Below are 72089 nucleotides of genomic sequence, written 5' to 3'. Positions count from 1 at the left end.
TCCCAACAGAGGCTCGGTAGCACCACGACTGACCGGCATATTCCTCCCTCTACCATTACCAACAAGCCAGGGGATCAACCCTGGTTCAATGAGGAGTGCAGAAGAGCATGCCTGGAGCAGCACCAGGCGTACCTAAAAATGAGGTGCCAACCTGGTGAAGCTACAACTCAGGACTACATGCATGATAAACAGCGGAAGCAGAATGCTACAGAGAGAGCTAAGCGATTCCATAACCAATGGATCAGATCAAAGCTCTGCAGTCCTGCCACATCCAGTCGCGAATGGTGGTGGACAATTAAACAACTAACTGGAGGAGGAGGCTCTGCAAACATCCCCATCCTCAATGATGGCGGAGTCCAGCACGTGATTGCAAAGGACAAGGCTGAAGGGTTTGCAACCATCTTCAGCCAGAAGTGCCGAGTCGATGATCCATCTCGGCCTACTCCCGATATCCCCACCATAACAGAAGCCAGTCTCCAGCCAATTCGATTCACTCAACGTGATATCAAGAAACGGCTGAGTGCACTGGATACAGCAAATGCGATGAGCTCCGACAACATCCCAGCTGTAGTGCTGAAGACTTGTGCTCCAGAATTAGCTGCGCCTCAAGCCAAGCTGTTCCGGTTCAGCTACAGCACTGGCATCCAAGCAACAATGTGGAAAATTGCCCAGGAATGTCCTGTCCACAAAAAGCAGGACAAATCCAATCCGGCCAATTATCGCCCCATCAGTCTACTCTCAATCATCAGCAAAGTGATGGAAGGTGTCGTTGACAGTGCTATCCAGCGGCACTTACTCACCGATAACCTGCTCACGGATGCTCAGTTTGGGTTCCGCCAGGACCACTCGGCTCCAGACCTCATTACAGCCTTGGTCCAAACATGGACAAAAATGCTGATTTCCAAAAGGTGAGGTGAGAGTGACTGCCCTTGATATCAAGGCAGCATTTGACCGAGTGTGGCATCAAGGAGCCCGAGTAAAATTGAAGTCAATGCGAATCAGGGGGAAAACTCTCCAGTGGCAGGAGTCATACCTAGCACAAAGGAAGATGGTCGTGGTTGTTGGAGGCCAATCATCTCAGCCCCAGGACATTGCTGCAGGAGTTCCTCAGGGCAGTGTCCGAGGACCAACCATCTACAGCTGCTTCATCAATGACCTTCCCTCCATCACAAGGTCAGAAATTGGGATGTTCGCTGATGATTGCATAGTGTTCAGTTCCATTCGCAACTCCTCAAATAATGAAGCAGTCCGAACCCGCATGCAGCAAAACCTGGACAACATTCAGGCTTGGGCTCATAAGTGGCAAGTAACATTCGCGCCAGATAAGTGTCAGACAATGGCCATCTCCAACAAGTGAGTGTCTAGCCACCTCCCCTTGACATTCAACGGCATATCCATCGCCGAATCCCCCACCATCAACATACTGGGGGTCACCATTGACCAGAAACGTAACTGGACCAGCCATATAGATAATGTGGCTATGAGAGCAGGTCAGAGGCTGGGTATTCTGCGGCGAGTGACTCACCTCCTGACTCCCCAAAGCCTTTCCACCATCTACAGGGCACAAGTCAGGAGCCTGATGGAATACTCTCCACTTGCTTGGATGAGTGCAGCTCCAACAACACTCAAGAAGCTTGACACCATCCAAGAAAGAGCAGACCACTTGATTGGCACCCAATCCACCACCCGAAACATTCACTCCCTTCACCACCGGCACACTGTGGCTGCAGTGTGTACCATCCACAGGATGCACTGCAACAACTCGCCAAGGCTTCTTCGACAGCACCTCCCATACCCGCGACCTCTACCACCTAGAAGCACTAGAGCAGCAGGCACATGGGAACAACACCACGTGCACGTTCCCCTCCAAGTCACGCACCATCCCGACTTGGAAATCTATCGCCGTTCCTTCATCGTCGCTGGGTCAAAATCCTGGGACTCCCTTCCTAACAGCACTGTGGGAGAACCGTCACCACATTGACTGCAGCGGTTCAAGAAGGCGGCTCACCACCACCGTCTCAAGGGCAATTAGGGATGGGCAATAAATGCCGGCCTCGCCAGCGACACCCGCATCCCATGAACGAATAAATAAAAAAAACTGCAGTGATAATGGGGGACTTCAACTGTCCCCATATAGACTGGGATCGTAATAGGGTAAAGGGAAAAGGGGGAAGGAATATCTGAAGTGCTTTCAGGAGAACTTTCTTGATAAATATGTTTCCAGTCCAACGACAAAGGAGACATTGCTGCATCTGTTTCTGAGGAACGAGATGGGTCAAGTGTAGCAATTGTCAGTAGGTGAACATTTAGGGAACAGTGGTATTAGTATCATAAGGTTTAGAGTAGTTATTGAAAAGGACAATCATAGAATCATAGAAAGATTAAAGAACGGAAGGAGTCCATTTGGCCCATCGATTCTACACCAGCTCCATGCAAGAGGAATCCAGCTTGTCCCACTACCCCACCCCTTCCACGTAGCCCGATTTTTTTTCCTTTCAAGTACTTATTCAGTTCCCTTTTGAAGGATACGATTGAACCTGCCTCCAACACCCCCTCGGGCACTGCATTCCAGATCCTAACCACTCGCTGTGTAAAAAACGTTCTTCCTCATGTCATCTTTGGTTCGTTTGCCAATCACCTTAAATCTATGTCCTCTGATCCTTGACCCTTCTGCCAATGGGAACAGTTTCTCTCTATCTGCTCTGTCTGGACCCTTCATGATTTTGAATACCTCTACCAAATCTCCTCGCAACCGTCTATGTTCCGAGGAGAACAGCCTCAGCTTCTCCAATCTATCCACGTAACTAAAGTCCCTCATCCCTGGAATCATTCCAATAAATCTGTTTTGCACCCTCTCTGGGGCCTTCATATCATTGCTGATGTGCAGTGCCCAGAACTGGACACAATACTCCAGTTGTGGCTCAACCAGTGTTTTATAAAGATTCATCATGACTTCCAAACTTCTGTATTCTATTCCTCTATTTATAAAGCCCAGGATCCCGTATGCTTTTTTAACCACTTTCTCAGCCTGCCCTTCCATCTTCAACGATTGGTGCACATGTACACCCAGATCTCTCTTTTCCTGTACCCCTTTTAAAGTTGTGCCCTTTCGTTTATATTGCCTCTCCTCGTTCTTCCTACGAAATGTATCACATCACATTTTTCTGCGTTAACTTGCATCTGCCATTTGTCCGCCCATGCCCCCAGGCTGTCTGTATCGTCCTGAAGTGTATCGCTATTCTCCTCACTGTTTAGTACACTTCCAAGGTTTGTGTCATCTGGAAATTTTGAAATTGTGCCCCGTGCACCCAAGTGAAAATCATTAATGTATATCAAGAAAAGCAGTCATCCTCGCACTGACTCCTGGGAAGCACCATTGAACACCTCCCTCCAGTCCGAAAAACAACCGTTCACCACTACTCACCGTTTCCTGTCACTTAGCAAATTCTGTATCCATATTGCTACTGCCCCCTTTATTCCATGGGCCGTAATTTTGTTGATAAGCCCCCCATAGAACCATAGAATCATAGAGAAGATACAGTACAGAACAGGGCCATTCGGACCATTGTGTCAGCGCCGGCTCGAAGATCAACCAGGTGCCTATACTATTCTCACCTTCCAGCAACCGGTCCGTAGGACTGCAGTTTAGAGCACTCATGGGGCAGGTCCAGGTACGTTTTTAAAAGTTGAGGGTCCCTGACTCTACCATCAATTCGGGCAGCGAATTCCATACACCCACCACGCTCTGAGCAGAAAAGATTTTGATCATGTCCCCTCTAATCCTTCAGCCAATCAGTTTAAATCTGTGTCATCTCGTTCTTGAACTCTCCGCTCGGGGAAACAGGTACTTCCTGTCAAATTAATCTCGGCCCCTCATAATTTTGTACACTTCAATCAAGTCTCCCCTCAGCCTCCTCTGCTCCAAGGAAATGAGCCCCGGGCTATTCAATCTCTCCTCGTGGCTGCAATTTTCAAGCCCTGGGAACATCCCATGCGCCACTTTATCAAACGCCTTTTGAAAGTCCATATAAACAGCACATCAGCTGCATTGTTCTCACCTACCTCTCTGTTATCTCATCAAAAAACTCTCTATGAAGTGAGTTAAACACGATTTGCCTTTAACAAATCCGTGCTGGCTTTCCCTAATCAATCCACAATCGTCCATGTGACTGTTAATTCTGTCACGGATTAACGTTTCTAAAAGTTTCCCCACCACTGACGTTAAACTGACTGGCCTATTGTTGCTGGCTGTATCCTTTCAAGGAATAATCGACACTATCCTTACAAGGAACAATCAACAGTAAAAATACTTAATTAGAGGAGAACCAATTTCAGTGGGATCTGGCCCGGGTAAATTGGAATCAAACATTGGCAGGCAAAACTGTTAGCGAAAAATGGGTAGTCTTTGAAGAAGAGATGGTTCTGGTACAGCTTAGATACATTCCCACAAAGGGGAAAACTAGGGCAACCCAAGCTGGACCTCCCTGGACAACGAAATACATAGAGAGTAAGATGAAGCAGAAAAGTGGGCCTATGGCAGATATCAGGCAGATAATAAAAGTGAGCACCAGGCTGAATATAAATAGTACAGAGAAGTGGAAAAGGAAACAAGAGGGTCAAAGAAAGGGTATGGCGGCTAACATAAAAGGGAATCCAAAAGCATTTTACATCATAAAAGCAGTGTACGTAGTAAGAGGAGAGGTGGGCCCAATGTACGACCAAAGAGGAGATCGAGGCATGGAGGGAGAGGGCGCGGCTGAGGTATTAGATGATTACTTTGCATCTGTCTTTACCAAGGATGAATGTGCTGCCAAAATCACATTAAAAGGTGAGCTAGTTGTGATACTGGATTGGGTGAAAATTAATTGAGGAGTTACTAGAAAGTCTGGCTGCACTAATAATAGATAAGTCAACCGGTTTGGACAGGATTCATCCTAGCTTTCTGAGGGAAGGAAGTGTAGAAATTGCAGTGGTGCTTGTCAGAATCTTCCAATGCTCCTTAGAAAAATAGAGGCATAGGGTAAAAAATAAGGATGTTATGTTGTACCTTTCCAAAACACTGGTTCGGCAACAACTGGAGTATTGTGTCCAAATCTCATCTCTGCATTTTGGAAAGGTTGTGAAGGCTTTGTCGAGGATACAGAAAAGATTTATTAGAATGGTTCCAAGGTTGAGGGACTTCTGTTACGTGGATAAACTGGAAAAGTTAGGGTTGTTCTCCTCAGTGCAGAGGAGGTTGAGAGAATATTGGATAAAACTTTTCCAAATCATTACCCGTTTAGATAAAGTATTAAAGAGAAACTGTTCCCCTTGGTGGAAGGTCGAGAACCAGAGGACACAGATTTAATGTGATTGGCTAAAGAACCAAAGGGGAAAGAACGGTGGAATGTGACTAACTGGATTGCTCTTAGAAAGATCCTGCGCAGACTCGATGGGCTGAATGGCCTCCCTCTGTGCTGTAGCGATTTTATGATGCTACGGTTCCATAAACGCGGATACATAGGCTGGTGACCCCAATAAGCCCTAATAAATCCGGATATACATGCTGGTGGTTCCGGTTTACTCTGATAAATCCAGCTATTTTGCTTCGTAATCCTAGTAAATCCTAATAAACTCAGCTTTATAGACTGGTAATCACAGTAAACCGTATTAAACCCATGTATATAGGCTCGTGATCAAAGTAAACGGTAATAAACCAAGATATATAGGCCGCTGATCACAATAAACCCGAAGAAACCTAAATATATCGGCTGGTGATCCCAGAAAATCCTGCTAAACCCTAATTTACCGATTGGTGATCCCATTAAAACCTGATAATCCCAGATATATAGGCTGGTGATCTCAGTATACACACTGCAAAAACAGATAGATAGGTTGGTGGTCCCAGAAAACCCTGAAAGTCCGAGATATAAAGGCTGGTGATCCCAGTAAATCCACTGTTAAACCCAGACTGGTGATCCCAGTAAACAATGATAATCCAAGTTCTGCAGGCTGGTGACCCCTGGAAATAGACTGATAAACTTAAATTTTTTGGCTGACAATTTCAGTTGTCCCTGATATGGGAACATAGGAACAAAGGAACATCGGAACAGGAGTAGGCCATTCAGCCCCTCGTGCCTGCTCCGCCATTTGATAAGATCATGGCTGATCTGTGATAGAACTCCATCTACCTGCCTTTGGCCCATATCTCTTAATACCTTTGGTTGCCAAAAAGCTATCTCTCTCAGATTTAAATTTAGCAATTGAGCTAGTATCAATTGCCGTTTGCGGAAGAGAGTTCCAAACTTCTACAACACTTTGTGTGTAGAAATGTTTTCTAATCTCGCTCCTGAAAGGTCTGGCTCTAATTTTTAGACTGTGCCCTCTACTCTTAAAATCCCCAACCAGCAGAAATAGTTTCTCTCTATCCACCACATCTGTTCCCCTTAATATCTTATAAACTTCCATCAGATCACCCCTTAAACTTCGAAACTCCAGAGAATGCAACCACAATTTGTGTGATCTCTCCTCGTAATTTAACCCTTGAAGTCCGGGTATCATTCGAGTAAACCTACGCTGCACTCCCTCCAAGGCTAATATGTCCTTCCGAAGCTGCGGTGCCCAGAACTGCTCACAGTACTCCAGGTGTGGTCTAACCAGTATTTTGTATAGCTGCAGCATAACTTCTGCCCCTTGTACTCTAGTCCTCCAGATATAAAGGCCAGCATTCCATTGGACTTCTTAATTATTTTCTGCACCTGTTCATGACACTTCAATGATCGATGTACCTGAACCGCTAAGTCCCTTTGGACATCCACTGTTTTTAACTTTTTGCTTTTTTCATCCAAAGTGGATGACCTCACATTTGTCTACATTGAATTCCATTTGCCACAATTTTACCCATTCACCTAATCTATCAACATACCTTTGTAATTTTATGTTTTCATCTACATTGCTTACAATGCCACCAATCTATGTGTCATCGGCAAAATTAGATATGAGACTTTGTATGCCTTCATCTAAGTTGTTAATAAATATTGTGAATAATTGATGCCCCAAGACAGATCCCTGCGGGACTCCACTCGGCACATGCTGCCAATGTGAATACTTACCCATTATCCTTACTCTCTGTCGCCTTTCGCTCAGCCAACTTCCTAACCAAGTCCGTATTTTCCCCTCGATTCCATGGGCTTCTAACTTAGCTAACAGTCTCTTACTATCCTCCTCACTGTTTACTGTACTTCCAAGTTTGGTCTCATCTGCAAATTTTGAAATTGTACGCTATGCACTTAAGTCGAAGTAATTTACACACACGTGTACATATATACATATATGAAACAATGGCAAGAGTACCGACCCGTGGGGAACATAGAATCATAGAAAATTTACCGCACAAAAGGAGACCATTCGGCCCATCTTGTCCACGCCGGCTGAAAATGAGCCACGCAGCCTAATCCCACTTTCCAGCACTTGCTCCGTATCCTTGTGGGTCACGGCACTTCAGGTGCACATCCAGGTACTTCTTAAATGAGTTGAGGGTTTCTGCTTCTAACCATCCTTTCAGCCACCACTGTGCACCTTCCTCCAGTTGTAAAAACAACCGTTCATCACTACTATCTGTTTCCTGTCACTTAGACAGTTTCGTATCCATGCTGCCCTGCCCTTTTTTATTCCACGGGCTTCAATTTTGCTTCCAAGCCTATTATGTGGCACTTTATCAAACGCCTTTTGAAAGTCCTTATACACAGCATCAACCGCATTGCCCTTATCAACCCTCCACGTTGCCCTTTCAAAATAACCAATCAAGTTCAATAAGACAATTTGCCATTAACAAATCCATGCTGATTTTCCTTTATTAATCCACACTTGTCCAAGTGACTATTACTTTTGTCCCGGATTATAGTTTCTAAAAGCTCCATACACCTATTATTAGATTGCTTTTATAATTTTAATGCTTTTTTTGCTCCCCCAGTCCACTGCATTTCCACATTGCCTGTATTTATGTAAGCCTTTTCATTCAGTTCGATGCTGTCACTTAATTCATTCCTTGGTCATGTTTGCTTAACTACACAAGTAGAGGTTTTGCATTTCAGAGGTATTTATTGGTTTTGGATACTACAAATAACCCTTTGAAAATTTACTATCTTGGTCTGCAGGGTTCCCCTTTAACAGCACAGCCCAGTTTACTCTGGACAATATATTTCTTATCCCCTCGAAGGTTGCCATACGTAAATTTAAAGATGCAATTTTTAGATAGCTCCTTTGCTGTTCAACACGATCTTTGGCCATCCTTTGCCATTCTATGCCATTTCTCCTCAAACCTCCTCTCTTCCCCTGTTGAACTTCCACTGGCTCAAATAGTGGGTGCATTTTAGCTGGAACGACAAGTTGAAGCTGCAAATATAAAGTTACCTGGCACAACTCCACGATCATTCCTGCTCTTTATTTTCATCAGTGAGCACTGGATCTTTGCTCAAATTTGGCTTCCAAATTCTTGGACTTTCCTCGACTTTAGGACTACGCTACTCGACTGGACCGCACTGGATTGCATTTCTGCCCTTCGTGACTCTGATCTGCTGTTCATTTGCTTACGTTTGAAGGTAATTTTGTCTAGCTTGAAGCCCATCTCCCACCGCTGTCGTTACCTGCCTAGCTTATGACAATCCCACTGGTCCTACTATTTTGTTAGCTTTATTTTGCTACAGTTCCTGGTTCCTGGCGAAAAAATCACTCTCCTGGGCCGTAGTCAATTTCTCCGCAGTTTCTGTATCTTCTAATGATCTGCAATTTCCCCACTCTTACTTCTGCCCGCGATTGGTTCTGCACATCTCCTCGCTCTTCATTCGCACGGAAATACCTCCAGCAGTGTGTCCTCTGATATTCTACTCTTCAAATAGCTTCTGGACTCACTCGCTCTCTGCACCTGCCTCCGAAGCTGGACATCAGTTCGTCGAAGCTGCAGCTGACTCCACCGCATCTGCATCAAATTTATCTCACCACGGTGCTTCTGGCTTTAACTTTGGACTCCCTCCAATTGTCTCATTGTCTCCTCTCTATTCCCCGTTTATTAACAGGACATTTAGGGATGGGCAATAAATATTGGCCTTCCCAGCCACGCCCATATCAAATGAATGAATAAAAAATATCCAATTTTATCGTCTATATGGACTTCCAAAAGGTATTTGATGAGGTTCCTCTCAAGAGATGGTTGGCGAAATTAAAAGTGCATGGGATTGGAGGCAAGCTTGTGAAATAGGTTCGTAATTGGTTAAAAGGAAGGAGACATAGAGTCGGTGTATAGAGAATAAAGAAGGACTTTACCTGTTCGCTTGGAGCAGAGCAGGTAAAGGGCAGATTTAATAGAGGTGTTGCAAATCATGAAAGGTTTTGATTGATCAAATAACGAGAAACTGCTTCCGGTGGCAGAAGGGCCGGTAACCAGAGGACACAGATTAATAGTATTGGCAAAAGAACCGGAGGCGAGATGAGGAGAACTGTGTTTTAAAGCAGCGAGTTGTTATGATCTGGAATGCAGTGCATGAAAGGGTGGTGGAAGCAGATTCAATAATAACTTTCAAAAGAGAATTGGATAGATATTTGAGGAGGGAAAATTTGCAGGGCTTTGGGGGAAGGGCAGGGGAGTGAGATTAATTGGATAACTTTTCAAAGAGCCGGTACAGGCACGAAGACCGAATGGCCTCCTTCTTTGCTGTATCATTCGATGATGCTATGAGTCTATGAATGTATTCTGATTGGCAGAATGTGGCAAATGGTGTTGAATGAAGGACTAGAGAGTTCAACATCGAAATTTGCACATAACACTAAATTAGGAGGCACAGTAAGGTGTGTAGATGGGAGCAGGAAGTTACGAACGGACATTGCTAGAATTAGCGAGTGGGCAAAAGTGGAGCTGAATTTGAGGCAATGTGATGTCATCCACTTTGGATCAAAGAAAGAAAAATCGAAACATTTACTTTGTGGCGTGAGACTAGGAAATGTAAAGATATTCGGGTGTCAAGGAACACAAATCATTAAAAGCTACTATGCAGATACAACAAGCAATCAAAAAGGCGAATGAAGTTTTGGCCTTTATCTCAAGGCGGCGAGAAAACAAAAGTGAGGAATTGATGCTTCAGATGCACAGATCGTTGGATAGATTCCACCTGGAGAACTTCGTTCAGTTTTGGGCACTGCAACTCAGGAAGGATATATTGACGTTGGATGTAGTGTAGCACAGATTCACCTGAATACGTGGGTTTAAAAGGGAAATTTACGTGGACATGTTGCATAAAACCTGGCTTGTATTCCCTTGAGTTCAAATGGTGGGAGGGCCATCCAATCGAAGTGTTTAAAATGATAAGGAGATTCGATAGGGTAGTTACAGAGAAACTATTACCTCTGGCGGAGGTGTGTAGAACAAGTGAGCATATTCTTGCAATTAGAGCGAGGCCGTTCAGGAATGATATCAGGAAGCACCGAGGACACACAAAGGGTAGTGGAAATCCGTGTATGTTGGGTCAATTGAAATTTTGAAGAATGCATTAAATAGATTTTTGTTAGGTAAGAGTATCAAGGGAAATGGCTCAAAAACGTGTAAATGGAGGTCAGTTACAGATCAGCCATTATATGATTGAATGGTGGAACAGGCTGGAGGGGCTGCATGACCTATTCCTGTTCCTATGATCCTGTGAAAGTAACGTAGTTTGTAAAAACATTTCTCCAGCGTAAGATACTCGATACACGTCATCGACTCATTGATTGAGATAAAAACAGGAAATGCTGGAAATACTCAGCGGGTCAGGCAGCATCTGTGGAGAGAGGAAGGTGGAATAATTTTTCAATCGATGACTTTTCGCCAGAACGTTATCCTACCTTCGTCTCTACACAGACGCTGTCTGACCCCCTGAGTTTTTCCAGCATTTTCTCTTACAATTTCAGATTTCCAGCATCTTACTTCATACTTTCTCAGAGATGTCTGTCCGCACATTAAAGGTCAGTTTGGCACGGCTGTATTTGGTGAATTCCGAAGAATCTGCTGCAAAGTCACAAACAGGGAAATGGAACCAAGGTGAAAAGAATGTCCCGCTGGGATTTGATACCAGGAACCTCTGCTTGTTTGACAGACTTTTTCATCAACGAAGGCATGGAGCCCTGCGGCACATCCTGGACACCACATCCGGTCACGATAAGCGCTAGCAGCCTCTTGTTGTTGTCTTTTAGGGTTTCAGTCAAGTTTTTGTTCTCAAATCACTTTGACCTTCTCTTTCTCTTGTCCATTTCCATGCGTTTTCAGATACTGCATCGGGCTCTGTTTTCTCTGAGTCCATCTCTAGGTTAATTCTGGGTCAATCCGTGTGTCTGGGTTTGTTTCCGAGTGAGTCGGAGGCTTTAAAGAATGTTCCAAAACCTCCCCTATGAATCACGCAGAGGTGACCAATTTACCCGAGATTTTTCCACCTGAATTAGCAGAGCTGATCAGACACTTCTCTCCCTTACACTGGGAAACGAACGGGTCCAATCTTCTGACAATTTTCCGTTTATCGGGAGGCAGCAGACAAAGCATTCGGTCTCGAATCATTGGTCCACGAATGTTTTTGTCATTTGGCCCGAGAGAGTTTCGGAACTTGTCACAAGAGGATAACAACAAGCATTGGGAATTTTCCTTTCCACAATTGCACTCTGGGCCAGCTTGTTCTGGTCGGCATTTTTAATTCTATATTTGCCAGTTATATTTGAAGGCAGATTAAAAAAGCTTTGAGATGTCTATTTTCGCCGCATGGGATCGCTTCCATTGGCATAAAAGCATTCATTCTTTGCACGACTCTAAAGGATACCAAGCGGCCTGGAATGAAGTTCCAGTCACACGGATTGCAGTAGCTTCTCACGTGGCTGGATGATTTTTGAATGTGGAACTCGAGAATCGAATTGTGTTCACATTTTTAAAAGTGTCTCCTTTGATCTGGGAAACATAGGGATCGACTCCAAAACAGGTTTCACCGAGATTTAAACGCGGATCACTGGATTCAAAGTCCACAGCGCTCACCATTACACCATGTAACCATGCAGAGATTGGGTTGAACACACACCATTCAAAGAACCTTGGCTCCTTTCTTAGCACACACACACATACACGCACACATACGCAGAAATACGCACAGACATGCACACATACACATAGATGGGCACACACAAGTACGCACACAGACACACATACACACAAATTGAATCATCGACAGCTACAGGTGAGGTGCCTGAAGATTGGAGGGTAGCAAATGTTGTGCCTTTGTTTAAGAAGGGAGGCAGGGAAAAGCAGGGAACTACAGACCAGTGAGCCTGACATCTGTGGTGGGTAAGTTGTTAGAGGGTATTGTGAGAGACAGGATCTACAGGTATTTGAAGAGGCAGCGACTGATTAGGAACAGTCAGCATGGTTTTTTGAGAGGAAAATCATGTCTCACGAATTTGATTGAGTTTTTTGAAGGGTAACCAAGAAGATAGATGAGGGCTGTGCAGTAGACGTGGTCTACATGGACTTTAGCAAAGCCTTTGACAAGGTACCGCATGGTAGATTGTTACATAAGGTTAAATCTCACGGGATCCAAGGTGAGGTAGCCAATTGGATACAAAATTGGATTGACGGCAGAAGACAGAGGGTGGTTGTAGAGGTTTGTTTTTCAAACTGGAGGCTTGTGACCAGCGGTGTGCCTCAGGGATCGGTGCTGGCTCCGCTGTTATTTGTTATTTATATTAATGATTTGGATGAGAATTTAGGAGGCATGGTTAGTAAGTTTGCAGATGACACCAAGATTGGTGGCATTGTGGACAGTGATGAAAGTTATCTAGGATTGCAACGGGATCTTGATAAATTGGGCCAGTGGGCCGAGGAATGGCAGATGGAGGTTAATTTAGATAAATGTGAGGTGATGCATTTTGGTAGATCGAATCGGGCCAGGACCTACTCCGTTAATGGTAGGGCGTTGGGGAGAGTTAAAGAACAAAGAGATCTAGGAGTACAGGTTCATAGCTCCTGAAAGTGGAGTCACAGGTGGATAGGGTGGTGAAGAAGGCATTCAGCATGCTTGGTTTCATTGGTCAGAACATTGAATATAGGAGTTGGGATGTCTTGTTGAAGTTGTAAAAGATATTAGTAAGGCCACACTTGGAATACTGTGTACAGTTCTGGTCACCCTATTATAGAAAGGATATTATTAAACTAGAAAGAGTGCAGAAAGGATTTCCTCGGATGCTCCCGGGACTTGATGATTTGACTTATAGGGAGAGGTTGGATAGACTGAGACTTTTATTCCCTGGAGATTAGGAGGTTAAGGGGTGATCTTATAGAAGTCTATAAAATAATGAGGGGCATAGATAAGTTAGATAGTCAAAATCTTTTCCCAAAGTTAGGGCAGTCTGTAACGAGGGGGCATAGATTTAATATGAGAGGGGAGAGATGCAAAAGGGTCCAGAGGGGCAGTTCTTTCACTCAAAGGGTGGTGAGTGTCTGAAACGAGCTGCCAGAGGCAGTAGTAGAGGCGGGTACAATTTTGTCTTTTAAAAAGCTTTTGCACAGTTACATGGGTAAGATGGGTATAGAGGGATATGGGCCAAGTGCAGGCAATTGGGACTAGCTTAGTGGTGCAAACTAGGCGACATGGACATGTTGGGCCGAAGGGCCTGTTTCCATGTTCTAAACTTCTATGATTCTATGATTCTATGATTCTAAATGTGCGTACACACACGCGCTCATATTAACACACAATAAACACAAATGCACACATTCATGCACACATACATCGGCACTACACATACACACGCTTCCACACTCAATCAAATTTACACACACACACTTTCACACATACACGCACGCACAAGCACACTCATTAATAGACGCGTAAGCACACACAAAAAAACTTATGCAACTGCTTCCTGTGCAGAAAAGTGCTGTTGAGAGATATATGCTGATATTCCAAAGTGGTGCATCGGCAGATAAGATACCGTATTGTGGAGTCATGGCTAAGGTCTGAGCATGTTCAGTCCAGGGATAGGGAGCAGAATGGAAAGCAAGCTGGCTACAAAACAGAAAACAGGAAGTAAATGTTAAGGCTAGCTACTCAGACTGGCAAAAGGTGGGCAGTGATGTTCCACAGGGATCGCTGCTGGGTCAATTGTTGTTCAAAATTTACGTTAAGTATGTGGATTCGGGAATCCGAAATACAATTTCAAAATTTGAGGGCGGCATGAAATTGGGAGGTATAGTATATACAAAGGAAGAATGCGTCAAAATGCAAGAGGACATTAATAAACTTGCAGAATGAGCATGTAATTGGCGAATGAATTTCAATATAGGTAAGTGTGAGGTGGTGCATATTAATAGGAAGATTAAGGGGGCCACATACTGCTTGGATATTAACAGTCTAAACGAGGTAACGGAGAAGTGGAATTTAGGGGTATCGATACACAATTCACTAAAAGTAGCAAAACAGATTGGTAAGACCATAAAAACGGTAAATCACGCACTGGGGTTCATTTCTCGAGGGATAGAATTGAATAGCAAAGAAGTTGCGTTAAACTTGTGCATAACTTTGGGAAGGCCACACTTGGAGTACTGAGCACAGTTATGTTCTGCACACTATAGAAAGGATATAGAGGCACTGGAGAGGGCGCAAACAAGATTCACAATGATGATGCCAGAAATGAGAGGTCATTCTTATCAGGAAAGGCTGAACAGGTTGGTTCACTTTTCTCTAGAAAAGAGAAGGCTGAGGGATGACCCGATAGAGGTCTTTAAAATAATGATATGGGTTTGATAGGGTAGACCTAGAGAACATGTTTCCACTTATGGGGATGTCAAAAACTAGAGGTCACAAATATAAAATAGTCCCTAATAAATCCAATAGGGTATTTAGCAGAAAATTATTTACCCAAGGAATGGTAATAATGTGGAACGGGCTAACACAAGGAAGTGTTGAGGCAAATCGCATACATGCATTTTAGGGGAAGCTAGATAAGCACATGAGGGAGAAAGGAATAGAAGTGTAACCTGATAGGGTTAGATGAAATAAGGAAGGAGGAGGGTCGAGTGCAGCATAAATAGACCAGTTGGGCTGAATGGACTGTTTCTGTGTTGTAGTTTCGATGTAACTCGATGTAACTCAATACATGACTGAGAAGGACTCTGTGCGGAAAATGTGTTAAAATGACGGGACTAAGGACCAATGTTGGGATTTGAGAATTGCCGCCGTCAAACTGGTCACAGGTTTGGCGCCGTTTGATTTTCTGAATCAACATTCTGAGCAATCACGCTGAAGAAGCCGAAATTCCTCTTGTAGCTGCTGGGCCACCATCAGGAATTTTCCCTAAAATATGCCGTGCCTGACCAATTGATGCAGGAATTGGAAATTTTGGAGGAAGTGAAGGACTGCAAAATTTTGCGTTGAGGTTTGGTCGATGTTTGCTAAATAAATAGATGCATGTGAAGTAAAAGAAAGGGAGCTTGCATTTATATAGCGCCTTTCACGGCCTCAGAATATCTCAAAGCGCTTTACAGACAATTAAATGTTTTTGAAATGTAATCACGGTTTTAATGTAGAAAATGCAGTGTATGATGCTCATAATATACAATGTAGAAGTACTTTTAGTTGTGTTGTGTGAATGTTTTTAAGGCGTTTCTACTAAACTCACTAAAAGTAGATAAAATAGAGTCCCTATAGCCACACATTTAGCAACTTTTTTGCTTATCAACCAAAAGAGAAATTCTTATTGCTCCTTCCTATTTCGTTGCTCTCTCTAAGAGCAGACTTTCGGGAAAGTGAAGTGAACTTCAGAGACGGTAAAATCACCCTGGCTTCGGGCTGAACAAGATGGAACTGGCGACAACTGTATCTGAGAGGCTGAAATGGTTAACATTTTTCCCGAGTCTCAGTAATTGACAGGGCGGAAAGATTTGTCGCGCTAAATGTCTCTGGATTCTATCACCCACCCGGATGGCGATTGAAGTGAGAGTGTGGGTGTTAAAACGTATCATACTTGTGAGAAGAAAGAAATCAGATCAGCCCAACCAAACTCAGTATTAACCATCCAACTGACAAATTTCAAATACAAGTGTTCTTTTTAACGATCCAATTGTTTTTTTTTAAAGTGCTGATCGGAGAACAAAGTCATTTTCTGAGCTTCTCACCAGAGTTGACAATACAGCGTCTTGGCTGGACGGGCAGAAATTGTCTGCTGTTTTATCTCTATCCTGACCACAGCCTGAGCCTGAACCAGACTGTTCGCAACCTTGGTGTCCTATTTGACTCTGAGTTGAACTTCCGACCCCACATCCGCTCCATCACTAAGACTGCCTACTTCCACCTCCATAATATTCCTGGCCTCCTGTCCTGCTTCAGCTGATCTGCTGCGGAAATCCTCATCCATGCCTTTGTTACCTCTAGACTCGGCTACTAAAATACTCTCCTCTCCGGCCTCCCACCTTGCACACACCCTAAAATAGAGTTAATCCAAAACTCTTGCTGCCCGTATCTTAACTGTCACCAAATACCCTTCACCCATCACCGCTGTGCTCGCAGACCGACATTGGCTCCCGTTCCGGCAAAGCCTCAATTTTAAAATTCTCATCGTTGTTTTCAAATCCTTACATGGCCTTGCCCGTCCCTATCTCTGCAACTTCCTCCTCCCCGACAACCCTTCGAGATCTGTGTGTTCCTCCAATTCTGGCCTTTGCACATTCCCAATTTCGTTCCCTCCACTGTTGGCGGCTTTCCTTCAACTGCCAAGACCGTAAGTCCTCGAATTCCTTCCCTAATCCTCTCCACCTCTTTCTCCTCCTTGATGACGCTCCTGAAAATCTATCACTTTCAACAACCTTTTGGTCACCTGAACGAATATCTCCTCATGTGGCCCGGTGTCAAATTATGTTTCATAATCTCTGCTGTGTGTAGCGCCATTGCACTTTTTACTACGTCATTGACGCGATTAAAAAAAAGCAAGATGTTCTTGTTATAAAGGATTTGAAGTGAGGACTGTTAGATACCTGCCTCGTTGAGCATTGTACTTCAGAGACAGAAATATGACAGTACAACGTTTGCATGGTTTACACAGAATTTACAGTAAAGAGATCGGCCATTCGACGCAACATATCGATGCCAGCTTCTTTGCTCAACACGACCCTCCTCCCACCCATTGGAATTTTATGTAACCGCTTCATTTGTGGCCTTTTAATTATCAGAATCCGAATACACGTCAGGGGCCCTTTTCAAAATTCCCAGAAACGTGTTCAGGAGAATCCTTGTTCCTGTTGCACATGATGTATGAAACATGGAAAGGTAACCCATCAGTTCCACATCGTCTCGTTTGTGACAAACGTTTTTTTTATTTGGTGAGAACCAAATAAAAAAAAAACAATTTATCAAGGGGGTAAAACGCTAAACTTTCACCATACGGGAACTGGAACAGGCCGCCCGACCTGAGAGCGGATCATGAACTGTAAGCTGAGTAATTTCACCCGTTTACACCATGACATCAGGCAGCATCTTTCCCTTCCCAATATCCGGACTTGACAGTTCAAAGCGATGTATGTCTGTTTCACGAAAATAGGAATTGTGTATTTGGTTCTTTCGGTTTAAAGACCTTTGGCCCACCCGTTCACCCAATCAATTATCGCCAATCGCTCCACTCCCTCCGAGAAACAAGTAATGCTGAAACGTTGTTTTTAAACTCTCATTTGTTATTGTAACACGGTCGGCCGGAGGAACCTGAGGGTCCACAGAGCAACACTAATAAATGGATGCATTTCGGAACACACCAATTGTATCATCAACGAGAATGGTACCAGATATGAGGGACTTCAGTTATGTGGAGAGACGAGCGAAGCTGGGATTGTTCTCCTGAGAGCAGCGATGGTTAAAGGAAGGTTGATCAGATGTGTTCAAAATGATGAGGGGTTTTGATAGAGTAAATAAGGAGAAACTGTTTCCACTGGTAGGACAGTTGGTAACTAGAGGACACAAATATAAGAACATTGACAAAAAAAGCATGTCTTATATTTGTGTCCTCAAGGAGTGTGGTCTACTGGGACAGGGAGTTTCCTATACCCAGGCAGAGGAGTGTGCTATCCCGGGACCCAGGAATGTGACACACCGGGATCAGTGAGTGTGCTGTATATGGACCCGGGAGCATGTTGTACCGGAATCGGGGAGTTTGCCGTAAGGCGACCGGGGATTGTGTTGCAATCTGGACCTGGGAATGTGCTGTTCCTGCATCCGGGACCGTGCAGCACCAGGACTCTGGACTGTGCTGTCCCTGGATCCTGGAGTGTGCTGTTCGGGGACTCGGTAATGTGCTGTACCGGTCCGGAGTGATTGCTTTTCCCGGAGCGGGGAGTGTGTGCTGTCCTGGAACCTGGGAGTATACTATACTGGGATCCGGGAGTATGCTACACTGGGACCCATTGGTATGCTATACTTGACCCGGGAGTTAGCTGTACCGAGACCGGGGAGTTGCTGTATTGCGACCCGGGTGCATGCTGCAACTGGATCCGGGACTGTGCAGTATGGAGAATCTGGCATGTATTGTACCTGGACCTTGGACTGTGCTGTTGTGGCAGCTGGAAATTTGTTCTACCGGGGCACGGGAGAGTGCTTTTCCGGGAGGGAGGAGTATGCTGTAGCGCAACCAATGTATGAACTGTACCTGAACCCGGGATTTTACTGTACGGGGTATGGGAATATGCTGTACCTCGACCGGGGAGTGTGCTGTACCGGGACCCGGGAGTGCTCTGTACGGGGACCCAGGAGTGTACTGTACCATACCTGGGTGTGTGCTATACCGGGACGGTTCAGTCTGCTTTACCGGATCCCGAGAGTGGAGCAATATTGATCTGCTGAAGATCTCTTTGTCCTTTTTCAATCTCTGTAACGGTGTACTAAGCTCTCACGGGCTAAATGTTTTTGAGTTCAATTCACAATCTGCTTTATTCAACCACAGTTAAAAGATACAGAACACTGAATACGATTAAATACATTCGATGCAATTAGTTCAATATCTGCACAGAAACTGTGACAAATAAATAGAACACACTTAGATTAAGGCGGACGGGTTGATTGGAATTAATGTAGAAACATTGATTCTTTTCCTCTATTTGTCCCAGTGACGGTGCACAGATTAATAATCTCCACAGTCTACCTGCTGCCTTGACTGTTTACTGGTGTCCATCTTGGTATTCAAACAGTCTTCCTTCAAAGATTGGCAGTGATCAGAGAAACATATCAACACTGAGAAACTAAACTTCCTCTGTATGACCGGACATTGTTCACAAATGGATTATTTTTGCGAAATAATCACAACACGGGGTCATTCCCAAAACACCCCGGACTGCGAGCTGAGCACACGACTATTTAAAGCAACTAACCGCTCTTCGCCAATGCACGGTCAAACCGCATCTGTAGACAGATCATGTCTGGATCCTATCTGGTGAAGAATGGCTAAATTAACTTACTTTAAAGAAGGGACCAGATAGTGAAATGCTTCAAAAATATTAAGAGTTAAAGAAGCCCCATAATTGATTCGACAGGACATGAAAAAAAAAAGAGAATGTTCGAAAGTGTGAGGTCTTCTCATCCAATTAATTTGACCATCATTGTGAGGGGATATTTCACTCCATTCCTCAACTGCTCTCTGAAATTCCTTTGGGTCACTGCATAAATAAAAGTGTTCGTGCAGCAACTCAGGAGCTGGAGCATGAAGCCGATTTCTCGTACGAATGTGGGCAGGGAGACAGCGTAGCCCAAATAATCCAACCGTCTCAATATAGAACACACGATGAACACCACCCATAACAGGATGAAATTCCCCGATATAACAAATAGTACAACGATGGATTTCCTTCGGTTCTCCATCTCTGGGTCACTGGAACTCTCCCCACTGCTCGGACCCCGGATCCTCTTGCGGGCTCTGCTGGCCACTAAAATGTGTCTGACCGTTAATATATTGAACAGTACAATCAAAAGAAATGGAACAAATGGTGTTAAAATATAATGCATTAATTCAACGACCGCCCAGACCAGAGAACGAGATACTTCGGGCGTCACGCTGCAAAACCAGGGACTATTAGAAAGCCAATACTCATTTGTATACAGAAAATACCAGAAAATGTTCTTCAAGCCGCTCAGCACAGTCACTGTTCCGAGAACCACAGCCGCCGTCTTCTCGGTGCAATATTTAGTTTTCAGCTCCTGGCAACAAATGGCCACAAATCGATCAAAGGTGAAAGTGACCGTGAACCAAACAGAACAGTCCGTGACTGCATAAAGCAGGACGGCGTGGATGTTACACAGTCCAACGTACCACAGAAATATAAATTCGGACCAATAAACAATAGGAACCTGCCTTAATATCAGATCGACGATAACGACCAGTAGATCTGCCGCTGCCATGGCCACCAGGTAGAGAGTGACGCATTTGGAGAGACCGCACTTTCCCGAGACAGGATCACAATCGTCACCACATTAACTGTCAGCAAAACGGAAATAGGGAAATGATTCACCAGACTCAGGAAAAAATCTAACTTGATGCGTTTCCAGAGAAATAAAGGAACAGGTTATAGAACAGGGACATTAATGTTCTTCACGATAACCTGAAATGCTCCAAGAAATTTGCATCTTGGTTTTGCGTCCGGTGATGGAAACTGATTATTTTAGCTGTGACGGGCTTTGTAATCAGAGCAATGAATCGGCAAATAAGTGAAGCAACGGGATCAAATGAAACGTGGTTAAAAACAGAAACTTAGTTTAGAATGATTACAAAAGTAACCAAACGGAAAGCGAGAGCCTTACTGACACGTGAGCCAGAGGGGATGAAAAAGATGAGATGTTTGCAAGTTGGAATTGCAGCTTGTGTGCGTTAGCTGCTGGGGTGAAACCTGGATTTAATGTCCCGAAGTGGGGAAGGGATAAAAGGGCACTAGGAGGAAGAGGAATGGTCGAATCGCTGATGCCCTTTGAATGGAATAGTGAGCTAACAACACCCATTGTCTGTGCTCATACATTGACTATGGCCACTTGTTCAAGATTTTAAGACCATCTGTGCAATGACGCAGATCAAACCCTCCCATCCAATGTTTTGATGTACATAACAGGTAGGAGTATCGGAATATAGGAATTGCTAGATCAAAAAACACCAAGGTCCATCAAGTGCACCTTCTACCTTCCCAGTAGTCACATGATACAACGATAATGGAGTTCGCGACAAATCACTGCAATCAATCTCTATCAATTAATGTACAACAGCACAAGACAGGAGGTGAGCAAAGTTTGGAAAATTTTGGGAACCGTAGATCCAAAATCACCTTTTCACTCCCAAGCATCTTACACTGACCGTATATCATGTCTCATATTACTCATCTACTCTACCCAAAATGTTATTTTCAGAAAGCACCCTTGGTAATGAATCAATACGAACTGCTTCCACCGTCTCCCGACGGAGCCTGTTCCATAGATTGGCCACTCAAACACATAAATACTGTTTCTGCAGCTTAGTTTTGATTTTAGCCCCCAACTCACCCTTCAATTTCAGGCCTTGCCTCAGCTGTTCTGATATTCTGGACAAGGTGAAACAGAAACTGCCTGTCGTTGTCCACATTATCTAGTCTTGAGATAATTATTCCACTTTTTTGTTGCTGGTCTAAATTACTAAATATTTCAATCCGTGTTTGTTTTACATATTAGAAGTTAGACCCAATCTGATACTCTGCTCCCTGATTCCCAAGGGTCAATCGTTGGATGAACGGAGTTGCAGTCACGCAAAGCTCCATGCATGGTAATTGGATATCCAGGGTCATGTGTGATGCTCCGCACCAAAAATACAAAGGTTGAAAATGAAAATATAATGTCGTTAATTTTGCAGGCAAGTTTTCTAATTACATTACAGGTCACACTTGTAACAACGATTATTTAATTTAAATCGTGGAATACTATGACTGGTAATATAATACACCATAGAATCATAGAATCATAGAAAGTTACGGCACAGAAGGAGACGATTTGGCACATCATGTCCGTGCCGGTCGAAAGGCGTTAAGCAGCTTAATCGCACTTTCCAGCACTTGGTCCGTAGCCATGTAGGTTACGGCACTTCAAGTGCACATCTGTACTGTTTAAATTAATTGAGGGTTCTGCCTCGACCGCCCTTTCAGGCAGCGAGTTCCGGACTCCCATCACCCGCTGGGTGAAAATAATTCTTCTCAGTTACCCTCTAATCCTTCATACCAACCTATGATTACAAATCGATCTGAATTCGAGGCAAATAGTGTTAATCTGGCTATTTCGCTTCCGTAGTGCGAATTCCATAAACTTCCAATTTATATCGGGATTAATGCACAATAATATATTGAATGAGTTTCACTTTCAGAATGCGCCCCTTACATTGATTGTGGGTCCTGATCAGAGAAACGGAGCACTCTACCAACAAGGAACCGGATTAGATTGATAATCAAGATTAATTATTAGAAATGAAACCATTAAATGATCTGAATATAATAAATAGCAGCTCACTGAACCATTCTAATTTAACCATTCAGCAACAATGACACCAATGTCGACCATGAAGCGGTGGAAAGCGAGGGAGTTGAAGCAGATTGGATCATCAATGCATGTGTCATTTATCGGGTGGACTCACCTGTACAACTAAATAACTAAATATACCCAGCCGAAATTGCAGACCGTGTGAGATAATAAAACGTTTCTCACTTGACAGTCGGATTCAGTATTTACAGCAGAGTGCACACTTTTAATTAACAGAAAGATTGAGTCACATGAAGTGCGCTGTCGTCTGAAAGAAGACCGGGATCTTAATAATATCGCCTGGAATGGTATAATAATGTCCACAAAGGACACACTTTTCATTGAACTGACACCAATGAATGGGAATTCACGTCAGTGGAACATGGGCCATTATCAAACGGAGTGTCAGACGAGGGTCTGTGTGCGGACGGTTTGGTGGTTGATCTGTGATTCCCGCCCTCTTCTGGATTGAAAGGAGAAAAGAATGAATGAGAGAGAGAAGCGATGTGGAAGAAGGGATGATGGAAGAATTTGTCCATGAACCAGATTAAAGTGGCCCAAAAACAAGATAAATTAAGATACCGTCAGGAGAACATTAATACAAGCTGTAAAACAAAAGGAAAATACTGCATATGCTGGAAATCTGAAGTAAAAGCAGAAAATGCTGGAAATACTCAGCAGGTCAGGCAGCATCTGTGGACAGAGTTCTGATGAATGGTCATCGACCTGAAATTATGTTTCTCTCTCCACAGATGCTGCCTGACCTGCTGAGTGTTTCCCGCATTTTCTGTTTTTATTATTAATATAACCTGAGCTCTGTCGAGCGTTTGTTGGTCGATTCACTGATAAAGCTGGGAATTGAGGGGAAGCTGGTTCATGGCGAACCCCAGCTCTGAATCCCCCCGGCAGAGAGTTCAAGGAATGTTTAACATAAATGAGATTCAAGGAAAGTATCAGAAAATCTCCTCTTGATGGTCGGTCTCATTCTCCCAAAGTGAGGAATGCGCGGGAGGGGCAAGTCAACCCGGAGTTATATTTTATTCCATCGGGATAACAAAAAAACACTTTCTGTTGGATCCGAAATAGCTCAGTTGAGAGAGCGTTCTACTATCTCTGGTTCGATTCCGGGTGTCAGCAGTTTTGGATTACTTTATTTGTTCTTTCGGCCGATTCTCGAACATTTATTTACACTGACATTTTTACCCGACACTGTACGGTTGGGGATGGAATAGAGAGACATCAAGAATGTCTGTGTTTACCTTTTATTTCTCTATTTCCTTCTGCCTTTCTCACTGGTTTTTGTTTCTCTCAGTGCCCGATGAACATTTGATTTGATGCATTTGTCCTAAACTCATGCCTTTTCCACATCTCAGGGCGGTCAGACACGCTCTGTCTGTCTGTTACTGGTTGTGACCATGAAAGGGAACAGGCCGCGAGTTAAATATATATCAGCAAACTGCCAGAGAGAAAACACAGCGGGAATAAAACACAAGGGGGGAAAATAGGATCGGGTTCGGTTTTGGGCGGGGGTATCGTGATGTGCTATTACCCAACGCCCAATGAGCCCTGCGCAGGAAGGATGCAAGTCTGAATGGAGATCAGACATCGCACACGTAAAATACAGATGCAGGTCCCATCCGTTTGTTTACACATTGATGAGTGATGTGAAAACATTGAATAAAGGTTGCGCACAACTAAATCCCACATCTTCCAATCTGGACGCCAGACCTCACCAATCTGCCGATCTGTGTTGGTACCAGGCCCGCGAGAGTGCATGCAACAAGATTCTCTGCTGATGCACCAAAGACCTTGGTGCAAGCGGGGGACAGAAGGGGGGATATCCAAAACCGCAGAGTGGTTTGCGGGAAGCAAGGGGCCCTCCGCACAAATATCCAAAAGGCTGTGGAAGGCAGCGGGGGAGAAAGTCAATTTCAGCGTACAGCATCTGGATGCAGTGCAAGAACAAGTTCAATGCTTTGACATGAGTGGGCAAGGTGAGTGAGGTCAACTGTCAAGCGGCGTATCAGACCAACTGCACCACGCACGACTCCTCCATCTCTGGCCGCGAAAGTGTTGCCAAATATCAGAGCAACAAAACGCTCCAACTAACACCAGCATCGGGAACAAACCTCTCACTACAAAATCCCCAATGATACTAAACAACTCAATTCTCACTTTATCCTCCGACCAGCAACATTTATGCACAACCTGCAGTCACCTGACTCCAATTAAAAGAATCGCTATTTTGATCCGATTGGCTGCCCTTCGGACACTCCAGAGGGCAGTGAAGAGTCAACCTGGCTGCTCTTCCATCCCACACACCTGAGCTGTGCGGAAAGGCGAAACAAAATAAAAAGCTGTTTTTATACAACTCAATGTCTTTCCGATCCTCCTTTCATTCAATCACGCCCATTGTCCTATTTCATAAGTTTCTTTTCTTCATTTTAACCTGCTGTTTGTTTTTCTGTTACTTGTCTGTTTTTGAATCTGTCTTCCGATGATTTCACCCCATGCTCCACATCTGTTCTGCTCTTTTTCTCCCCATCTACCCCATTCCTTTTATAATCCCCAGATTTCCACCCATTCCCATGTCCCCTTGTATCGCCGTGCAGTCTGCAGCCTGTGTGTCCATGTCCCTGTGCTTTTGTCAGCCTTTGTCTCTCTCTGTCCGTGTGAGTCATTGTACCACATGTTTTTAATCAGCCGTCTCATTGTCCATTTGCATCACACAGAACAGAGCGGATCGAGTGACACAGAGAGCCACCAGCAGAGGGAGGTAGAGAGCGGTGTAACTGAGTACAGAGATACCGAGAGACACCAGCAGAGGGAGGTAGAGAGCGGTGTAACTGAGTCCAGAGATGCAGAGACACCAGGATGTGGCGATTGTGAGCAGTGCATCTCAGTGCTGAGATATGGAGAGACATCAGCATAGTGTCCAGCAAAGGAACCTTATATCTGAAATATTTGGCGAGATCTAATCTGCACAGAGTAGAGGAAGCATTTTGTGTATGTAACGTGTGTTGTACCTGCCCTGGGAGTGTTTGATTTGAAAGTGTGGAGGGAGCTTCATTCTGCATAAAAACCGTGCTGTACCTTCCTTGGGAATGTTTAATGGGGCAGTTCAGAGGGAACTTTAATCTGTACCTATCCCGTGCTGTTCCTGCCCTGAGACTGTTTGATGGGACATTTTGCCAGGAGCTTTAATCTGTATCTAACCTGAGCTGTAGCTGCCCTGGCACCGTTTCATGTCACAGTGCAAAGCAGCTTTGCTCTGCATCTAACCCGTGATGTTACTGCCCTACTGTAAATGGAATGTTTCTCCTTATTTACTCTATCAAAACGCTTCATGATTTTGAACATCTCCATCCAACCTCCCCTGAACCTTCATTGATCTGAGGAGAACAACCCCAATTCTTCAGTTTCTCCATACAACTGAAGTCCCTCATCCATGGCACCACTCCAGTAAATCTCCCCCCGGCATCCTCTCTAAGGCCTTGACATCCTTCCTAATGTTTGGTGCCCAGAATTGAATGGAATATTCCAGCTGAGGCCTAACCAGTGATTTATCAAGGTTTAGTAATAATTCCTTGCTTTTGTCTTCTCTGTCTCAATTAATAAAGGGAAAGACCCCATTTATTTCTTTAGCAGCCTTCTCAACTTGTACTGCCACCTTCAATGATTTGTGTATATGCACCCCAGGTCTCGCTATTCCTGCACTCCCTTTAAAATTGCACCATTTAGTTTATATTGCCTCCCCTCATTCTTCCTACCATAATGTATCGTTTCACAATTCTTTGCATTAAATTTCGTGTGCCATGTTTCTGCCCATTTCGTCAGTCTGTCTATGTATTGCTGAAGTCCTTCACTACCCTCCACGTTGTTTATTACACTTTAGAGTTTCGTGTGTTCTGCAAATTCTTTGAAATTATACCCTGTACACCCAAGCCCCGTTCATTAATATATATCAAAAAGAGCAGTGGTCCTAATTCCGAGACCTGGGGGACACCACTGTGTCTTGCCGCCAGTCTGAAAAACACCCGTTCACCAATACTCTCTGTTTTCTGCCCCTTAGCCAATTTTGTATCCACGCTGCCATTGACCATTAATCCCATGGGCTTCAATTTTGCTCACAGGTCTATTGTGTGATACTTTATCCTCACTTAATCTCTCCCTGCATAGAAACTCCCCGACGCATATTCAAGGCCACCCCCTCGACCTTGCCATCTCAAGTGGCCTCTCTACTCCTGATCGTGTCAATCATGCATAAAGCCATCTCTGAATACTTCCATGTATCCCTCTCCACCCACATGGAATCATGGAATTATAGAAGGGACACAGCACGGAAGGATGTCATTTGGCCCATCGAGTCAGTACCGGCTCCATTCCAGAGCAATACACCTCGTCCCACTGCCACAATGCACATCACAGAATGAACGCGGGAATCCCACGCCACTTTCTATGAGCGATAACAGGCTGCGGCTATGGTGCAGACCGGGACCCGGAGCTGAGGCTGTGGTCATCAGTTACTCTGGGAGTGGCACAGTATGGTTCATGACTAGCCAGGGGTGAGATTAATACCAAGGTGTCAGGCTGGTGTTTGGATGGGTGTGGGTTCCAGCTCCAGTTACATCTCTTGGATATGTGATCCAGGCTGACTGTGTCGTGCTGAGAGGGAGCTACATTGTGAGAGGTGCTGTCATTTGAATGAGGTGTTGAATGTGGGTCCCTTCTTTCAGTTCCGAGGTGTAAAGGTCCCGTGTCAATTTGTGAAGATCAGAGAATTCTACCGGTTTCCTGGCCAACATTCTTCCCTTAACCATCAACACCCAACAAACAGGATGTCTGCTCAATATCTCATCACTGTTTATGGGATCTTGCTGTACACAACTAGGCTGCTGCGTTCTCTTATTAAACGATAATGATTGAACTTCCAGTGAAGTGAGTTGGGATGTCCTGAGGATGTGAAAGGTCCTGTGCAAATGCAAGTTCTTTTTTTCTCACAGGGGGCCGTGTCTCGTTCCTCGTCACATCGAGGCTCTCAGTTGATTGGTCCGTTCTCTCCACAGATGGGGCCCGACTGGCTGAGTGTTTCCAGAATGTTCTGTGTGTGTTTCACTGAGACTCAGATTTTACAGTAAATGATAAAAGGATTGTGGTCAAACACTTGGCCATGAACTGCTGCTTCACTTCAGCTTTTGGTTTTGGGTTTTTGGTCACTTTAATAGCTGTGGTCTGCCTCATTTCTGAGTGTGATTGTGGGACAGACACAGAAGCGAGGGAGGAAAAAGCAGCGACAGCCCACGCTGCAAGCAAATTGGAAGGCTGGGGCGAAAAGTTGACTAATCCAACACCTGGAGTCGAAATCGCGTTAATTGGATACGAACAATGAGCCCGAACCGGTATACAATATGAGAACCGATGAAAAAGCCAACAGGAACGACACTGAGACTACACCCAGAAGGTTATGGTGCGATTTAATGGAGCTGTTCACAATTATGAAAGGTTTTGATAGAGTAAATAAGGAGAAACTGTTTCCAGTAATGGGAGCTTCAACAACCAGAGGACACACATCTAAGATAAATTGGAAAACAGTCGCGGGGGGATGAGGAGAGATTTTCTTCAACGAAGTTAGTGCGAGAAGCTCAGAGACTTCTTTGTCACTACGATTGAGACCATCAGTACAGCTGCCTCTGCCACTTCCCTCCCTTCTTCAAGTCCACAAAGTTTCTCTCCTCTCTCTCCTCGTGCCCTCTCTGAGCTCATTTTGAACATGAGACCCACCTCCTGATGCTTCGAACTTATTTCCACCAAACTGTTGGACTCCCAACCTCCCTTCCTGGCCCCATGTTAGCTGACACTGATAACGGTTCGCTCTCCTCAGGGACTGTCCTCCTCCCTATCAAATCTGCTGTCATCACCCTCCTTCTCAAAAGACGCACCTTGACCATCTGATCATGCAAACTACCACACCATCTACAACCTCCCTTTCCTCTCAAGTCCTTGAACGTGTTGTCACCTCACAAATCCGTGTCCATCTTTCCCACACAACCGTCCAATCAGGTTTCCACCCCTGCCACAGATCTGAAACGGCCCTTATCAAAGTCACAAATGATATCCTCTGTGACTGTATAGAGGGAGATTTAATCTTGATCTAACCCTTGTTGCACCTGCCCCCGCAGTGTTTGATGGCACAGTGTAGAGGGAGCTTTACTCTGCCATGCACTGTACAGTATCAGTCTGTGATGGAGAAGAGCCCTGCTCTTCAATAGAAATCATTCTTTCGATGAGCCACTGAGCCCCAAAAGCAGCCTCCGAGACGAAAAGCCTGTTTTCCATCCCACAACTCCAGCAGTTTGCGAGGACTGGGCCACGTTAACAGCAGCTCTCTGTTCCTGGTCTGGAGCTGAGGTGTTGTGTATTGTCCCTGACACAGGGACCAGACGGCGAGCTGCTGGTTCCGATTGTTCTGGGATCATTCCCTGCTGCTCTGTTCTCACCTCTTCACTGTCTCTCAGATTATTACCAGCCATCTTCCTGATCAATAAACAATCGGCAGTCTGACCGCGGAGATTTGAGATGAGTGAAACATTTCAGAGAGCCAGGAGATGTGTAACTGAGCCAATCCCCCAGGGTGTGTGGGACTCAGCACACTGACCAAAAACAGCCTGGGCCCTGCACAGTGTTTGGGAGTCCAGCTACCCTTCCTGAGAAGAAGTGTTCCCTGACATCACCCCTGAAAGGCCCTGCTCTAATTTTAAGGTTAAGCCCACTTGTTCTAGACACCCCCGAAGGAAATAGCCTTTCTCTCTCCACCCTATCTTTTTAAACATTACAATTAGATCACCCCTTAATCGCCGATAATAAAGAAACTACACGTCCAGTCTGCACGACCTGTCCTCATAATTTAACCCTTTTAGCCCCAGTATCATTCTGGTGAATCTATTCTACACCCCATTCAAGGCCAATATGTCCCTCCTGGGGTACGGTGCCCTGAACTGAATGCTGTACTCCAGATGTGGTCTAACCATAGCTTAATGCATCCGTAGCATAACTTCCACGCTTTTTATTCCAGCCCCTTGAGATAAAGGCTCACATTCCATCAATTATTTTTTGTACTTGTCTGCTAGTTTTCAGTGCTTTATGGAGATCGACCCCTGAACCTCTCTGCCCCTCCATAGCTCCTAGTTTCTCGTCATATAGAAAATACTCTGATTCAGATATTTTTAAGGATCCAAGTGGATTATATCACACTTCAACACATTGAACTCCATCTGTCATAGTTTTTCCCTCTCATTTAATCATCAATGTCCCTTCACTACTTTCTGCTCCCATCTACACGACTTACTGCGCCACCTAACTTGCTGGTTTAAGATTGAAAACTGCCCTCCGCTTCACTGTAAGTGCAAGAGACAACTTTCGAAATGCCGTGTAGTATTACAGACCGGCTCGTTGGACCTGCTCGTTTCATCTCATCTCAATTTCATCAAACCGGAATATTACTGAATAGATGATGATGATTCACAGCTCGAGAAACCGATCCCCTCTACCAATTGGGACTGCGCCTTCCATCAAGTAGGCATTCATGGACAAGGTGAGTCTGCTGCTCAGAAATAATACAGCACAGATCATCACTCGTGCCAGCTTCACACCCTTTAGTTTGGAAAAGTAAACTGATGGTGGACAGCTGCTGTCGTGAAATGTTTTCCAAAACTAAAATCAAATGGATTTGTCCTGTGTTGTGAATTACTATTTGTCTGATTCGAGTAATCAGAGCAGTGGGACTGCATTTTGGACATTCCGAATACCAACGACCAATCACGTGAGCCTGTCGTTCCTTTCCCGTCCCAAGTCCTCTTTGAAATTTCAATGACTTCCCCGAGCTTTGGGTGGAGGACTGTTCGAATCGCAGTCCAGCCCTTCCCAATGTCGCATCTTCTAAATATCCACCCAGGATTTTCACTGGTGCAACTTTCATCAACTTGGGCTACACTTTAATTTCAAAAGCAATGTGCTGGAAATCTGAAATATCAACAGAAAATGTTGGATACATTCAGCCAGTCAGGCAGCATCTGTGGAGCGAGTTCTGATGAAAGGTCACCGACCTGAAAGGTTCCCTCTGTTTCTCTCTCCACAGATGCTGTCTGACCTGCTGAGAGTTCTCAACATTTTCTGTGTCTGCTTTTTAATTTGTTCTTCGTGTCGACCCATTGCGCGGCATCTGGTGGTTTGGATTCGGGGCTTTTTCCGCCGCGGTGTGGGTCGATTCCAGGTCAGAAAAATAATTTTCACAGAACAGTGATGAACTTTATGAAATGAATGCACGAAACTGATGAAACCCTGTGAAAGATAAATAATTGTTGTAATCGCTATGAATTAAGCGATAACGTTCTGCAAACTGGCTGACGAAAATACGAACATGGTTACAGAGTGAGAGTGACACGTGAGTAAGTTATTGTGTTTGCATGTGATGAACTTTCATCCGTTCTCATTTTCAATACTGTGTTTTAAGAGTCTGGTTAAAATGTTCAGTGTTTATGACACCAGGAAAGTGGTGCAGCCGTTGCTAAATTTAAAAGGAACAACGAATTATCACCCCCTTTTCACAAGAGCAAATTCCCAAATAACGTTCCCGCCTGCGATCAAACCAGAGACTTTTCACATGTGAGGTGAACGTGATAACCGCTAAACTGCGCAAACCGTTGCTTTTGACATGGCATCGTGTGGCTTCTCCGTTAAACAGCGGCTTGCAGCAGCTGGATTCGAGAGTGGGGATCCTGAGCTGTTGGTGAAGCGGTCTGGTTGCATCTCTCTCTCCCTGTTGGTGGGGAGTTCGCAGATTCAATCAGTGAGGAGTCTTACAACATTAGGTTATCGTCGAAAAGCTTTATTGGAATCACAAGTTTGTGATTCTAATAAAGCTGTTGGACTATGACCTGGTGTTGTCAGACTCCTGACATTTGTCCACCCCAGTCCATCACCGGTATCTCCACATCCATCAGTGAGGATCGAGCTATTTTCTTTTCACCCCGAACTTCATGCATCAGTGCCTTGCAATGTTTATGAACTGATTATTCAACACGACAAGCTGCGCTGAGCAGTGTGAAACGGAAGCAGCAACGAAGGAACAGATGGATTTGACAGCAGCTGTGTGATTGGCTCAGCATTTATACTTTTCAGAGGGAAAAGTGGGGAAGCTGGAAGTATGGATGAGAAAAGGCGGAGCCAAAATGGCAGGTTGGGATTGACCAGTGTTTGCAGGTTTGCTGATGGCAGACGTTTGCCAGTCGTCTCGTGCTGTCAATGATGCAGCGCCATGGCGATGCTGATAATGGAGCCAAGTATCCTTGAAGGGAAGGGGGCCGCATGCTTTAATGAATGGGTTCCATGGTGTAATGATGAGCACTCTGGACTTTGAATCCAGCGATCCGAGTTCAAATCTCGGTGGAACCTCAACTTTTGTCACTTTTGGGGAAACAAATAAAAGTCACCTGGAATCCCATCCCTGTTCGGAGGAAGTTCGGAGCCTCAATCAATGAGGTACGAGCTCCTTGTAGAAATTTGGGCTTTTGTTAAAGGCAAATCGTATTGAACTAACTTGACAGTGTTTTTGATGAGATAACGGAGATGGATGCTGAGGTCAATGCGATTGATGTGGTGTATGCAAGCTTTCAACAGGCAATTAATAAAGTGCCTTATGATAGCCTTGTCATCAAGATTGATACCCATAGAATAAAAGGAGCAGTAGCAATATGGATACAAAATTGCCTCAGTAACAGGAACCAGAGAGGAGTGTTGAACGGTTGTTTTTCGGATTGGAGGGAGGTGTACAGTAATGTTCCCCACAGGTCGGTGCTCGCACCACTGCCCTTTTTGATATTTATTAATGACTTGGACTTGGGTGTCCAGGGCACAATTTCCAAATTTCAAGATGACACAACCCTTGGAATTATAGTGAACAGTGAGGAGGATAGTGATAGACTTCAAGAGGATATCGAAATTGAACGCAGAAAAATGCAAGGTGATACATCTCGGTGGTCGGAAGAACGAGGAGAAGCAATGTAAATAAGAGGGCTCAATTCGAAAAGGGTACAGGAGAAGAGAGATATGGGGGAAAAGTGCACAAATCGTTGAATGTAGCGAGGCTGGTTGAGAATGCGGTTCAAAAAGCATACGGGATCCTGGGCTTTATCAATACAGGCATAGAACACTAAAGCACGGAATTCATGATGATCCTTTATAAAACATTAGTTCGACCACAACTGGAGGATTGTGTCCAGATCTGGGCACCGCACTTTAGGAAAAATGCGAAGGTCTAAGAGAGGGTGCAGAAAAGATGAACGAGAATGATTCCAGGGATGAGGGAATTTAGTTACGTGGATAGACTGGAGAAGCTGGGGATGTTCTTCTTGGAACAGAGAAGATTGAGAGGAGATTTGATAGAGCTATTGAAACACATGAGGGGTATTGACAGAATAAATGGAGACAAACTGTTCCTATTGGCGGAAAGGTCAAAGCCAGAGGACACAGATTTAAGGTGACTGGCAAAAGAATCAAAAGTGACTTGAGGAAAATCCTTTTTTACACAGTGAGTGGTTAGGAAATGCAATGCAATGCCAGGGGTCGTGGTGGAGGCAGATTCAATCGTGGCTTTCAAGAGGGAACTGAAAAATACTTTAAAGGAAAACATGCCGAGGGCTACGGGGATAGGGCGAGGGAGTGGGATTGGCTGGATTGCTATTGCACAGAGCTGGCAGGACTTGAAGGGCCGAACGGCCTACTTCCGTGCTGTAACCTTTCTATGAGTCCATAAGCTCAGCCTGTCTTTTGCTTTCCTAAATCTTCAGAAGACAAAGTTGCTTTATGTGCAACGCTGCGCTTCACTGCACCAAAAATGGTGTTTGCTGAATTTTTCTTTGCAATTTGCATTCAGCAGGCAAACATGCAGAAATTCAAAGCACTGTCTCTTGAAATGCAGGCATTGCTTGGATCGTGGCCGCGCACAAAGTTTACATTTTGTTTCACGCCAATCTTCATGCATCAGTGCCTTGCAATATTTATTCACAGATTATCCGGCAAGACTGTAATAGGAGCTGCGCTGAGCAGATTGAAAGAGAAGCAGTGACGAGAGAAGCGATATGTTTGACTAGCTGCTGTGTGATTAGCTGAACATTGATACTAAGCAGAAGGAAAAAGGTGGAAGCTGAAGGAAGAGATGAGAAAGGGTCAAGTCAAAGTGGCAGTTTGGAATTGTCAAGTTCTTGCAGTTTTGCTGATGGGAGCGGTGTGGCAACAGCCTCGAGAAGTCAGTGATGCAGCGACGTGGCCGTGCTTAGAAAAGAGCCAAATGTCTTTTGATGGAGGGTGCGGCTTTTATTAAGAAATGGGTTCCATGGTGTAATGGTGAGCACTCTAGACTCTGAATCTAGCGATCCGAGTTCGAATCTCGGTGGAACCTGATTTGTTTTTGGCCCATTCGTTTGCAACTGAAGGGCAAAAAAACAAAATGCAGCGGGAATCCACTCCCTGCTGGTGGGAAGTCGCTTTCAATCAATGAGGTTCCAGTTGCTTCTGTCGGTTACAGTTCATCAGCTCTGACGGACTTTAGCTTTCCCAAATCAACAGAAGAGAAAGCTGTATTTTGCTTAATGCTGAGTTTCACTGCACCAGAGAATGGTGTTTGCAGAACTTTTCTTTGTAATCTGCATTCAGCAATCAAGCATGCAGAAATTCAAAACATTGTTTCTTGAAAGGCCAGAATTGCTTGGATCATGTCCTCGGGCAATGTTGACATTTTCTTGTCAAGATGTTGCAGTTTTGATGATGGGAGAGGATTGTCGGTAGCCTCGAGGTGTCAGTGATGTGGCATTATGGCAGTGCTAATAAAACAGCCAAGTGTCTTTGACTGGTGGGTGCCAGCTGAAGTAGTCAGTTGGTTCACACAGTGCAATAATAAGCATTCTGGACTTGGATTCCAGCGATCAAAATTCAAATCTCGATCAACCTTCGAATTTTGTCATTTTCGTTTGCAAATTTAGGGCAAACAAGTTAAAATCACTTGTAATCTAATTCCTGTTGGTGGGGAGTTCGCAGCTTTAATCAGTGAGGATCGAGCTCTTTTCTTTTCACCACGAACTTCATGCATCAGTGCCTTGCAATGTTCATGCACTGATTATCCAACAAGACGAGCTGCGCTGAGCAGTGTGAAACAGAAGCATCAACGAGGGAAGCGAAGGATAAGACAGCAGCTGTGCGATTGGCTGAGCATCTCTACTTATCAGAGGGGAAAGTGGGGAAGCTGGAAGTATGGATGAGAAAAGGCCAAAGTGGCAGGTTGGGATTGACCAGTGCTTGCAGTTTTGCTGATGGCAGACGTTTGCCAGTCGCCTCGTGCAGTCACTGATGCAGCGCCATGGCGATGCTGATAATGGAGCCCAGTATCCTTGAAGGGAAGGGAGCCGCATCTTTTAATGAATGGGTTCCATGGTGTAATGGTGAGCACTCTGGACTTTGAATCCAGCGATCCGAGTTCAAATCTCGGTGGAACCTCAACTTTTGTCCCTTTCGTTTGTCACTTTTGGGGAAACAAATAAAAGTCACCTGGAATCCCATCCCTGTTCGGAGGAAGTTCGGAGCCTCAATCAATGAGGTACGAGCTCCTTGTAGAAATTTGGGCTTTTGTTAAAGGCAAATCGTATTGAACTAACTTGACAGTGTTTTTGATGAGATAACGGAGATGGATGCTGAGGTCAATGCGATTGATGTGGTGTATGCAAGCTTTCAACAGGCAATTAATAAAGTGCCTTATGATAGCCTTGTCATCAAGGTTGATACCCATAGAATAAAAGGACCAGTAGCAATATGGATACAAAATTGCCTCAGTAACAGGAACCAGAGAGGAGTGTTGAACGTTTGTTTTTCGGATTGGAGGGAGGTGTACAGTAATGTTCCCCACAGGTCGGTGCTCGCACCACTGCCCTTTTTGATATTTATTAATGACTTGGACTTGGGTGTCCAGGGCACAATTTCCAAATTTCAAGATGACACAACCCTTGGAATTATAGTGAACAGTGAGGAGGATAGTGATAGACTTCAAGAGGATATCGAAATTGAACGCAGAAAAATGCAAGGTGATACATCTCGGTGGTCGGAAGAACGAGGAGAAGCAATGTAAATAAGAGGGCTCAATTCGAAAAGGGTACAGGAGAAGAGAGATATGGGGGAAAAGTGCACAAATCGTTGAATGTAGCGAGGCTGGTTGAGAATGCGGTTCAAAAAGCATACGGGATCCTGGGCTTTATCAATACAGGCATAGAACACTAAAGCACGGAATTCATGATGATCCTTTATAAAACATTAGTTCGACCACAACTGGAGTATTGTGTCCAGATCTGGGCACCGCACTTCAGGAAAAATGCGAAGGTCTAAGAGAGGGTGCAGAAAAGATGAACGAGAATGATTCCAGGGATGAGGGAATTTAGTTACGTGGATAGACTGGAGAAGCTGGGGATGTTCTTCTTGGAACAGAGAAGATTGAGAGGAGATTTGATAGAGCTATTGAAACACATGAGGGGTATTGACAGAATAAATGGAGACAAACTGTTCCTATTGGCGGAAAGGTCAAAGCCAGAGGACATAGATTTAAGGTGACTGGCAAAAGAATCAAAAGTGACTTGAGGAAAAAGCTTTTTTACACAGTGAGTGGTTAGGAAATGCAATGCAATGCCAGGGGTCGTGGTGGAGGCAGATTCAATCGTGGCTTTCAAGAGGGAACTGAAAAATACTTTAAAGGAAAACATGCCGAGGGCTACGTGGATAGGACGAGGGAGTGGGATTGGCTGGATTGCTTTTGCATGGAGCTGGCAGGACTCGAAGGGCCGAAAGGCCTACTTCCGTGCTGTTACCTTTCTATGAGTCTATAAGCTCAGCATGTCTTTTGCTTTCCTAAATCTTCAGAAGACAAAGATGCTTTATGTGCAACGCTGCGCTTCACTGCAGCAAAAATGATGTTTGCTGAATTTCTCTTTGCAATCTGCATTCAGCAGGCAAAATGTGGAAATTCAAAGCACTGTCTCTTGAAATGCAGTCACAGCTTGGATCGTGTCCTCGCACAGAGTTGACATTTTGTTTTACGCCAATCTTCATGCATCAGTGCCTTGCAATATTTATTCACAGATTATCCGGCAATACTGTAATAGGAGCTGCGCTGAGCAGATTGAAAGAGAAGCAATGACGGTGGAAGCGATAGGTTTGACTCGTAGCTGTGTGATTGGCAGAGCATCGATAATTCGCTGAAGGAAGAGATGAGAAACGGCCGAGTCAAAGTGGCAGTCTGGAATTATCCATTTCTTGCAGTTTTTCTGATTGGAGAGGGTTGGCAACAGCCTCGAGAAGTCAGTGATGCAACGATATGGCCGTGCTGAGAAAAGAACCAAATGTCTTTGGATGGAGCGTGCGGCCTCTGTTAACGTAATGGGTTGCATGGTGTTATGGTAAACAATCCAACGATCCGAGTTCGAATTTCGGTGAAATCGCATTTGTTTGTGTCCAATTCGTTTGCAACTGCAGGGCGAAAAAACAACATTCAGCTGGAATCCACTCCATGCTGGTGGGAAGTTGCTGCCTCAATCAATGAGGTTCCAGTTGCTTCTATCGATTGCAGTTCAAAAGCTCAACCGGGCTTTTGCCTTCCCAAATCAGCAGAAGAAAAAGTTGTATTTTGTTTTCTGCTGAGTGTCACTGTACCAATGAATGCTGTTTGCTGAACAATTCTTTGTAATCTGCATTCAGCAATCAAGCATGTCGAAATTCAACGCATGATTTCTGGAAAGGCAGGCATTGCTTGGATCATGTCCTCGGTCAATCTTTATATTTTCTTTGCAAGAAGTTGCAGTTTTGATGATGGGAAAGGTTTGTCGGTCGCCTCGAGGTGTCAGTGATGAGCCATTTTGGCAGTGCTTCGAAAAGAGCCAAGTGTCTTTGACTGGTGGGTGCCAGCTGAAGTCGTCAGTTGGTTCACACAGTGCAATAGTAAGCATTCTGGAATTGGATTCCAGCGATCCAAATTCAAATCTCGATTAACCTTTGAATTTTGTTCTATTCGTTTGCAAATTGAAGGCAAACAAGAAAAAATCACATGGAATCTAATCCCTGTTGGTGGGGAGTTCGCAGCTTTCATCAATGAGGATCGAGCTCTTTTCTTTTCACCCCGAACTTCATGCATCAGTGCCTTGCAATGTTTATGCACTGATTATCCAACAAGACGAGCTGCGCTGAGCAGTGTGAAACAGAAGCATCAACGTTGGAAGCGATGGATTTGACAGTAGCTGTGTGATTGGCTAAGCATCTCTATTTATCAGAGGGGAAAGTGGGGAAGCTGGAAGTATGGATGAGAAAAGGCCAAAGTGGCAGTTTGGGATTGACCAGTGCTTGCAGTTTTGCTGAAGGCAGACGTTTGCCAATCGCCTCGTGCAGTCACTGATGCAGCGCATTGGCGATGCTGATAAAGGAGCCCAGTGCCTTTGAAGGGAAGGGGGCCGCATATTTTAATGAATGGGTTCCATGGTGTGACGGTGAACCCTCTGGACTTTATATCTAGCGATCCGAGTTCAAATTTCGGTGGAACCTCAATTTTTGTCCCTTTCGTTTGCAACTTTTGGGGAAACAAATAATAGGCACCTGGAATCCCATCCCTATTCGTGGGAAGTTCGCAGCCTCAATCAATGAGGTTCGAGCTCCTTGTATTAATTTGGGCTTTTGTTAAAGTCAAATCGTATTGAACTAACTTGATGGAGTTTTTGATGAGGTAACGGAGAGGGTTGCTGAGGGCAATGCGATTGATGTGGTGTCTGCAAACTTTCAAAAGGCGTGTGATAAAGTGCCTTCTATTAGCCTTGTCATCAAGATTGCTACCCAAAGGATAAAAGGAGCAATTGCAACATGTTTCGAAAATTGCCTCAGGAACAGGAACCAGAGAGGAGTGATGAACGGTTGTTTTGGGGATTGGAGGGAGGTTTTCAGTAATGTTCCCCACACGTCGGTGCTCGCACCACTGCCCTATTTGATATTTATTAATGACTTGTACTTGGGTGTACAGGGCACAATTTCCAAATTTGCAGATGACGCAAACCTTGGAAGTATAGTGAACATGGAGGAGGATAGTGATGGACTTCAAGAGGATATCGAAATTTATCGCAGAAAAATGCAAGGTGATACATCTCGGTAGGAAGAACGAGGAGAATCAATATAAACTAAAGCTCACAATTCTAAAATGTGTCGATGGACAGAGAGGTCTGGGCGTATATGTGCACAAACCGTTGAATGTGACGAGGTAGGTTGAGAAAGCGGTCAACAAATCATATGGGATGCTGGGCTTTATATTTTGAGGCATAGAGTACAAAAGCAAGGAGGCTATGATGAAGGTTTATAAAACACTAGTTCGACCACAACTGGAGCATTAGGTCCAGTTCTGGGCACCGCACTGCTCGAAAGATGTGAATGTTTTAGAGAGGGTGCAGAAAAGATAAACTGGCATGATTCCAGGGATGAGGGACTTTAGTTACGTTGATAGCCTGGAGATGCTGGGTTTGTTCTTCTTGGAACAGAGAAGATTGAGAGGAGATATGACAGATTGACTTGAAATCATGAGGGGTGTTGACAGAATAGATCGAAAGAAACTGTTCCTTATGCCAGAAGGATCAAGAACCAGAGGAAATAGATTTAAGGTGACTGGCAAAAGAACCAAAGGTGACATGAGGGAAAACCTTTTTTACGCAGAGTGGTTAGGACCTGGAATGCACTGCCAGGGGTCATGGTGGAGGCAGATTCAATCGTGGCTTTCAAAAGGGAACTGCATAAATACTTGAAAGGAAAGCATGTGCAGGGCGACTGAGATCGGTCGAGGGAGTTGGATTGGCTGGATTGCTTTTGCATCGAGCCGTCAGGGCTCGATTGGATGAATGGCCTCTTTCCGTTCTGTAACATTTCTATCAGTCTGGAAGCTCAGCCTGTTTTTTCCTTTCCGAAATCTTCAGAAGAGAAAGTTGCTTTTTGTGCAAAACTGCGCTTCACTGCACCAAAGAATGGTGTTTGCTGAATTTTTCTTTGCAATCTGCATTCAGCAAGCAAACATGTCGAAATTCAAAGCACTGTCTCTTGAAATGCAGGAATTGCTTGGATCGTGTCCTCGGGCAAAGTTTACATTTTGTTTTACGCCAATCTTCATGCATCAGTGCCTTGCAATATTTATTCACAGATTATCCGGCAAGACTGTAATAGGAGCTGCGCTGAGCAGATTGAAAGAGAAGCAGTGACGAGAGAAGCGATATGTTTGACGAGCTGCTGTGTGATCAGCAGAAGGAAAAAGGTGGAAGCTGAAGGAAGAGATGAGAAAGGGTCAAGTCAAAGTGGCAGTTTGGAATTGTCAAGTTCTTGCAGTTTTGCTGATGGGAGCGGTGTGGCAACAGCCTCGAGAAGTCAGTGATGCAGCGACGTGGCCGTGCTGAGAAAAGAGCCAAATGTCTTTTGATGGAGGGTGCGGCTTTTATTAAGAAATGGGTTCCATGGTGTAATGGTGAGCACTCTAGACTCTTAATCTAGCGATCCGAGTTCGAATCTCGGTGGAATCTGATTTGTTTTTGTCCCATTCGTTTGCAACTGAAGGGCAAAAAAACAAAATGCAGCGGGAATCCACTCCCTGCTGGTGGGAAGTCGCTTTCAATCAATGAGGTTCCAGTTGCTTCTATCGGTTTCAGTTCATCAGCTCCAACGGACTTTAGCTTTCCCAAATCAACAGAAGAGAAAGCTGTATTTTGTTTAATGCTGAGTTTCACTGCACCAGAGAATGGTGTTTGCAGAACTTTTCTTTGTAATCTGCATTTAGCAATCAAGCATGTCGAAATTCAAAGCATTGTTTCTTGAAAGGCAAGAATTGCTTGGATCATGTCCTCGGGCAATGTTGACATTTTCTTGTCAAGATGTTGCAGTTTTGATGATGGGAGAGGTTTGTCCGTAGCCTCGAGGTGTCAGTGATGTGGCGTTAAGGCAGTGCTAATAAAACAGCCAAGTGTCTTTGACTGGTGGGTGCCAGCTAAAGTCGTCAGTTGGTTCACACAGTGCAATAATAAGCATTCTGGACTTGGATTCCAGCGATCCAAATTCAAATCTCGATCAACCTTCGAATTTTGTCCTTTTCGTTTGCAAATTGAGGGCAAACAAGTTAAAATCACTTGGAATCTAATCCCTGTTGGTGGGGAGTTCGCAGCTTTAATCAGTGAGGATCGAGCTCTTTTCTTTTCACCCCGAACTTCATGCATCAGTGCCTTGCAATGTTTATGCACTGATTATCCAACAAGACGAGCTGCGCTGAGCAGTGTGAAACAGAAGCATTAACGAGGGAAGCGATGGATTAGACAGCAGCTGTGCGATTGGCTGAGCATCTCTACTTATCAGAGGGGAAAGTGGGGAAGCTGGAAGTATGGATGAGAAAATGCCAAAGTGGCAGGTTGGGATTGACCAGTGCTTGCAGTTTTGCTGATGGCAGACGTTTGCCAGTCGCCTCGTGCAGTCAATGATGCAGCGCCATGGCGATGCTGATAATGGAGCCCAGTATCCTTGAAGGGAAGGGGGCCACATGTTTTAATGAATGGGTTCCATGGTGTAATGGTGAGCACTCTGGACTTTGAATCCAGCGATCCGAGTTCAAATCTCGGTGGAACCTCAACTTTTGTCCCTTTCGTTTGTAACTTTTGGGGAAACAAATAAAAGTCACCTGGAATCCCATCCCTATTCGTGGGAAGTTCGCAGCCTCAATCAATGAGGTTCGAGCTCCTTGTATTAATTTGGGCTTTTGTTAAACGCAAATCGTGTTGAACTAACTTGATGGAGTTTTTGATGAGGTAACGGAGAGGGTTGCTGAGGGCAATGCGATTGATGTGGTGTCTGCAAACTTTCAAAAGGCGTGTGATAAAGTGCCTTCTGTTAGCCTTGTCATCAAGATTGCTACCCAAAGGATAAAAGGAGCAATAGCAACATGTTTCGAAAATTGCCTCAGTAACAGGAACCAGAGAGGAGTGATGAACGGTTGTTTTGGGGATTGGAGGGAGGTGTACAGTAATGTTCCCCACACGTCGGTGCTCGCACCACTGCCCTATTTGATATTTATTAAAGACTTGTACTTGGGTGTACAGGGCACAATTTCCAAATTTGCAGATGACGCAAACCTTGGAAGTATAGTGAACATTGAGAAGGATAGTGATGGACTTCAAGAGGATATCGAAATTTATCGCAGAAAAATGCAAGGTGATACATCTCGGTAGGAAGAACGAGGAGAATCAATACAAACTAAAGCTCACAATTCTAAAATGTGTCGATGGACAGAGAGGTCTGGGCGTATATGTGCACAAACCGTTGAATGTGACGAGGTAGGTTGAGAAAGCGGTCAACAAATCATATGGGATGCTGGGCTTTATATTTTGAGGCATAGAGTACAAAAGCAAGGAGGCTATGATGAAGGTGTATAAAACATTAGTTCGACCACAACTGGAGCATTAGGTCCAGTTCTGGGCACCGCACTGCTCGAAAGATGTGAATGTTTTAGAGAGGGTGCAGAAAAGATAAACTGGCATGATTCCAGGGATGAGGGACTTTAGTTACGTGGATAGCCTGGAGATGCTGGGATTGTTCTTCTTGGAACAGAGCAGATTGAGAGGAGATATGACAGATTGACTTGAAATCATGAGGGGTGTTGACAGAATAGATCGAAAGAAACTGTTCCTTATGCCAGAAGGATCAAGAACCAGAGGAAATAGATTTAAGGTGACTGGCAAAAGAACCAAAGGTGACATGAGGGAAAACCTTTTTTAGGCAGAGTGGTTAGGACCTGGAATGCACTGCCAGGGGTCATGGTGGAGGCAGATTCAATCGTGGCTTTCAAAAGGGAACTGCATAAATACTTGAAAGGAAAGCATGTGCAGGGCGACTGAGATCGGTCGAGGGAGTTGGATTGGCTGGATTGCTTTTGCATCGAGCCGTCAGGGCTCGATTGGATGAATGGCCTCTTTCCGTTCTGTCACATTTCTATCAGTCTGGAAGCTCAGCCTGTTTTTTGCTTTCCTAAATCTTCAGAAGAGAAAGTTGTTTTTTTGTGCAAAACTGCGCTTCACTGCACCAAAGAATGGTGTTTGCTGAATTTTTCTTTGCAATCTGCATTCAGCAAGCAAACATGTCGAAATTCAAAACACTGTCTCTTGAAATGCAGGAATTGCTTGGATCGTGTCCTCGGGCAAAGTTTACATTTTGTTTTACGCCAATCTTCATGCATCAGTGCCTTGCAATATTTATTCACAGATTATCCGGCAAGATTTAATCGGAGCTGCGCTGAGCAGAGTGAAACAGAAGCAGTGACGATGGAAGAGACAGGTTTGACTAGTAGCTGTGTGATTGGCTGAGCATCGATGCTTAGCAGAGGAGAAGGAGTGGAAGCTGAACGTGTGAGTGGCAAAGGGCCGGGTCAAGATGGCAGTTTGGAATTGTCCATTGCTTGCAGTTTTGCTGATGGGAGATGGTTGGCAACAGCCTCGAGAGGTCAGTAATGCAGCGACATGGCCGTGCTGGGAAAAGAGCCAAGTGTCTTTGAATGGTGGCTGCTGGCTGAAGAAATCATCGGATTCCATGATGTAATGGTGAGTACTCTAAACACTGAATCCAGCGATCCGAGCCCAAATCTGGGTGCAACCACAACTTTTTTCCCGGCACTTACTCTCCAATAACGTGTTCACCGATGCTCAGTTTGGGTTCCGCCAGGACCACTCGGCTCCAGACTTCATTACAGCCTTGGTCCAAACATGGAAAAAAGAGATAAATTCCAGAGGTAAGGTGAGCGTGACTGCCTTGACATCAAGGCAGCATTTGACCGAGTTTGGCACCAAGGAGCCTGAGTAAAATTGAAGTCAATGGGAATCAGGGGAAAACTCTCCAGTGGATGGAGTCACACCGAACAAGATGATAGCGGTTGTTGGAGGCCAATCATCGCAGCCCCAGGACATTGCTGCATGAGTTCCTCAGGCCAGTGTCCTGGACACAACCATCTTCAGCTGCTTCATCAATAACCTTGCCTCCATCATAAGGTCAGAAATGGGGTTGTTCGCTGATGATTGCACAGTGTTCATTTCCATTCGCAACCCCTCAAATAATGAAACAGTCCGTGCCCGCATGCAGCAAGACCTGGACAACATCCAGGCTTGGGCTGGTAAGTGGCAAGTAACATTCGTGCCAGACAAGTGGCTGCTAATTCTCGGTGGTAGCATGGTCGAGCGGTTTAAGACACTGGATTAAGGTTCTAATTTTTGCGGGGGCCTGGGTTCGAATCCGACTCCAATTCGCATTGAAGGGATCCAAAGTGAGGCAGTCAATTGGATACAAAATTGGCTTGAACTCGGAGGGTTGTTTTTCAAACTGGAGGCCTGTGACCAGCGGTGTGCCTCAGGGATCGGTGCTTGGTCCGCTGTTATTTATATTAATGATTTGGATGAGAATTTAGGAGGCATGGTTATAAGCTTGCAGATGACACCAAGATTGGTGGCATTGTGGACAGTGAAGAAGGTTATCGAGGATTGCAACGGGATCTTGATAAATTGGGCCAGTGGGTCGATGAATGGCAGATGGAGTTTAATTTAGATAAATGTGAGGTGATGCATTTTGGTCGATCGAATCGGGCCAGGACCTACTCCGTTAATGGTAGGGCGTTGGGGAGAGTTATAGAACAAAGAGATCTCGGAGTACAGGTTCATAGCTCCTTGAAAGTGGAGTCACAGGTCGATAGGGTGGTGAAGAAGGCATTCGAAATGCTTGGTTTCATTGGTCACAACATTGAATACAGGAGTTGGGATGTCTTGTTGAAGTTGTACAAGACATTAGTAAGGCCACACTTGGAATACTGTGTACAGTTCTGGTCACCCTATTATAGAAAGGATATTATTAAACTAGAAAGAGTGCAGAAAAGATTTACTCGGATGCTACCGGGGCTTGATGGTTTGACTTATAGGGAGAGGTTAGATAGACTGGGACTTTTTTCCCTGGAGAGTAGGAGGTTAAGGGGTGATCTTATAGAAGTCTATAAAATAATGAGGGGCATAGATAAGGTAGATAGTCAAAATCTTTTCCCAAAGTTAGGGGAATCTATAACGAGGGGGCATAGATTTAAGGTGAGAGGGGAGAGATACAAAAGGGTCCAGAGGGGCAATTTTTTCACTCAAAGGTGGTGAGTGTCTGGAACGAGCTGCCAGAGGCAGTAGTAGAGGCGGGTAAAATTTTGTCCTTTAAAAATCATTTGGACAGTTACATGGGTAAGATGAGTATAGAGGGATATGGGCAATTGGGACTAGCTTAGTGGTATAAACTGGGCGACATGGACATGTTGGACCGAAGGGCCTGTTTCCTCGTTGTAACTTCTATAATTCTATGATTCTATAAGTGTCCAGCAATGACCATCTCCAACAAGAGAGAGTCTAACCACCTCCCCTTGACATTCAACGGCATTACCATTGCCGAATCCTCCACCATCAATATTCCTGGGGGTCACCATTAACCAGATACTGAACTGTACAAGCCGCATAAAACTGTGGCTGCAAGGGCAGGTCAGAGGCTGGGTATTCTGCGTCGAGTGACTCACCTCCTGACTCCCCAAAGCCTTTCCACCATCGACAAGGCACAAGTCAGGAGTGTGATGGAATACTGTCCACTTGCCTGGATGAGTGCAGCTCCTTCAACGTTCAAAAAGCTTGACACCATCCAGAACAACGCAGCCCGCTTGATGGGCACCCCATCCACCACCCGAAACATTAACTCCCTTCACCACCGGCGCACAGTGGCTGCAGTGTGTACCATCCACAGGATGCACTGCAGCAACTCGCCAAGGCTTCTTCAACAGCAACACCCAAACCTGCGACCTCTACTATCGAGAAGGACAAGAGCAGCAGGTACATAGGAGCAACACCACCTGCACGTTCCCCTTCAAGTCACATACCATCCCGACTTGGAAATATATCGCCGTTCCTTTCTCGTCGCTGGGTTAAAATCCTGGAACTCCATTCTTAACAGCACTGTGGGAGAACCTTCACCACACGGACTGCAGCGGTTCAAGAAGGCGGCTCACCACCACCTTCTCAAGGGCAATTAGGGATCGGCAATAAATGCCGGCCTCGCCAGCGACGCACACATTCCATGAACGTATAAAAATGGGGGTCTGTGTGCGGAAGATTTGGTCGGGGGTGGGCGGGGTGGGCCGGTTTTGTGAGCTCTGATTCCCGCCCTATTCTGGATTGAAAGAAGGAAAGAATGAATGAGAGAGAGAAGCGATGTGGGAGAAGGGAAGATGGAAGAATCGATCCATGAACCAGATTAAAGTGGCCCAAAAATAAGATAATATTAAGATATCATCAGGAGAACATTAATACAAGCTGTAAAACAAAAGCAAAATATTGCAGATGCTGGAAATCTGAAGGAAAAACAGAAAATGCTGGAAATACTCATCAGGTCAGTCAGCATCTGTGGACAGAGTTCTGATGAATGGTCATCGAACTGAAAGGATGTTTCTCTCTCCACAGATGCTGCCTGACCTGCTGAGTGTTTCCCGCAATTTATGTTTTCATTATTAATATTACCTGAACTCTGTCGAGCGTTTGTTTGTCGATTCACTTATAAAGCTGTGAATTGAGGAGAAGCTGGTTCATGGCGAACCCCAGATCTGAATCCCGCCGGCAGAGAGTTGAAGGAATGTTTAATATAAAGGAGATTCAACGACATTATCAGAAAATCTCGCTTTGATGGTCGGTCTCATTCTCCCGAAGTGAGGAATGAGCGGGAGGGGCAATTCCACCCTGGGTTAAAATTTATTCCAAGAGAATGAACAAAATCCGTTGCTGCACGAGGGCCGAAATAGCTCACTTGGGAGAGCGTTGGATTGAAAATGTAAAAATTCTTGGTTCGATTCTGGGTTTTGGCAATTTTGAGTTATTTTATTTCTTCTTCTTTGGGCCGCCTCTCGAACATTTAATTACACTGACATTTATAACCGACACTGAAAGGTTGTGGATGGAATAGAGAGACATCAAGGATGCCGTCTGTATTTACCTTTTATTTCTCTATTTCCTTCTGCCTTTCTCACTGGTTTTTGTTTCTCTCGGTGCCCAATGAACTTTTGATTTGACGCATTTGTCCTGAACTGATGCCTTTTCCATACCTCAGGGCGGTCAGACGCGCTCTGTCTGTTTGTTACTGCTTGTGACCATTAACGGGAACCGGCCGCGAGTTAAACATTTATCTGCAAACTGCCAGAGAGATAACACAGCGGGAATAAAAATCCTCGGTGGAAAAATAGGATCGGGTTCGGTTTTGGGCGAGGGTATCGTGATATGCGATTACCCAACGCCCAATGAGCCCTGCGCAGGCAGGATGCAAGTTTCGGCCCACTCCAGGACTCACCTGCAACGAGCGTTCCTTTCCGGGCCTTGCACCGGGAATCAATGCAATTCACACTTTCCACCACCAGCAGGAAGCTGAATCTCATAAAGGGAGAATGTTTCTTGGAAATCTCCAAAAGGCTGCTGGTACCTGTTGTTTTGATGAAAATAACAGTCTACCTTTTTCAAGGAGTCTGAATGGAGATCAGACATCGCACACGTAAAACATAGATGCAGGTCCCATCCCTTTGTTTACACATTGATGAGTTGTGTTAAAACATTGAATAAAGGTTGCGCACAACTAAATCCCACATCTTCCAATCTGCACGCCTGACCTCACCAATCTGCCGATCTGTATTCGTACCAGGCCTGCAAGAGAGCATGCAACAAGATTCTCTGAAGATGCACTAGAGACCCTTGGTGCAATTGGTGGACAGAAGTGGGGACATCCGATATCCGCAGAGGGGGTTGGGGGGAGCAAGAGGCCCTCCACACAAATGTCCAAAAGGCAGTGGGAAGCAGCGGGGGAGAAAGACAATTTCAGCGCTCAGCATCTTGAACATGGATGCCGGAGAATAAAGCAGAGACTTAATCAGACTGATATACCGGGAGACAGACAGACACAGGGTGCAGCGGGCAGGGACTCAGCCCTGTAGATAAGCCGACTGTATCCATTGCCTCAGGGTAAAATAGTAAAAAGAACTAAAACCCGAAACCAATCCGTCCACTTCTGGTTTAAACCGAGGCGTGTCGGTCAGTGAAAGCGTTGAAGGAGGCTGCAGGCCTCCATTTTCACAGCTTTTTTATTTTCAGCTCCTGGGGGCCGTGATTGCTGGACCTTCTCCTTCACACCACATGAGAGGAGGTGAGAAAGCCCGAAACAGCAGGTAAGTGCCTTGATTGCACAGCTTGTGGGCCCGGAGGAGCAGGAGTGCTTCCGCCAGGCCCAACAAGCCTACCTGCCATGATCCCACACAGGCGATCGGCCGACCCCCTCCAAAACTCTGACACCCCTGCAGGAGCTACGAACCCCGTTATCTGTGACCACCGCGATGACCCCGACTCCCGATGACTGAGCACTCGCTCCGATGACTGACCCACCCATGACCCCTGACCGCCTCCCATGAGCCCCCCTGCCCGATAAAATCATGCGCAATGCGTTTGATTCCCGTTCTGTTACCTCTGTCGATTTGCTGATAAACGTTTAATTCGCGGCCTGTTCCCGTTAATGGTCACAAGTAGTAACAGACAGAGCTGGACTGACCGCCCCGAGTTGTGGAAAAGACATCAGTTCAGGACAAATGCCTTAAATCAAATGGTCTCCCGGCACCGAGGAATACAAATTCCAGAGAAAAATGCAGAAGAGGAAAGAGAAATAAAAGCTAAATAAAGACGCTATCAATATTTGCCATTTTTGATGCCTCTCTATTTCTTCCACAACCTTTCTGTTCCGGTAAAAAAAAAGTCAGTGTAAATAAATGCGAGAATCGACCCAAAGAACGAGAACAAAGCAACAAAAAGTTCCCGAACACAGAATCAAACCCAGAGACCTTTCGATCTTCAATCTCACGCTCTCCAAACTCAACTATTTCGGCTCCAATCGAAATTGGACTTTGTGACATCACCTTGAACGAAAATATAAACTGGGTGGAATTTCCCCTTCCGATCATTCCTCACTCTGGGGGAATGGGACCCGCTCAGATTTCGGAGCTCAGGCAATGTTAATTTTCAGCTGATGACGTCCCAATATTATCTTGTATTTGGCCTCTTTTAATCAGGTTCACGGACACTTCCATCTTCCCTTCTCCCAAATCGCTTCTTCCCCGAAGGGATGTGGTGCAGCCGTTGCCAAAATTAACAGGAAAAGCCAATTATCGCCTCCTTCTCACAGGAAAAGAAACTCACCCTGGAGATTCGGTTTGGAACAAATGCCCAAATAACATTCTCGCCCGGGATCGAAGCGGGGACTTTTTGCGTGTGAAGCAAACGTGATAACCGCTACACTAAGGGAAACTGCCACCCCAGCTCCGACCTCCCTTTCATGTCCAAAGCGTTGTCGCCTCCAAAATCCGTGTCCATCTTTCCCACAACATCATGTTTGAATCCCTCCAGTCAGGTTTCCACTCCTGCCACAGTACTGAAACGACTCTTGTCAAAGTCACAAATGATATCCTCTGTGACTGTGCAGAGGGAGATTTAATCTTGATCTAGCCCTCGATGCACCTGCCCGCGGTGTATTTGATGGCACAGTTTAGAGGGAGCTTTACTTTGCTCTGTACTGTAGACTATCAGGCTGTGATGGAGCAGGGCCCTGCTCTTTAATAGAAATTATTCTTTCGATGAGCCACTGAGCCCCTAAAGTAGCCTCCGAGACCCAAAGTCTGTTTTCCATCCTACATTTCCAGCAGTTTGCGAGGGCTGGGCCACGTTAACAGCAGCTCTCTGTTCCTGGTCTGGAGCTGAGGTGTTGTTTATTGTCCTTGACACAGGGACCAAACGGTGAGCTGCTGGCTCCAATTTTTCCGGGAACATTCCGTGCTGCTCTGTTCTCACCGCTTCACTGGGTCTTAGATTATTACCAGCCATCTTCCTGATCAATAAACAATCGCCAGTCTGACCGCAGAGATTTGAAATGTGTGAAAAATGTCATGTGTCTCATCCCTCTCCCTGGCCACAAATAAATAGGCCATCATGAAATGTACGCAATCCGATTCTTGAGCCTTCTCCTTCTTAGAAGAATCTTCTAAACTCCTTTCTAAAGTGACCATTGATCTTTATGTCTTGTTTTGCGGATTGTTCCAGGTCAGCATTGTAATCATTTGGTGGTAGTTGAAAAGTGGGATCATTATGTTAAATATTGATATTTATCACAGCCCCGCCCCCCAAACATTCAAACCACCGTTCAGGAGGAGAACCCCTCTGCTCACTGACCTACATTGGCTTCCAGTCCATCAACATCTCAAATTTTAAATTATCATCTTCGTGTTCAAATCCCTCCATGACCTCGTCCCTCCCTATCTCTGTAACCTCCATCATCCCTACAACCCTCCGAGATCTTTGAACTCCTCCAATTCAGGCCTCTTGAGCATCCAAGATTTTCAACGCTGCACCATTGGCGGCCGTGCCTTCAACCGACTGGGCCCAAAGCTCTGCGTTTCCCGCCCTGAACCTCCTCGCCTCTTTACCTCTCTCTCCTCCGTAAAGACCCCTAAAACCCACCTCACCTGTCCAAAAATCTCCTTATATGGCTCCGTGTCACATTGTGTTTGATAATCGCTCCTGTGAAGCGCCTTGCGACGTTTTACTCCGTTAATGGCGCGATATAAATGCAAGTTGTTGTTGTTGGGGTGGAGAAAGCATTTTCTTTCTTTTGATGACTCTTTTCGATATCTCTCATCCTTTCCTTTCTCGGACTCTGATTTTCGGGTCTGTTTACTGACACTCATTACAATCTGTGTCACTCGTTGTCTAACAATGTGAGGCAATGTGTTTTATTCTCGCTCTGTTATCTCTCTGGCGATTTGCTGATAAATGTTTAACTCGCGGCCTGTTCTCGTTCATGGTCACAAGCAGTAACAGGCAGAGAGAGCAAGTCTGACCGCCCTGAGATGTGGAAAAGGCATCAGTTTAGGACAATTGCATCAAATCAAATGTTCATCGGGCACCCAGAGAGACAAAAACCAAAAAGCTCGACACCATCCAGAACAAAGCAGCCCGCTTGATTGGCACCCTATCCACTACACTAAACATTCCCTCCCTTCACCACCGGAGCAACATAACTGCAGTGTGTACCATCTACAGAATGCACTGCAGCAAATCGCCAAGGCTTCTGCGACAGCTCTCCCAAAACCGCCACCTCTACCAACCAGAAGGGCAAGGTCAGCAGGCGTATGGTAACAACACCACCTGCACGTTCCCCTCCAAATCACACACCATCCCGACTTGGAAATATATCTCCGTTCCTTCATCGTCGCTGGGTCAAAATCTTGGAACTGCCTACCTAACAGCACCGTGGGCGAACCTTCACCACACGGACTGCAGCGGTTCAAGAAGGCGGCTCAGTACCACCACCTCAAGGGCAATTAGCGACGGGCAATAAATGCTGGCCTTGCGAGCAACGCCCACATCCCATGAATGAATAAAAAATCATTTGCCCCCAGATCTCTCTGATACTGTACCACTTTTGGAGTTTTGCCCTCTGGTTAATATTGCCTCTCCTCGTTCTTCCTACCAAAATGTATCACTTCGCACTTTTCAGCGTTAAAATTTCATCTGCTACGTGCCCGCCCATGCCACCAGCCTAACGATAACATCTTGAAGTATATCAATATCCTCCTCACTGTTTACTAACATTCAAAATTTTGTTTCATCTGTGAATTTTGAAATTGTGCCGTGTCCACCAAAGTCCAATTCATTAATATATATCAAGAAAAGACGTGGTCCCAACACCGATCCTTGGGGAACACCACTGTACACCTCACTCCAGTCCGAAAAAAATCCGTTCACCACGACTCTCCATTTCCTGTAACTGGGTTTATCACAGTTTGCTGGCACACCAGCCTATATATCTGGATATATTCGTGTCGGGGCTTATCAGGTTTTCCTGCAATCCCCAGCCTATATATAAGTGTTTATCGGCGTTTAGTGGGATCAACAACCTGTACACATGTGTTCATCGGGGTTTACTGGGGTTACCAGTTGATATATCTGGGTGTGTCGGGGTTTGTTGACACCACCAGCCTATATGTCTCAGTTTTTCGTGGTTGCCCTGTGTCACTAGCCAGTATATTTAGGTTTTGCGTAGATATTCACGTCTAACTGGCTCAGTCTCCAATAAGACAAGTTCTGAAGTAGCTCCGATGTAAATAGAGTGTATTGAGCTTTGCCGATCTTAAATAAGAGGTTTTATGCGGTCAATGCCTCCACTTTTAGTCGGATTTATTGGTGTCATTCTACAAATATAACAGAGGTAATTGAGGTGAGTGCTTCCAACACAATAATCTTGATTAGGTGCAATGGTAATGCTTATTGGGATCATTGACTCAGGGGGAAGACATGTCTTGGAGACAACGTTTCACTGGATTCACTCCCGAGCATGAGGTTATTTTTTGAACAAGTGCGAAGTGCTCGTGGTTTTATTGTTCACTGGGGTCATTATCCATCCGTTCAGCTGCCTCAGTTGCTTCCCCCTTCTCATTATCCGCCATTATACACGAATCCAACCCTCCCACATCACCTCACACACACTCTGCTCCTGAACCTCTGTCTCTCTCTCTAGTTTCTCCCATCTGCCCCAATATCGTCTATGACCCAGTCCCATCTAGGAGATTCACCGCAAGCTTGGTCACAAAAATTGTACATTTCCACCTCTGGAGCATCTCCTGCTACAATCCTGATCTCATCCGATCCACCACTGAAACTCTCATCCGTGATTTCTCATCTACATAATCGACTATTCCAATGTTCTTCTGATCGGCTTCCCATCCTCTACCATCCATGAAATTCAGATCATGCAAAACTCTGCCGCCCATATCCTATCAGCGACCCAATCCCACTCGCACACTAATTGTGGCCAATAAAACTTATTGTGGTACTTGTACGCGTGTATGAAGGTGCAACATTTAACCTCGTCTCCGGGGTTTCATTTGAATGGAAATTCCACTGTTCTTGTTAAAGATCACGGAGTGAGAGTTGTTGACTTCATCTGTTTGTTCAATGACTGTAATTAAACCCAGTCAGCACGGGATATCATTTTCTGACTGGTTGAATTCTCTCTGCTATAATTAAGGAAAATCCACTCAATGTGTCATTCGGAGAATTGCTCCCAGCATCAGGACCAAATATCGAATCATCGCTTGTTACTGACGGGGAAATAATGTCTCTTAGTTTTATGATCAAGCTCAAGATTCTATGGGCACTTTATGATATACAAAGGATTTACTTCCCCATCCTGGCTGCGTTCGGCGTCCCGGGTAAGTCACTATCTGCACCTGGCACTTCAGGAAGCCGAGTTTAACAGCTTGTGACATTTAATCCGCCTGTCCAGCTCTTTATTTTATTACTTTACTACATTACAACAGTGACTACACTGCAAACTTCATTGGTTGTGAAGTACTTTCGATCCTCCTTACGTTGTAAAAGGCGCTATCAAATTGCAATTCTTGTGTATGTTAGATAATGGCCTATGATCAACTAATGTGAATTCCCATTCATTGGTGTAAGTTCAATGAAAAGTGTTTCCTTAGTGGTCACTTATTAGTACAGTCCAGGCGATGTTATGAAGGTCCCGGTGTTCTTTCAGGCGACAGCACAAGCCATGTGACTAGATCATTCCCTTAATTAAAAGTGTGCATTCTTCTGTACATACTGAGTCCGACTGTCAAGTGAGAAACGTTTAATGAGCTCACACTGCCTGCAATTTCGGCAGAATATGGTTAGTTATTTAGTTGCACAGATGAGTCAGACCAGATAAATGATAAATGCACTGATGATCCAATCTGGTTCAGCTCTTTCGCTTTCCACCGCTTCATGGTCTAAGTTGATGTCACTGTCTCTCAATGGTTAAATTAGAATGGTTCAGCAAGCTGATGTTTATTATTATTCAGATCATTTCATGATTTTATTTATAATAATTAATCTGCATTAACAACCTAATCCAGTGCCTGGTTGGCACAGATCTTCGTTTCTCTGATCTGGACCCACAAACATTGCAATGGGCGTATTCTGATAGTGAAACTCACTCGATATTTTGTTGTGCATTTTACGATATATGAATTGGAAGTTTATTGAATTCGCACCACGGAAGGGAAAGAGCAAGATTAACACTATTTGACGAGAATTCAGATCATAGGTAGGTATGAAGGATTAGATGTGAACTGAGGAGAATTTCTTTCGCCCAGAGGGTGGTGGGGCTCCGGAACTCGCTGCCTTAAAGGATGGTAGAAGCAGAACCCACAACTCATTTAAACAGTACATGGATGTACACTTGAAGTGCCTTAACCTACATGATGTGGAGATGCCGGTGATGGACTGGGGTTGACAATTGTAAACAATTTTACAACACCAAGTTGTAGTCCAGCAATTTTATTTTAAATTCACAAGCTTTCGGAGGCTTCCCCCTTCGTCAGGTGATTTCACATCGTTCACCTGACGAAGGGGGAAGCCTCCGAAAGCTTGTGAATTTAAAATAAAATTGCTGGACTATAACTTGGTGTTGTAAAATTGTTTACAATTGTTAACCTACATGGTTATGGACCAAGTGCTGGAAAGTGGGATTCGGCTGTTAAGCTCTTTTCGACCGGTACGGACACGATGGGCCGAATCGCCTTCTTCTGTGCCGTAACTTTCTATGATTCCATGGCGCATTATATTGCCAGTAATGTTATTGCACCATTTAAAGTAAACGTTCGTTGTTACTAATATTACCAGTAATTTAATTAGAAAATTTGCCTGCAAAATTAACTACATTACATTACCATTTTTTCTCTTTGTATTTTTGATGCGGAGCATCTCAAATGACCCTGAATATCCAATTACCGAACATGGAGCTCAGCGCGTCTGTAACTCCGTTCATCCAGTAATTGACCACTGGGAATCAGGGAGCAGAGTATCAGATTGGGCCTCACTTATAATGTAAAAAACAAACAGGAATTGAAATATTTAGTATTTTAGACGAGGAGCAGAAAAGTGGATTCATTATCCCTCGAATAGATTATGTCGACTTCGACGGGCTGTTCCTGTTTCACCTTGTCCACAACAGTGGAACAGCAGAGAACGAGGCCTCAATTGAAGGGTGGGTGGCGAGCGTTAAAGTCAAAACGAAGCTGCAAAAACAATATTTATCTGTCTGAGTGGCCAATCTATGGAACAGACTCCTTCGCGAGACGATGGAAGGAATTAGTATCAATTCATTCAAACGCAAATGAGTTAGGTTTCTTCCAGAAAATAATATATTGGGCAGAGCAGATGAATAATATAAGACATGACATGTGGTAAATGTAGCATGCTTGGGAGCAAAAAAAGTGATTCTGGGTCTATGTTTCCCAAAAGACTGGGGTTTTCCTCATCTCATGTCCAGGTCTGTTGCTCGTAATTCCTTGAACAACAGACAATGGGTGTTGTTATCTCACTATTCCACACAAAGGGCATCAGCGATTCGACGATTACTCTTCCTCCCAGGGCCCTTTTATCCATTCCCCACCTCGGGACATTAAATCTAGGTATCACCCCAGCAGCTAACTCACACACGCTGCAATTCAAACATGCAAAAATCCCAGCGTTTCCTTCCCCCGCAGGCTCAGGTGTCGGTGAGGCTCTCACTTTCCGTTTGATTACTTTTATATTCATTCCAAATTAAGTTTCTGTTTTTAACCATATTTCATTTGATCGCGTTGCTTCACTAATTTGCCGATTCATTACTCTGATTACAAAGCCCGCCACGCCTAAAATAATCCGATTCCATCACTGGAGGCAAAGTCAAGCTGCAAATCTCTTGGCGCATTTCAGTTGATTGTGAAGAACATTAATGTCCCTGTTGTATAACCTGCTCCTTTATTTCACTGGAAACGCATCAAATTAATGTTTTTCACTGTGTCTGGTAAATAATTTCCCTATTTCCGCCTTGCATACAGTTAACGTGGTGACGATTGTGATCCTGTCTCGGGGAAAGTGCGGTCTCTCCAAATGTGTCACTCGCTACCTGGTGGCGATGGCAGCGGCGGATCTACTGGTCGTTATCATCGATCTGATATTAAGGCAGGTTCCTATTGTTTATCGGGATCAATTTCGATTTCTGTGGTACGTTGGAGTGTGTAATATCCACGCCGTCCTGCTTTATGCAGTCACAGACTGTTCAGTCTGGTTCACGGTCACTTTCACCTTTGATCGATTTGTGGCCATTTGTTGCCAGAAGCTGAAAACTAAATATTGCACCGAGAAGACGGCGGCTGTGGTTCTCGGAACAGTGACTGTGCTGAGCGGCTTGAAGAACATTTTCTGGTATTTTCTGTATACATGGGAGTATTGGCTTTCTAATAGTTCCTGGTTTTGCCGGGTTTCAAACGGTGTATCTCGTTCGCTCGCCTGGGCGGTCGTTGAATTAATGCATTACATTTTAACACCATTTATTCCATTTCTTTTGATTGTACTGCTCAATGTATTAACGGTCAGACACATTTTAGTGGCCAGCAGAGCTCGCAGGAGAATCCGGGGTCCGAGCAGTGGGGAGAGTTCCATTGACCCAGAGATGGAGAACCGAAGGAAATCCATCGTTGTACTGTTTGTTATATCGGGGAATTTCATCCTGTTATGGGTGGTGTTCATGGTGTGTTCTATATTGAAACGGTTGGATTATTTGGGCTACCCTGTCCCCCTGCCCACATTTGTACGAGAAATCGGCTTCATGCTCCAGCTCCTGAGTTGCTGCACGAACACTTTTATTTATGCAGTGACCCAAAGGAAATTCAGAGAGGAGTTGAAGAATGGAGTGAAATATCCCCTCGCAATGATGGTCAAATTAATTAGATGAGAAAACCTCACACTTTCTAACATTCTCAGGTAATTTTGTTTCCTGTTCTGTCGAATCCAATGTGTTGCTTTTTTTACTCTTAATATTTTGTGAAACATTTCACACTATGCTCCCGTCTTAAAAGTAAGTTAATCTAACCATTCTTCACGAGATAGGACCCAGACATGATCTATCCACCGATGCGGTTTGACCGTGTAATTGCCCTGGAGCGGTTAGCTGCTTTCGACAGTCCTGTGCTCAACACGCAGTCCGGGGTGATTTGGGAATGACCCCTTGTTGTGATTATTTCCAAAAAATATACCATTTGTGACCAATGTCCGGTCATGCAGAGGATGTTTCGTACCTCATTGTTGATAAGCTTCTCTGATCTCTGATCTTTGAAGGAACACTTTTTGAAAAGCAAGATAGACACCAGGAAACAGTCAATGCAGCAGGTAGACCGTGGAGGTTATTAATCTGTGCACAGTCACTGGGACAAATAGAGAAAAAGAATCAATGTTTCAACATTAATTCCAATCAACCCGTACGCCTCAGTCTAAGAGTGTTCTGTTTATTGGTCACAGCTTCGGTGCAGATGTTGAACTGATTGCATCGAATGTATTTAATCGCGTTCAGTGTTCTGTATCTTTCACCTGTGGTTGAATAAAGCAGATTTTGAATCGAACTAAAAGACACTTAGCCCAGTGATAACTTGGTCCACCGTTACAGAGATTGTAAGAGAACAAAGAGATCTGTAGCAGATCAATATTGCTCCACTCCCTGTATACTATACTCGTGGGTCCACCTGCAGCACATTCCCAAGTCCCGTTACAGCAAACTCCCAGATCCAGGTGCAGCTCACTTCTGGGTTCCAGCACAGCACACTCCCCGCTCCCGGTAAAGCACTCTCCAGTGCCCCGGTACAGCAAATTCCCGGGTCCCGGAACAGCACATTCCAGGGTCCAAGTACAACACATTCCAGAGTCCTGATAATGCACAGTCCGTGAGAAAGGTGCAGCACACTTCCGGTTCGCCTAAGGGCAACTCCCCAGTCGCGGTACAGCAAACTCCTCGGTCTAAGTATCGCATCCTCCCGGGTCCCATTGTAGCACACTTCCGGTTTCCTGTACAACAAACTCCACCTTGCCGGAAAAGCGCTCTCCCCGGACCCGGTACACCACATTCCGGAGTCCGGGAATAGCACATTCCAGGGTCCAGATACAGCACAGACCAGAGTCCTGTTACTGAAAGGTCCCTGATCCAGGTACAGCACAGTCCAAGGACCAGGTGCAGCACATTCCAGGTTCGCCTTCCGGCAAAGTACCCGATTCGGGTACAGCACGCTGCCAGGCCCCGGTATAGCACACTCCCGGGTCCCGGTATAGCACGCTTCCGGGTCCCGATAGAGCACACTCCTCTTTCCCGGTACACCACTCTCCCCAATCCCAGTGCACCACACTCCTCATTTGCCCCTTGGCTTTCTTGGTAATTACCTTAAATTTGTGTCCTCCAGTTAGCAACTCCCCTACCAGGGGAAACAGTTTCTCCTTATTTACTCAAAACACCTCATCATTTTGAACACATCTGATCAATCTTCCCTTAACCATCGCTGCTCTAAGGAAAGCAATCCCAGCTTCTCTCGCCTCTCCACATAACTGAAGTCCCTCATATCTGTGCCATTCTTGTTGATGATACAATTGTTGTGTTCCAAAATACATCCACATATTAGTGTTGCCCTGTGGACCCTTCGGTTCCTCCGGCCTACCGTGTTACAATAACAGATGGGAGTTTTAATGCAGCGTTTTAGTATTACTTGTTTATAAGTGGGATGATTGGTGACAGCTGATTGGGTGGAAGAGCCGGCCTGAGGTCTTTAAATCAAAAGAACCAAATACACAATTTCGATGTTCGTGAAGCAGACATACATCGCTTTGAACTGTGTTCAGGAAATTGAGAAGGGAAAGATGCTGCCTGGTGTCATGGTGTAAACGGGTGAAATTTCTCAGTTTGCAGTTAATGATCCGCTGAAAGGTCAAGCGTCCTTTTCCAGTTGCCGTGTGGGACAAGTTTAGAGTTTTAGCTAAAGATGAAGTGTTTATTTTTATTTGGTTCTAACCAGTGAAAACACGTTTGTCACAAACGAGACGATGTGGAACTCATGGGTTACCTGTCCATGTTTCCGACATCATGTACAACTGGAACAAGGATTCTCCTGAACACGTTTCTGTGAATTTTGAAAACGGTTCTTGACGAGTATTCGGACTCTGAAAATTAAGAGGCCACAAATGAAGCGGTTTGATAAAATTCGAATGAGTGGGATGAGGCTCGTGTTGAGCATAAAAGCTGCCAAAGATCAATTGGGCCTAATGACCTGTTTCTGCGCTGTAAATTCTGTGTAATCTATGCAAACGTAGTACTGGAATATCTCCGTCTCTGAAGGAAAATGTTTAATGAGGCAGAGATATGACAGTTCTCCATTTAAAATCTTTAAAACCACAACAACTTGCTTTCATATATTGCGCAAATAACGTGTAAAAGTCCTATGGCGCATCAAAGCAGCGATTATCAAACAAAATTTGACACCGGGCCACATGAGGAGATATTAGTACAGGTGACCAAAAAGCTTGTTAAAAGTGATAGATTTTCAGGAGCGTCATCAAGGAGGAGAGAGAGGTGGAGAGGTTTAGGGAAAGAATTCCGGAAGTTATGGCCTTGGCAGCTGAAGGCATGGCAGCCAATGGTGGAGCGAAAGAATTTGTGGATATGCAAGAGGCCAGGATTGGAGGAACGCATAGATCTCGAATGGTTATAATGCAGGAGGGGGTTATAGCGATAGGGACGGGCAAGGCCATGGAATGATTTGAAAACAATGATGAGAATTTTAAAATTGAGACGTTGCCAGAAAGGGAGCCGATGTCGGTTAGCGAGCACAGGGATGAACGGTGAAGGGGAATTAGTAAGAGTTAATATACGAGCAGCAAGAGTTGTGGATGGATCTCCATTTAAGGGAGCGTGATAGGTGGGAGGCCGGACAGGAGAGTATTTTACGAGCCGAGTCTAAAGGTAACAAAGGCATGGATGAGGATTTCAGCAGCAGATCAGCCGAGGCAGGAATCGAGGCCATGGATATTATGGAGCTGGAAGGAGGCAGTCTTAGTGATGGAGCGGATGTGGGGTCAGAAGCTCAGTTCAAGGTCAAATCGGGCGCCAAGTTTGCGAACAGTCTGGTTCAGCTTCAGGCAGTAGCCAGGAGAGAGAAATAAAACAGCAGACAATTTCTGCCAGTCCAGCCAAGAAGCTGCATTGGCAACTCTGGTGAGCAGCTCAGAAAATGACTTTGTTCTCTGATCAGCACTTTTACTGGAAACATTTGGATAGTTAGAAAGACCACCTGTATTTGAAATTTGCCATTTGGATGGTTAATACTGAGTTTGGCTCGGCTGATCTGATTTGTTTCTTCTAACAAGTACGATACCTTTCAACACCCAGCGTTAATTTCAATTAGTTAGATTAAAACAAGAGTCCAATAATGTTGCTAAGAAGGATAGCAAGCCTGAAAATTGGGAGAGTTTAGGAATCAGCAAAGGACGACCAAAAATTTGATAAAAAGAGAGAAAATAGAACAAAAAAGTAAACTAGCAAGAAATATAAAAACAGATTGTAAGTGCTTCTTCGAGAATATACAAAGGAAGAGAGTAGCAAAAGCAAATGGAGGTCACCATTGACCAGAAACTTAACTGGACCAGCCATATAAATACTGTGGCTACGAGAGCAGGTCAGAGGCTGGGTATTCTGCGGCGAGTGACTCACCTCCTGACTCCCCAAAGCCTTTCCACCATCTACAAGGCACAAGTCAGGAGTGTGATGGAATACTCTCCACTTGCCTAGATGAGTGCAGCTCCAACAACACTCAAGAAGCTCGACACCATCCAAGATAAAGCAGCCCGCTTGATTGGCACCCCATCCACCACCCTAAACATTCACTCCCTTCACCACCGGCGCACTGTGGCTGCAGTGTGTACCATCCACAGGATGCACTGCAGCAACTCGCCAAGGCTTCTTCGACAGCACCTCCCAAAGCCTCGACCTCTACCACCTAGAAGGACAAAGGCAGCAGGCGCATGGGAACAACACCACCTGCACGTTCCCCTCCAAGTCACACACCATCCAGACTTGGAAATATATCGCCGTTCCTTCATTGTGGCTGGGTCAAAATCCTGGAACTCCCTTCCTAACAGCACTGTGGGAGAACCGTCACCACACGGACTGCAGCGATTCAAGAAGGCGGCTCACCACCACCCTCTCAAGGGCAATTAGGGATGGGCAATAAATGCCGGCCTTGCCAGCGACGCCCACATCCCGTGAACGAATAAAAAAAAACGTTGTTCCCTTCGAGGCTGCGACAGGATAAATTATAATGTGGAATCAGGAAATGGCAGATGCGTTAAGCAAATATTTTGTATCTTTTCTCACATTAGGAGATACAAATAAATACCAGAAATAGTGAGGTACCAATGGTCAATTAAGAGTGAGGAACTTAAAGTAATTATTATCAGTAGAGAAAAAGTACTTGAGAAAATAATGGAATCAAATCCTAATAAATCAGAGAGAGTGGGAACAGTGTGAATCAGAGAGTTTGGGAACAGTGTGAATCACTGGGATTGGGAATAATGTGAATCAGAAAGAGTAGGAAAAGTGTGAATCAGAGAGAGTGGGAACAGTGTGAATCAGAGAGAATGGGAACAGCGTGAATCAGAGAAAGAGGGAACAATGTGAAACACTGAGATTGGGAACAGTGTGAATCAGGGAGACTAAGGAAAGTGTGAATCAGGGGGAGTCTGAACTGGGTGAATCATGTGGAATGGGAACAGTGTGAAAATTGGGAGTGGGAACAATGTGAATCAGAGAGAGTTGGAAGAGTGAAGATTGGGAAGAGTGTGAAGATTGCAAAGTTTCAGCCAGCACCAGGTTTGAAATCGGCGAATTTGAACCAGCCTGTTAAACCTCCCGCCTGATTTTCCTTGTAAGGAATTCGAATATCTCTGTTTTTCGCATCGCTGAAATGTATGATTCCCAGCAATGGTCGAAGATCCCCATCCCCTGTAGTTGGGTGATCAGGGGTTAAAAGGTTCCAGCGGTGATATTAGCTGTAAGGAAATTTTGTGAAGACTTAAATTAAATTTGGCCTTGGAGTAAGTTGGAGCAGTGATCTCCTGATTCACAGCATGGTTACCTCATGGCGTCAGGTTTATTAATGCGGAGAAATCAACAGGTAATGTACTCTGTGCTGATCGTGTGATTGTATTAGGCACTGATATTAATGATTGATTATCTTTAATTGGATGTGTTCAAATGCTGCGATGTACTTCAGTCTTGGCAATCTTTGCAGCTGCTACTAAATTAAGAGCTTCCCTCGAAGCAGCAAGCTCCATCCTTAAAACTCCCACAGCAACATCCAATTCACAACTAGGGGCCTCAGACATTCCAGCAGGACTAACCGATCGAATGATCACCAGTTCAACTCAAATAAAGACAAGCACAAATGTTCGTCCAACATTTTCCACATTTTCTCTGCTCTTGTAAATACGGCCCAGGTCAGTGACCTTGTACTTTAAACCCACCTCAATAATGATCAATTCAGGCAAATCAATAAAGCTGCAATAAGATTAGTTATTGTTTCTGGGACCATAAATATTAATGTTCAAGGTCGCATTAATAATATTGCAAGGATTGTTAATGGATATGTCGGCTAGATGTCTGTGGAATGTTTTCGTTTCTCCTCAGTTAGATGTTTCCGGGATGTTTCCCGGGTCGCCCAGTTACGAGTTTGTGGATGTTTCTTTTTTTATCTTTACAACTTTACTTTATTTCATGAATTTGAAAGATACACATAGTTGAATGCAAAAAGACACAATTTCAAGCAATGTAGTTCGAACCAATGTCACGCAGATCGAACACACTATGATCTCAATTTTACAATTCAATATACTGTACATATCTTCTAAAGTATTCTCTACAATACAAAGTGGGGTGGCCTAATATCGAGGCCTTTCCACATAGCTCCTTTGCATAGGTCGCACCTCGCCTCATTGTGTGTGGACCTCGGAGTGTGCCAGTCATGGACAGCTCCTTCAACTGGAAAACCTGCATGTGTTGGGCGGAGCAAAGGGCCTTCTTCTCCGAGTTAATGGTCTTCCAGCAGCAGTTGATATCTCTCTTGTTGTTTGTCCCGGGATCAGCCCATAGTGCACAGCGTCCTGTTGGGGATGAACTGGGACAGATACCAACGCATCTCTCTCCACACGAATGAGCAGTCAATCAGGAGGTGGGAGTCGGTATCGTCCCGGCCGCAGCTTCCAGAGCAGCTTGCGGTCGTGCTGAGATTCCGTGCATGTTGGAACGACTGAACTGAGAGGGCCCGTCTCATCACCATCCAGGCGACACCCCGTTTCCTAAGTTCTGGTGACGAGACGTTCTGCCACATTGCATCGACCGTCTTGTCGAGAAACTGCCCGATCAGATCCATTCTCTCATTTCCCTGCAGGACTCTCAGAACGTTCTCTGCCGACTACTGTCTGACGGCCATATGGTCGAAGGGTTCCGCCTCAGTCACTTCTCCACCTGGTGGTGGGGATGGTCCAACTGGATGGACATCCTGCATCTGCTCGGCCAGCGTGACAAGACACAGCCTTCTCAGTGTGTTGGACAGTTGGATACTCTGCACGTAATGACACTTGGTGTTTGCGTACAGGGGCTCTACACATATCTCGAGGCAGCCACACACAAAGCTGGCCACCAGGATAAGAGTGGCACTGAGTTCGCAGTTCCCTCGTTTGTCTGGGGGTTTGTACATGGAGTCCCTAAGGAAGGATTCTACCTTCAGATACAGTAGAGGATAGCTTGGGTGAAAATAACCACATTTTGGCGGGGAATGGGCCAAACCTTGGCCACGTAGAGCAATAGCACGAGTTCCTCACACCTTATCACCAGGTTCCTGCCGGATATGGAGCGGGCGCGCCTCCCACATACCATGCTTATGTTTGGCCTTGGCGACCCGCTCCTCCCAGTTCTTGGTGCAGGTCTGGGGCGCTCCCGAACGAGTTCTCCAGCACCCTCAGATAGTCCCTGATGGTCAAGTGGTCCAGTGATCGGGTCTCTCCAGTGACATGTTTGAGGGATGTTTCCCAGGATGTCCCAGTAATAAGATTATGGTGTGTTTCTGGGGACTCCCCACTAAGTGTCAGCGGGATGTTAGTTAGATATTTGTGGAGTCTCCCCCATGGTTTCCTCAGTTAGATGTTTGTGGGGCATTTCCTGGAACTTCCAGATTGGGGCTCGTGTGGTGATTCCCGACTCTCCCCTGTTAGGTGTTTGTGGGATGTTTCCCGTTTATCCCCAATTCGGTAATTTGTGCGGTGTTTCCCAGGTCTCTCCAGCTTTATGTTTGTTGAGTATTTCTGGCGTCTCCCCAGTTAGATGACTATGGGGTGTTTCGCGGGTCTCCCCAGTTACGTGTCTGTGGGATGTTTCACGTTCACCACAGTTAGGTATTGAATAGAATTTTAGAATCATCGAAATTTCGGCCGGAAAAAGAGCTATCCATCCTAATCGCTCTTTCCAGCTCTTGCTCCATAGCCTGGTAGGGTATGGCACTTAACATGCACATCCAAATACTTTTTAAATGCGATGAGGGTTTCTGCCTCTACCACCCTTTCAGGCAGTGAGTTGCAGAACCCACCACTCTAGGTGAAAAAAATTCTCCTCAACTCCTCTCTAATCCTTCTACCAATTACTTTAAACTTCTGTCCCCTGGTTATTGAGCACTCTGCCCAGGGAAACAGGTCCTTGCTCTCCACCCTATCTCGGCAACATATAATTTTATACAACTCAATTAAATCTCCCCTCAGCCACATCTATTCCAAAGAAAACAACTCCAGCCGATCCAATCATTCCTCATAGCTAAAATTCTCCAGTTCTGGCAACATCCTCGTCAATCTCCTCTGTACCCTCCCTTGTGCAATCACATATTTCCTGTAATATGGTGACCAGAACTGAACGCACAACACAAAATGGGGCCTAACTTGTGTTTTATACAGTTCTAGCATAACCTCCCTGCTCTTATATTTTATGCCTCGGCTAAAAACTGAAATTATCCCGTCTGCTTCCTTAACCACCTGATCAAACCGTCCTGCTAACATCAGGGCTCTGTGGACATGCAGTCCAATGTCCCTCTCTTCCTCTACACATCTCAGTATCCTCCCAATTATTGCGTATTCCCTTGCCATGTTTGCCTTCCCCAAATGCATTGCCTCACAATTCTCCGAATTGAATTCAATTTGCTACCGTTCTGCCCACCTGACCAGTCAATTGACATTTCCTGCAGACTGGAGCTGCCTTCCTCACTATCAACCACGCGGCCAATTTTTGTATCATCTGCAAACTTCTTAATCATGCGCCGTACATTTAACTCTATACATGAATGTACCCAGTACTGATTTCTGTGGAACTCCACTGGAAAGAGCCTTCCAGTCACAAAAACACCCTTTGATTCCTACCACTGAGGCAATTTTGGATCCAACTTGCCACTTTCTCTTGGATCACAAGGGATTTTACATTTCTGACCAGTCTGCCATGTGGGACCTTGTCAAAAGCCTTGCTAAAATCCATTTAAACAACTTCAAACCTGCTCCCCTCATCGACCCGCCTTGTTACTTCCTCAAATAATTCAATCAATTTAGTCAGACAGGACCTTCCCTTAACAAATTCATGCTGACTGTCCTTGATTAATCCGTGCCTTTCTAATTGAAGATTAATATTGTCCCTAAGAATTGTTCCCAATATTTTGTCCACCCCAGAGGTTAGGCTGACTGTCGTGCATTTACTCGGTCTATCCCTTCCTCCCTTCTGAAACAATAGAATGTTTGCAGTCTTCCAGTCCTCCGGCACCACGCCTGGAGCCAGAGAGGCTGGAAAATGATGGTCAGAGCTTCCGCTATTCCTCCCTTACTTTCCTCAACAGCATGGGATACATTTCATCCGGCCCTAGCGATTTATAGAGTCATTGAGTCGTAGAGTTATACAGCACGGATAGAGGCCCTTCGGCCCATCGTGTCCGCGCCGGCCATCAAGCCCAGTCTAATCTAATCCCATATTCCAGCATTTGGTCCGTAGCCTTGTATGCTATGGCATTTCAAGTGCTCATCCAAATGCTTCTTGAATGTTGTGAGGGTTCCTGCCTCCACAACCCTCTCAGGCAGTGAGGTCCAGACTCCAACCACCCTCTGGGTGAAAAAGTTCTTTCTCAAATCCCCTCTAAACCTCCCGCCTTTTACCTTGAATCTATGCCCCCTTGTTATAGAGCCCTCAACGAAGGGAAAAAGCTCCTTAGTATCCATATCTACTGTCAATTATGCTGAACCGCATAATATTTCCTCTCTCGCTATGTTTGTCCCAACCAAAATTCATTCTCCTCCACCTTATCTACAATGACTTCATCGTTTCCCTCTTTCTTGAAGGCAAACGCAAAGTATTCATTGTGAAACATACCGACAACTTCCGCCTCCACACACTGGTTATATTTTGGTCTCCACTCGGCCCTATTATTTCCTTAGTTATCCTCTAGCTCTCTATGTATTCATAAAACATCTTTGGGTTTTCCTTGATTTTACTAGCCAATATTTTTTCATGTCCCCTCTTTGTTTTCCTAATTTCCTTTTTAATTTCACCCCTGCACTTAAAATACTCCTCTAGGCTTTCTGCAGTATTGTGCTCTCGGTATCAGACATAAGCTTCCCTTTATTGCCTGATCATACCCTGTATGCCCATGTCGCCCAGTTTATACCACCAAGCTAGTCCCAATTGCCCGCACTTGGCCCATATCCCTCTATACCCATCTTACCCATGTAACTTTCCAAATGCTTTTTAAAAGGCAAAATTACACCCGCCTCTACTACTGCCTCTGACAGCTCGTTCCATACACTCACCACCCTTTGAGTGAAAAAATTGCCCCTCTGGACCCTTTTGTATCTCTCCCCGCTCACCTTAAATCTATGCCCCCTCGTTATAGACTCCACTACGTTTGGGAAAAGATTTTGACTATCTACCTTATCTATGCCCCTCATTATTTTATACACTTCTTAAAGATCACCCATAAACCTCCAACTCTCCAGCGAGAAAAGTCTCAGTCTATCCAACCTCTCCCTATAAGTCAAACCATCAGGTCCCGGTAGCATCGTAGTAAATCTTTTCTGCACTCTTTCTAGTTTAATAATATCCTTTCTATAATAGGGTGACCGGAACTGTGCACAGTATTCCAAGTGTGGCCAGACTAATGTCTTGTACAACTTCAACAAGACATCCCAACTCCTGTATTCATTGTTCTGACCAATGAAACCAAGCATGCTGAATGCCTTCTTCACCACCCTATCCACCTGTTACTCCACTTTCATGGAGCTATGAACCTGTACTCCTAGATCTCTTTGTTCTATAACTCTCCGCAACGCCCTACCATTAACGGAGTAGGTCCTGGCCCGGTTCGATCTACCAAAATGTATCTAAATTAAACTCCATCTGCCATTCATCGGCCCACTGGCCCAATTCATCAAGATCCCGTTGCAATCCTAGATAACCTTCTTCACTATCCACAATGCCACCAATCTTGGTCTCATCTGCAAACTTACTAACCATGCCTCCTAAATTCTCATCCAAATCATTAATATAAATAACAAATAACAGCGGACCGAGCACCGATCCCTGAGGCACACCGCTGGTCACAGGCCTCCAGTTTGAAAAACAACCCTCTGCAACCACCCTCTGTCTTCTGTCGTCAATCCAATTTTGTATCCATTTGGCTACCTCACCTTGGATCCCGTGAGATTTAATCTTATTTAACACCCTACCATGCGGTATCTTGTCAAAGGATTTGCAAAAGTCCATGAAAACCACGTCTACTGCACAGCCCTCATCTATCTTCTTGGTTACCCCTTCAAAAAACTCAATCAAATTCGTGAGACATGATTTTCCACTCACAAAACCATGCTGACTGTTCCTAATTAGTCCCTGCCTCTCCAAATGCCTGTAGATCCTGTCCCTCAGAATACCCTCGAACAACTTACCCACGACAGAAGTCAGGCTCACCGGTCTGTAGTTCCCAGGCTTTTCCCTGCCGCCCTTCTTAAACAAAGGCACAACATTTGATACCCTCCAATCTTCAGGCACCTCACCTGTAGCGGTGGATGATTCAAATATCTCTGCCAGGGGACCCGCAATTTCCTCCCTAACCTCCCATAACGTCCTGCGATACATTTCATCAGTTCCCGTAGATTTATCTACCTTTATGCGCGTTTAGACTTCTAGCACCTCCCTCTCTGCAATATGTACACTCCTCAAGACATCACTATTTATTCCCCAAGTTCCCTAGCATCAATGCTTTTCTCAACCGTAAATTCCGATGTAAAATATTCATTTAGGATCTCACCCATCTCTTGTGGTTCCGCACATAGATGACCTTGTTGATCCTTAATAGGCCCTACTCTCTCCCTAGTTACTCTTTTGCCCTTTATGTATTTGTAGAAGCTCTTTGGATTCTCCTTTGCCTTATCTGCCAAAGCAATCTCATGTCCCCTTTTTGCACTCCTGATTTCTCTCTTAACTCTACTCCGGCAATCTCTATACTCTTCAAGGGATCCACTTGATCCCAGCTGCCTATGCATGTCATATGCCTCCTTCTTCTTTTTGACTAGGGCCTCAATCTCCCGAGTCATCCAAGGTTCCCTACTTCTACCAGCCTTGCCCTTCACTTTATAAGGAATGTGCTTAACCTGAACCCTGGTTAACACACTTTTGAAAGCCTCCCACTTACCAGACGTCCCTTTGCCAGCCAACAGACTCTCCCAATGAACATCTGAAAGTTCCTGTCTAATACCATCAAAATTGGCCTTTCCCCAATTTAGAATTTTAGCTTTTGGGCCAGACCTATCATTCTCCATAGCTATCTTAAAACTATTGGAATTATGATCACTGGTCCCAAAGTGATCCCTCACGAACACTTCAGTCACCTGCCCTTCCTTATTTCCCAAGATGAGGTCAAGTTTTGCCCCCTCTCTAGTCGGGCCATCCACATTCTGAATGAGGAATTCCTCCTAAATACACTCAAAAACTTTCTCTCCATCCAAGCCCCTAATGCTATGGCTGTCCCAATCAATGTTGGGACAGTTAAAGTCCCCTATTATTACCACCCTATTTTTCTTGCAGCTGTCTGTAATCTCCTTATATATTTGCTCCTCAATTTCCCGTTGACTATTTGGGGGTTTGTAGTACAATCCTATCAAAGTGATCTCTCCCTTCTTATTTTTCAATTCTACCCATATAGACTCCGTGGGCGAACCCTCGGATATATCGACTCTCACTACTGCCGTGATGTTCTCCCTAATGAAGAACGCAACTCCCCCTCCGCTCTTACCTCCTGCTCTATCTTTCCTATAGCATCTGTACCTTGAGCTGCAATTCCTGCCACTCCCTTAGCCATGTTTCAGGAATAGCTATAACATCCCAGTCCCATGTAACCATCCATGCCCTGAGTTCATCTGCCTTGCCCATCAGACTTCTTGCATTGAAATAAATGCAGTTTAATCTGGACTTCCCTTGGTCTTTGCCCTGCTTTCTCAGACCATCTGTCCGGTCATGTTTTGTACACTCTCCCTTCCTGCCTTTTGTTTCTGTCACCACTTTACTTCCCACTGACTTCCTGCATCGGATCCCATCCCCCTGCCACATTAGTTCAAACCCTCCCCAACAGCACCAGCAAACACTCCCCCTAGGACATTGGTCCAGTCCTACACAGACGCAGACCATCCAATTTGGACTGGTCCCACCTCCCCCAGAACCGGTTCCAATATCCCAGGAATTTGAATCCCTCCCTCTTGCACCATCTCTCAAGCCACGTATTCATCCTAGCTATCCTCTCATTCCTACTCTGACTAGCCCGTGACATTGGTAGCAATCCTGAGGTTACTACCTTTGAGTTCCTACTTTTTAGTTTAACTCCTAACTCCCTAAATTCAGCTTGTAGGACCTCATCCCGTTTTTTACCCATATCCTTGGTACCTATATGCACCACGACAACTAGCTGTTCACCCTCCCCCTCCAGAATGTCCTGCAGCCGCTCCGAGACATCCCTGAACCTTGCACAAGGGAGGCAACATACCATCCTGGAGTCTCGGTTGCGTCCGCAGAAACGCCTGTCTATTCCCCTTACAATCGAGTCCCCGATCACTATAGCTCTGCCACTCTTTTTCCTGCGCTCCTGTGCAGCAGAGCCAGCCACGGTGCCATGAACCTGGCCGCGGTCACCTTCCCCTGGTGAGCCATCTCCCCCAACAGTATCCAAAACGGTGTACCTGTTTTGGAGGGAGATGACCGCAGGGGGCCCCTGCATTGCATTCCTACTCTTCCCCTGGCTGTTGTTCACCCATTCACTATCTCCCTCAGTAATTTTTATCTGTGGTGTGACCAACTCACTGAACGTGCTATCCACGACTTCCTCAGCATCACGGATGCCCCAAAGTGAGTCCATCCGCAGCTCCAGAGCCGTCAAGCGGTCAAACAATAGCTGCAGCTGGACACACTTCCCGCAGGTGTAGGAACCAGGGACACAGGAAGGATCCCTGAATTCCCACATCCCACAAGAGGAACATAACACTGGTCTGGGATCTCCTGCCATGACTTAGCCCTTAAGTTAGCTTAACAACAACGACAATGTCAAGAAAAAAAAGGAAAGAAAAACTACTTGCCAGTCAACAGCCAATCACTTACCTGTTGGCTCCTCGACACCAGCTCTTCTGCTACACTCTTCAGTGGAGGTGACTGAGCCGACTTCTCCCAGAATGCCCCTCTGTCTCCTCTGCTGGATGTTCCTTGATATCCAGGGGGTTCTAGATTTGTGAGTCTCTCCCTTTTTCTTTGTCGGAGCATGTTTGCTCTGAAGCCTCACTAACTCCTCCTTGAATGCGTCCCACTGCTCTGATATTGTTTTATCTTCAAGGAGATATTTCAGTCCACTTGGGCCAAATTACATCTCAACTTTGTAAAATTGGCCTTTCCCCAATTGAGAACTTTTATTCTGGTCTACCTTTGTCCTTTTCCTAAACTACGGTAAATCTAACTGAATTTGGCGACAGGTTACTTGCAAACCTCTCCCACCAGCAGAACTGCAAACACTTGACAATTCCATGTCCAAACATCCACTTTGACTCAGCACTTTCTCATTCATACATTCATCTTCCCCATTTCCGCTCTGTGAAATATCGATGCTCAGCAAATCACACAGGGACTGTCAAATCTATCGCTTCCCCAATTACTGCTTCTGTTTCACACTTCTCAGCGCAGCTCGTAATACAGTCTTGCTGGATATTCAGTGTATTACATTGCAAGGCACTGATGCAAAAGGTTTGGCGTAAAACGAAAATGTAAACTTTGCCCGAGGAAATAATGCCTGCATTTCAAGAAAGAAGTGCTTGGATTTTCTGTATGTTTGCCTGCTGAATGCAGATTGCAAAGAACAGTTCAGCAAAAACAATTATTTGGTGCAGTGAAACGGAGCCATAGAAAACAAATTACTTTCTCTTCTGCTCATTTGAGAAAGCAAAAGACAGGGTTGAGCTTATCACTTGAAATATATAGAAACAGCTCGATCCTCATTGATTGAGGTAGCGAACTGCAGACCTGGAGAGATTGGATTCACAGGTGGCTTTCACTTGTTTTGCCCCAACACTGGAAACAAATGGAACAACACAATTATGGTTCTACCGAGATTGGGGCTCGAATCGGTGGATTGAGAGACCAGGGTGGTCACTATTACATCATGGAAGCCACTCAGTGCATCATCGAGCACTGACCATTCAAAGACATTTGGCTCTTTCACAACCTGCCGTGTCGCTGCATCAAGGACCTCTCGGGGCTGCTACCAATCCTCTCCCATCAGCAAAACTGCAAGCACTGCACAATTACAAACTGCTATCTCGCTGTTCTCTCATCAAAAACTACTATCAAGTTATTTAAACACGATTTGCCTCAAACAAAAGGCAAAATCTATGCAAGGAGCTCGATCCTCATTGATTGAGGCTGCGAACTGCCCACGGACAGGGATTGGATTACAGGTGCCCGATACTTGTTTGCCAGAAAGTTGCAAACGAATGGGACAAAAGTTGAGATTCCAATGAGACTTAAATTCGGATCGCAGGATTCAAAATCCAGAGTGCTCACCATTACAACATGGAACCCACTCAGTAACATCTACCGCACCCTCCATTCAAAGACACTTGGCTCTTTTATTGGCATCGCCACGGCGCGACATCACTGACTTCTCGAGGCGACTGGCAAAACTCTCCCATCAGCACAACTGGTCAATTCCACTTTGGCTCGGCCGATTTTCATCCATGTTTTCACCTTCCCACTTTCCCCTCTGCTAAGCATATATTCTCATCCAATCATACAGCTGCTGTCAAATTTAGCGCTTCCCTCGTCGCTGCTTGTGTTTCACACTGCTCAGCGCAGCTCGCTTTGTTGGATAATGAGTGCATAAACATTGCAAGGCAC

The 72089-nt window shown here is 45.0% G+C and overlaps 1 protein-coding gene and 5 non-coding genes across 6 annotated transcripts; all 6 read left to right on the top strand.

Annotated features, from left to right (window-relative positions):
• The first annotated feature begins 31913 nt into the window (after positions 1–31913).
• trnaq-uug (transfer RNA glutamine (anticodon UUG)) lies at positions 31914–31985 on the top strand. Its single transcript has one exon. It is a non-coding gene; the product is annotated as a tRNA-Gln (tRNA).
• A 1933-nt stretch (positions 31986–33918) lies between these two features.
• On the top strand, positions 33919–33990 carry trnaq-cug (transfer RNA glutamine (anticodon CUG)). The gene has a single exon. It is a non-coding gene; the product is annotated as a tRNA-Gln (tRNA).
• A 1019-nt stretch (positions 33991–35009) lies between these two features.
• Positions 35010–35081, top strand: trnaq-uug (transfer RNA glutamine (anticodon UUG)). Its single transcript has one exon. It is a non-coding gene; the product is annotated as a tRNA-Gln (tRNA).
• Positions 35082–40087: 5006 nt separating this feature from the next.
• trnak-cuu (transfer RNA lysine (anticodon CUU)) lies at positions 40088–40159 on the top strand. The gene has a single exon. It is a non-coding gene; the product is annotated as a tRNA-Lys (tRNA).
• A 1019-nt stretch (positions 40160–41178) lies between these two features.
• Positions 41179–41250, top strand: trnaq-uug (transfer RNA glutamine (anticodon UUG)). Its single transcript has one exon. It is a non-coding gene; the product is annotated as a tRNA-Gln (tRNA).
• Positions 41251–52865: 11615 nt separating this feature from the next.
• Positions 52866–56516, top strand: LOC137302005 (probable G-protein coupled receptor 139). Its single transcript, XM_067971717.1, has 2 exons — positions 52866–52962; positions 55621–56516. The coding sequence occupies exons 1-2, from the start codon at positions 52866–52868 to the stop codon at positions 56514–56516; spliced, it is 993 nt and encodes a 330-aa protein (XP_067827818.1).
• The last annotated feature ends 15573 nt before the right edge of the window (positions 56517–72089 follow it).

The sequence above is a fragment of the Heptranchias perlo genome, chromosome 35 (assembly GCF_035084215.1).
Source record: "Heptranchias perlo isolate sHepPer1 chromosome 35, sHepPer1.hap1, whole genome shotgun sequence".
NCBI classification, from domain to species: Eukaryota; Metazoa; Chordata; class Chondrichthyes; order Hexanchiformes; family Hexanchidae; genus Heptranchias; species Heptranchias perlo.
Note: the sequence above shows the minus strand (reverse complement) of the source record. Positions and strands in the feature narration are given on the sequence as shown.

Excerpts from the sequence above, each read along its gene's own strand:
- LOC137302005 (XM_067971717.1), top strand. The coding sequence starts at position 52,866 with ATGTCTCTTAGTTTTATGATCAAGCTCAAGATTCTATGGGCACTTTAT. Across the intron at positions 52,963-55,620 it reads GGCTGCGTTCGGCGTCCCGG|TTAACGTGGTGACGATTGTG; the intron begins GTAAGTCACTAT and ends CCTTGCATACAG.